Source organism: Dermacentor silvarum, chromosome 5 (assembly GCF_013339745.2).
Source record: "Dermacentor silvarum isolate Dsil-2018 chromosome 5, BIME_Dsil_1.4, whole genome shotgun sequence".
NCBI lineage: Eukaryota > Metazoa > Arthropoda > Arachnida > Ixodida > Ixodidae > Dermacentor > Dermacentor silvarum.
Window position 1 is genome coordinate 137,237,787 of NC_051158.1, and position 72,089 is coordinate 137,309,875.

Here is a 72,089-nt window from a genome sequence, read left to right on the forward strand (position 1 = left end):
GTTGAGGTCTGCTGAACTAACATGACGTGGAAGGTCTGCTGATCGCTCACCTTGCACTTGATAACTCTTGAAGACAACATGCGGCAACGACGTCCGGTCGATGCAGAACGTAACCCACACGTTCGTCGTCGGCTGCGCCAAAATATGTAGCGGTCCGGGCAGATGCACTAACCACCAGACATAACTTCAGTAAGACGGGTGTTCTCCGCCAACCCCTGTTCTTCCTTTTCTTTCACATTTCAGAAGTAGTGCGCTTCATACATTTATATATATATGTATGTATGTATGTATCTATGTATGTATGTATGTATGTATGTATATATGTATGTATGTATGTATGCCTGCATTTATGCATGAATGTATGTGTGTATACAGGGTGCCCCAACTATCAGGCACTAAAATTCAAAAATATGCAAATGCCATGTAGCTGGACAGAACCCAGGTAATCCTGTATGCCGTCGCTTGAAGATATTCAGATTATTTTTCCCATTCCGCTTAATTACACAATTAATCTCCAATATTTATTTAACTACTCAAATACTATAATTAGGTGAAAAATGTTGGTAAGAAATTTGTAGAGCTGCCGCCGATGGTGCAAGGTGGTGTCAATCTAGTCACCTAAACTCACTTTCTTTCGCACATACATCATACGGCGCGTGGCGACGCGATGAATTGATGTGTTGTGTCTTTTCAACCATTTAACATAACCACTAAATTAAAAAAGTCAAATAGAATTAAACTAAACCAACAGCTTCGCTGGTCTTCCATCTTCATATAGTGGAAGTGCTCTGAATTTTTTCTCTTAAGATCAACTAGAATATCGGCTATCCGCGTTTGCTCTCTGGTTGGCACCGTTCTCTTCCTGTCTCTTTACCTTACGCCTAACAGTTAACGTTCCATCGTTCCTTGGACTGTCCTTAACTTGTACTTGAGCTTCTTTGTTAACCTCCAAGTTTCTTCCTCATATGTGAACATCGCTAGAATGCAAAAATTAGGCGGTTTTACGTGTCAAAACCCCGATCTGATTATGAGGCTCGCCCCAGTGTGTGACTACGGAATAATTTGGAACACATGGGGTTCCTTAACGTGCCCCTAAATCTAAGTACACGGGTGTTTTCGCACTTCGCCCTCATCGAAGTGCGACCCCCGTGGCCGGGATTCGATCCCGCGACCTCGTGCTCAGCGGCCCAGCACCATAGCCACTAAGCTACCACGGCGGGTGCCGGTCGAATGGAATGACTGAACACTTTTCTGCATATTGTGAGTTGTGTATATATCTTCATCATCATCAGCCTATATCTATGTCCACTGGAGGACGACGGCGTCTACCTGCGATCTCCAATTACCCATGTCTTGCGCTAGCTGATTCCGACTTACGCCTGCGAATTTCCGAATTTCATAACTCCACCAAGTTTTCTGCCGTCCTCGACTGCGCTTCCCTTTTCTTGGTATTCAATCTATAGCCCAAATGGTCCACCGGTTATCCATCCTGCGCATTACATGGCTGGCCCAGCTCCACTTCCTTTCTTTTTCTTTTTTTCTTCTTTTTCTTTTTTGCTTAATGTCAACTAGAATATCGGCTATGCCCGTTTGTTCTCTGATCCACACCGCTCTCTTCCTTTAAAATGTGACATATGTACAGAAGTCCCACTTCTTGAGATATTTTTTGAACTATTGTGGTGCGGAATGAATAACCTTAATGAGAAATGAATGAACCGTTACAAAAGCTATCTGCCGAAATAAAGCAGACCATTAGATATCAGGCGGAAAATGCTGTTATAATTGCAAAGACCTCTGCCCTTTATAATACCCATCCTGATGGTGCAGTGGGTTTGGCGTTACGTTACCAAGCCCAAGGGCGCGGGATCAAATCCCGGCCACGGCGACCGCATTTCGATTCGGGCGAAATGCAAAAACACCCCTGCACCATGCATTTGGTGCAGGTTGAAGCACCCCTAGTGGTCAAAATAAATTCGGAGTCCCCCATTACAGCATTCCGTATAATCATATTGCGGTTTTGACGTGTAATACTCCAGAATTTAGTTTTTTTACCCTGATAATAAGGTTGGAGTCATTGAAATAAATCACACTTATCAAATCAGCATAAAAGCTGTTTGCAGGTAATAATCAGAAATCAATTCTTCTCATGTGTAGTGTCTGCAAATGACCGTGTGCTCACACGTTTATTTACCATTATTATGCCGTGTAGCAAGGTGTGCGTCACACTAAAATTGTATTAATTGCCTCAAGACATCGCTCGCATTTTCAATGTTTTTTTTTAGAGTTTGCAAGTTGCTGTTCAATCGTATCCATTCCGAAATTAGCAATTTGCCAACTCATCAGTTACCCCAACCTTATAGATACAGGCTAATTAAGATCACGTCGCGCTATTATTTTTGCGCTGTAAATATGTGAATTTTTCAATAAATCCATATTAAATCTGATGAGAAAAGAATAGAGAAGGTGCCTTATGCGTACAGAGGAAATGAAATGCTAGAATCCTTGCTAACAAACTACCCTTCTTTATATAGCACAACCGAACCAAATCGCATTAACACCGGGAACGCTTTCGATGCTTGGATACTTACGAATGTTTTCTTCATCTGTTACATTATATTTTATTCTTGATTCTAGATCCCAAGTGTGGCAATTGGCACTGCCCGACATTCCAAGCAGGAATGAGTAGGTGTTCGAAGAAGAAACCTATAGTCGCAGGTGGCAAAGTAACGTTTCTCCCCGTCGAGTAAAATTGCGTGAAAATTGCAATTTAATATGTGGGTCGATGAAATATAGGTGTCGGTTTGTAACGTCTGTTGTATTCCAGTTTCTTAAAGTGATAATGTTAGCAAGATCAGTGAGTTGCCGCTATATCCGTTCTGGACAATGGGATCGTGGTGTTTTACATTCTCTATGTGCTTCATGGGCAGCTGTGCCGGCTCTTTCATTGCCAGTGATGTGGCAGTACGCACGAAGCTACTGAAACACATTTGTGGGCATTGTCCAGTGCAATTGTATCTCTGGTTTACCATGTTCATGTAGGCGGCGATGCACATATAATAGGAGATATTTCAGGGCTCGCATGCCAGGGAAAAGAATAATCTCAGTATTTTCAGAAAATTACCAATGCAAGCGCTTACGATCGTTTTACTTCTTTTTACTACCCGCTGCGGTGGCTCAGTTAGCCAAGGCGTTGCGCTGCTGGACGCGGGATCGAATCCCGGCCGCGGTGGCCACATTTCGATGCAGGCTAAATGCAAAAACGCCCGTGTGCTTTCGTTGTAGTGCAGGTTAAAGAACCCCAGGTGGTTGAAATTCATCCGGAGCACTCCACGACAGCGTGCCTCATAATCAGAACTGGTTTTGGCACGTAAAATCCCAGAAAGAAAAATAATTTCACTAAGCGCATAAAAACCTTGCGAAGTTTGCTGAGACAATAAAATTAGGCACTCAGCTTCATCTGGCCAAATGTTTGGGTCATGACTGATATATGCTCAAAGTTTGAATAGTGAGTTCATAAATGCCGTTGATATATTCGACAAATAGGCAGGCTTTCTTTTTATTTTTCTTGAGTGAGCGCAATGAGGAACTTACTTTAAATTTGCTGATAACTGGGACCAAGTATACTTCTAAATACTTAAACGTAGTCATTGTCTTACCTGCAAAAAAAAACGTTCAGGAGACCTACATGCAGTAAAGGCTAGTCTGCGAAGAAATGAACTTGCAATGCTCTGCAGAATGTGGAGATGTCATTCTTTAATACACGAAATACTACTTGGGACGTTACACATTGTTGCGGTTTCAGAGCTTGTGATGGAAGCAGTGGAAGTTTGTAGGTGGGGGGGGGGATTTTAAACCATTGTTCTTTATTTGTATACTCAACTCCGGTAACCAAGACATAAGGCTTAGTGGCAAAAGTAATTGTCCCGTCGCGCTATTTTTCAAAAGTTCCAGAGATTTATACTTGCTTATATGCAAAAAGAAAAAAAAATGGAGTATTGCTTGGCTCACGCAGTCGTTTCGTGTTAAAGTATGTAAAAACAAGTAAATGTCACGGTAGATTTATTGAATTTTGTGGCTGCAGCTGTCGCAAAGCGCTAAGAATTCGTTAGACAAATTCATCCCTTGAGCAGAAAAGGAGACAGATACGAAGTCTCTCACCAGGAGAAGAGTGCTAACAAAGACAAAATGGGAAGAGAAGCTAGTGTGAAGCTATTACAGTCCCGCCGAGAGAGAACAACGACCACGAGGAAAAGGTTAAGCAAAAATATTTCAAAGCGCCCGCACTGCAAAGCTTAGTACACGCAGATTGAACCGACAGTGTCCCGGAGCTTTGAAACCTCCCTACTAGCTAAGGAGAAATAATAGGGGCCGATTCTTTCTCATTCACATGAATAAATAAAGATATGTTGGCACCAAGACACGGTATCAGCTACTCCTTTTCACATGGGTGACATTAAAATGTATCACAAGTAACGCACTCTTATAAGGGTAAAAAATACGCATTCCAAACTAACATTACAGTAAGTCGTCAAAGCACCAACTGTACCATAAAAATATAGAGCTTCTAATTTCATAAAGTCTATAGCTAAGGAAACAGGGAATAAAAAGAATGGTCGGAACAGACGGGTCAATGGTGAACCACACCTCCCACTCTCTTAACTGTACATTTTCAATCCTCAAGTGAACCACAAACCTATTTGTCAGCAGCCTTGAAACAGTAATCCTGCCTCAAAAAAGAAAAAAGAAAGCACTCACCCTCATCTTACACCACAATGCAAAACATTACTTCCACGGCCATTTACAGGCGTCACTGCATCTACCGGAAGCAACGCGCTCCGACTGTCAGTGCTCTATCTCTGAGTAGAAAACGTCACAAGAGAGAAAAGTACATACACACATCTATAGACCCACCATCTCATCCTTGAGGAAGGTACTGGTCGAGCTCCAAAACATCGGGTTCCTGAAGTGAATGTTGGTTGCAGTCTTCTTTCTCTAAAGTCAGTTCTCCACAACCAGTCATATGCCGAATGTTTACCTTTGAATCTGCAGAAAGCGTGTCCGAATAATTTGAATAACGAAGCTTCAAAAGCACCTGGCACTCGACTTAAGATATACTGTTCGTCACTCTATGAAGCATGTCATATAATCTTCGCGTTCTCTTCATTTGCATAATTAGCCATAAAATTGTTCTACAGCGTTAGCGATAAATAAGAGATGAATACGACATTTCAAGAAGAAAATTGTAGAGCCTTCTCTGGAACATCAGATTCCGAAGAATTTAAATTTAGGCGTAATAAGCTATCATTAATCGTGTCGCGTTTAAAAAAATCCCGTGCAATACGAAAAGCCCCACGCAACTGCATGTTTTCGCTCTAGGATCACATTGATCTCAGCCCTGCAGCACAAGAGGGAACACCGCTTTCAAGAATGGCCCGGTCGTAAAGACAGAACATAAGGCACCGAAGACATTCGGTTTTAAAGAAAAGCTTTCTTTATCTCACTGATTCGTCCGTGAGTGCTGAAATGACACTGCGGGAAACCCAACTTGCACAATGCAACTATCTGCGCATCTGCGATCACAATAGAACGATCTGCGCATCTGCGCACACTGTCGTAGAACACTACAGTTTGCATTTGCAGTTGTACCGGTAAGAACAATTGGAACTGCAATACCACGCTACCCAACCGAACTGCGTATATCTCCTTTGCAATACGCGCGTCTCGGAATGCATTCCCGGCCGTCACCATGGGTAGGCCACTGGTGCAGCACACGGCAGAAGAAGGGGCTGCTGTACGCGAACGTAGGCGCGATCGTAATCGTGCCCGTAAGGCCGATCCCGTGTATCGGAAATAGCATGCAGTCCGTGAAAGTGTGATAGTGTGTGTGTAATCTGTGACTACATGATCTAAAATGAAGGCTATGAAACTTAACGAAATGTGTTTCATTCAACTGTAACGTTCAAAAAATATAATCCTAAACAAGCAATCAAAACATATACGGGGTCTGGTAGAAAAGTATCTGACCTTTGGCCGAAGAAAAAGAAACTGGCGTAACTAAAGGTTGCAAACCTAATCACCCTCAAAGTAGTCTCCTTGCGACTCGCCACACACAAACTCCCAGCGGTGCTGCCATTGTTGGAAGGATTCCGAGAAGGCCTCTTTCGGAATGGAGTTTACCTCAGCTGTCGTTGCAGCCATAACGTCCTCTCTCGTTTGAAATCGCGCTCCTTTCAATGGCCTCTTGATTTTGGGAAACAGCCAGAAGTTGCAAGGGGTCATATCAGGAGAGTAAGTAGCCTGTTGAACTACAGGAGTCTGGTTTTTCACCAAAACGTCTGAATCAAGTGCGAGGAATGAGCAGGATCATTGTGGTGATGGATGCGCCAATTACCGACGAGAGCACTGCGTACTACCTCACTCAAACGCTGCATCCCAGCAACTGACGCTATCGGCAGGCGAGAAAGAAATTCGCGCTTGCGCACGAAGGTTCATGGTCTGTTTATACAAGCACTTTTGTTTCATATGCATCAGGTTTTCACCAAAAAAAATAAGGGCCGATACTTTTCTGGAAGAAGAGGAAGAAGCCGAGCAATGCAGACATGGAAACATCGGCTGTCGCTTTCGGAAATGTTTTCCGTCGCAAAATCACCTCCAATCCTACCAAAGAGTATGTCAATCGACGTGTAAAATGGTAAAGTGCTGTGAATACTCGGATACCACGATTTTCACGGTGGGTGGACAATTGCCCTTTTTCTTAGACTTTTTTGTGATCGGACCAAGCCGCCGCTTGGTTATGGAGGATTCTCGCCAAACGGCGTTGCAACGGGAAAGGTCGGCGACTACTCCCGACAAGTCAACGATGTCGCATATGATTTTGGCACAGGAGGATTTACCCCCCCCCCCCCCCCCCACCGAAGAGATTACTGAGGAATATGGCTGAAAAACAGCATCTTCGAAGAGATCGAGTGCCTGAGCTGGTCGAGTAGGCACTTCGCATCAGGCTGGGCATTGCATCAGTGGGTCGCCCAAGATGAAAACGGGTGGCGATAAATTGAAGAACCGGATAGTGAGAGCATCCCGCATGCCACCGATGGCGAAGGAACACATCAAAATCGTGATCCCACCTAGCGGAGGACTTAATATTACCACGACTGGGGCCACCGCCACAGGGAGGGCCGTTGTCGAAGCGGCCGGACTTGACCCGTCGCAGACCAACGAGGACGTAATTTGTCCAAACTATCAGCAGAACATCATGATTGCTAGCACTCCTGAGAGAGACAACGCCGACAAGTACTCAAGAATCAGCCTGATCCAAATTGGAGGCAAGGACTTCGAAGTCAGCGTCTATGAAGCGGCTCCACACACCACGTGCAAGGGCATCATACGCAACATTGACGTCGACGATGGTCCTGCGGCCCTGGAAAGAAACATTGTCAACGACAGAAATCCATTCGCCCTAGGAGCGAAGAGAATTGATAGCACCCGTACAGTCATCATCGCTTTCGACGGCCTTAAAGTACCAAACTTGGTTAGGTACGGCCCGACCCTGGTGAAATGTTTTCTCTAGAGGAAGCAAATGGACGTTTGCTACGCATGTGGCAAGCTAGGCCATCGAGCGGATGTGTGTCCGACCCCGGAAGAATAAACGTGCAGAGGATGTGGCACACCCAACCCAGAGGAGTCACACCAATGCTCACCGAAATGTGGCCTATGCGGAGGACCACACCTGACGGCCAACCACGTATGGTACCTGCAAGTAACGTTTGCAGATACCATGCGTGGTCAGAAGACGAAGAAGAGAACGAGCCAACGAGGAAGCAAGACTGCAACAAATTGGCAACACGCCCACCAACCCGCAACCAGCGGCGGAAAGGCGCCCAGATCCACAGGACGCTCCCGTTCCAGGAGTCGTTCCAGAACCAGAGGCCGCTCGAGATCTAGGCGCAGATCGAGGAGCAGATCGAAAGCTAGGGCACGCCCCTTCTCCAACGGGGCACAGGTGTGCTTCGAAGTGCCTAGAGGACCGTCAAACCCCAGGCAGTCAAACGGGGCCGATCGAGTCCGAGGAGGAGCGCAGGGAACATTGGTAACGCACGAGCGAACGCCAGAGCATGAGCATACCAGAGTAGAAAATGATAGGATAGCGCAACTAGAAACAGAAAATGATAAGCTAAGAACCATGATAGAAAAGGTCATTACGGAGATGACCGAAATTAGAAGAAGCTCTCAGATAGCCGCGAGAAATCAGCCACCCTCTGCTAGCAGTGGGAGCAAGCAATCGGAAATCCCTCGACCCATAGACGTAACCAATGAGGAGGGGGATAAGGAGAAACCCGCGCCCAAGAAGCGGGCCATAACAACGTGTGAACAAGCGCCAGGGTGAAATCTGAAATAAGAGAGATGCTCACAATGCTCAGCGAGAACGTCAAGCAGATAAACGAACGGCTGACCTAATTCCATTCAGGTATTGCAGCCATGGAAGAGCGCACTAACCAGAAATTCCTCAAAATTGAAGCATTTCGTAACGATACGGTGGTTACAGCTTTGGATCCAAAGGCCCCTAATCCTCTCGTACAACGCACGAAATCCAACAGTCTCACTACACTAAATAATACACCCCAGGCCAAGCAAGGTGGCTGCGCAAGCTAGTCAGTTCAAAATGTGGCAATGTAACTGCAGGGGCCACCATCATAAAAAGGCGCCCCTGCAGCAAGTTATTCAATCCCACCCCGAGAAACCGCAACGTTATCCTACTCTAATAAACGCTGTCCCCCAACGTCACTTTGCCCGGGTATCGCTCAGAGATGAACAGTAACGAGGGGCGGGGGGGGAGAGGTATTGCCACCCTAGTTAGTAACAGGGCTACGCACATCAGGCCCGATCTAAACATTACTGGTAACACGATTGAATACATCATGACGGAAATCATTCCAAACTATTCACTTGACAATCAGAACAGCATCTTTATTCTCAATGTTATTCTCAATTCCACAATTCTCAATTCCACAATTCTCAATTATTCCCTAAAGATCTGAAGAAAAGATTCAAGTCCCTACTTACCAAAGCAGTCAAACTAGCTCGAGGCTCACCGTTAATCGTTGCCGGAGACTTTAATGCCCCCTACCACGCTTGGGGCTACCCCTATAATACAAAGGGGAAAGTCTGTGGCGTGAAGCAACGGACCTAGAATTTACGCTCATCACGGACCCAACATTCCCAACTAGATGCGGTACATCGACATGCAGAGACACGACTGCTTACCTCACTTTTGTTCGCAACACTACGGAATTCAACTGGGTTAACTTGAACCAACACACCCGCCGCGGTAGCTCAGTCAGCTAAGGCGTTGCGCTGCTGAGCTCGAGATCGCGGGATCGAATCCCGGCCGCGGCGGCCGCATTTCGATGGAGGCGAAATGCAAAAACGCCCGTGTGCTTGCGTTGTAGTGCACGTTAAAGAACCCCAGGTGGTCAAAATTAATCCGGAGCCCTCCACTACGGCGTGCCTCATAATCAGAACTGGTTTTGGCACGTAAAACCCCAGAAAGAAGATTGAACCAACACATGGGTGTGATCATAATATGTTAACGATCAACTTACGGATTAGGCAGAAAGACTACGGAAATTTTAGGTGATAGACTGGGATGCAATCCGTAAAATCAGAAAGAAAAGGGTGATTGAAGAAGTCAATCTAAGCTTGGAACATGGACCGCACAACGTTGGCGCCGCAACTAAAGAGGTGCTAACGGATCTCTCGATCGACAAGATGGACAGCCGATTGGCTCACCTCATCGAAGCTAAACAATCTCTGCTCAACCGATGGAAGGGCCAGAGACTCAACCGTAGGCTGAGAAAGAAAATTGCCGAAACCAACCGAGCGTAGAGGAGCACTGCAAAACCTTCTCTAAGCAACAGTAGGATGAGGTTTGCAACTCTATAGATGGCCGAATGAGAAAAGGAGGAACCTGGAATCTCCTGAAACACCTATTAGACGAAACTAACACGAAATCGAATCAACGCAACACGTTAAGTAAAATCTTGCACGTGGCACAGAATGACTCATTCAAGTCAGAAGTTATTGTACCGCTAGTGAATAGGTACCTATCCGTCGAGGACACGCAGCAGCCACCTTCTCGATTGGAAAAGACGGGAACACAGAACCCAACTTTAGATGCTGAGTTCACAGTAGGAGAGGTCAGGGCGGTTTTACACGATCTTAATGGGAAATCTGCCGCCGGTACCGATAGGATAACAAATAAGATGATCCGAAATTTAGATTATGATTCCATAGAGTACTTGACACAACTAATTAATGAGATGTGGAAGAGTTGTCACGTTCCTGGCGAATGGAAGACCGCTAACACCATTTTAATCCCAAAATCGGGTAAGCCCACTGGCCTCGAGAATCTACGACCGATCTCACTCACATCGTGCGTGGGAAAGGTTGCTGAACATGCAATACTGAATCGATTATCTCGGTACCTGGAAGACCACGAGGTTTACCCTCACAGAAGGATCGACTTCAGACCTGGTCTATCTACGCAAGATGCCATGCTCCTACTCAAGAACCAAATAATCCGCCACAAGTCTCGGGACATGAGAGAAATACTGAGACTAAAAATGTAGAAAGCCTTTGATAATATCATCCATACGTTTATACTCAAAACCATTTCAAACCTCGGTCTGGGTAGTCACTTTCATCAATATGTCGAAGCCTTTCTCAGTGGAAGGATGGCTAGGCTCAAGGCAGGGGACCTCACATCAGATACAATGAAGCTAGGCAACCAAGGCACACCCCAAGGAGCGGTCATCTCGCCCATTCTCTTTAATATCTCCATGATAGGTCTCGCTAGAAGACTCGAAGGCATCGAAGACGTAGAATACACCATTCACGCGGATGACGTGACGATATGGTATACTGGAGGCAACGACGGAGAAATAGAACAACGATTACAAGAAGCCGTAAACGTCACTGAAGGGTACCTCATCCCAACGGGACTCCGATGTTCACCGAAAAAATCGGAACTACAACTATACAGACCTAAGAGAAGAGGCCGCAAACCCAGGGGATGGATTCCTCCTGGGGAGAACGATACAACGCTCTATACCAGGAGCGGAAGCGTCATCCCAAGGGTGGACTCCATCCGGGTCGTGTGCTTGGTGATAGAAGCCAACTGGTCCAATAATCAAACGATTCTACGTTTCGCTAAGAAAGTGGACAACGCAATCAGGCTTATCAAAGGAGTAACTAAGCGCCGACAAGGGCTTGGAGAAGACAACGTCGTTAGACTGCTTCAAGCCTTTGTGCTATATCACTTCGCCTACGTAGCATCCATGCACGAGTGGCAGAGATCCCAAAGAGACAAACTTAATGCATTGTTAAGGAAGGTAATCAAGGTAGCTCTTGGGCTACCTATGTACACGGAAACCAAAAGACTCATGCAACTAGGGATGCACAATACACTGGAGGAAATAGCTGAGGCACAAGAAAGAGCCCAGTTCTTTAGACTCTCTACCACGCGATCAGCAAGACAGATCCTCAAACGAATTGGAATACCAATTAGAGCAATAGATAATAATCATAGAGAAATTCTCAAACATCCGCGAAAGAATATCACAGTCATGCCTGTTCCAAGGAATGTTCACCCAATTCATAACGTGGCCAGAAGTCAAGCCAGAGCCAAAGCCCTGCTTGGGAAAGCTCAAAATAAGGCTGAAGAATGCTCGTTTGTCAACGTAGCTTTCATGCCCAATAGACTAGCCTTCACAGCAGTCCTTCTCAACGGCAAAGGTGAAGTCGCCAACTCGGCTTCCACGTATACCACGCAACCAGACATTGCAGAACAAGTAGCATTGGCACTTTTAGACCAAAGGAGATCCAGGATCCACAACGATTCTAGTTCAGCCGTCCGAGCATTTGCCAAAGGAGTCATCTCTAGACAGGCCCTGGCAATCCTCGACAGAAAGGTCGCCAAACGCCACACGATCATCTGGTTTGCTGCTCATATGGGAGAAATCAACGGTGCTCACGTGATCCTCAAGGAATCTGCCCACAATGCTGCACGAGGACTTGCCAACCGTGCAGCCACAAGGCAAGAAGATGCTGAGGTTCCTGATTGTAAGGGCCACCTCCTCACATCATCATCATCATCATCATCATCAGCCTATATTTATGTCCACTGCAGGACGAAGGCCTCTCCCTGCAATCTCCAATTACCCCTGTCTTGCGCTAGCGTATTCCAACTTGCGCCTGCGAATTTCCTAACCTCATCATCCCACCTGACTTTCTGCCGTCCTCGACTGCGCTTCCCTTCTCTTGGTATCCATTCTGTAACCCTAATGGTCCACCGGTTATCCATCCTACGCATTACATGGCCTGCCCAGCTCCATTTCTTCCGCTTAATGTCAACTAGAATATCGTCTACCCCCGTTTGTTCTCTGACCCACACCGCTCTCTTCCTGTCTCTTAACGTTACTCCTAAGATTTTCAGGCATGGAGTGGTGCCTGTCACCGGCAAAGAAAAAAAAATACATATTGCCGAGAGCTAGTGGGGCTATACTAGTTCAGGTGCAACCAAACTAAGCAGGCCCACTAAGCTTCATCAAAGTCACTCCCTCACCAGAACAGGAATTGGCCTCCCTGGTGCAGTATTCGGCCACTACCTCCCTGATGACTCCGACAATTAACCCATGGCCCTCAGTCCCCAGTGGCTGCGGAGCACCTGACCAAGGCGGCGGTCAGACCTGCGACGTGGCAGAGGGTGCTAAGAATCTCTGGGTCCGGACAGGCCGCCAATGGAAACTGAACCTGGCAACGTTCAACACGCGCACCCTCTCGAGTGAGGCTAGCCTAGCAGGACTATTTGAGGAATTATCAGGCATTGCCTGGGATATTATTGGCCTAAGTGAGGTTAGAAGAACTGGTGAAGCTTACACAGTGCTGACTAACGGCCACGTCCTCTGCTACAGAGGTCTTCCAGATAAGAGAGAATCCGGGGTAGGATTTCTAGTCCATAACAACATAGCGGGCAACATTGATGAATTTTACAGCATTAGTGAGAGGGTAGCAGTCGTCATAATAAAGTTGAATAGGAGGTACAAAATGAAGGTAGTACAAGCCTACGCCCCAACTTCCAGTCACGATGATGAAGAGATAGAACAGTTTTATGAAGATGTGGAATTAGCAATGAGAAAGGTGCAAACTCATTATACTGTAGTCATGGGCGACTTCAATGCAAAAGTGGGCAAAAAGCAGGTTGGCGAGCAAGCAATTGGAAACTACGGCATCGATTCTAGGAATGCAAGAGGAGAGATGTTGGGGGAATTCGCGGAAAGGAATAGGCTCCGAATAATGAATACATTCTTCAGGAAGCGCACCAACAGGAAGTGGACCTGGAAAAGCCCTAATGGAGAAACAAGGAATGAAATAGATTTCATACTCTCTGCCGATCCAAGCATAGTGCAGAATGTAGAAGTGTTAGGTAAGGTAAAGTGCAGTGACCATAGGTTAGTGAGGTCTAGGATTTCTCTCAATTTGAAGAGAGAAAGAGTGAAATTAGTCAAGAGGAAACAGGCCAACCTAGACGCAGTAAGGGTGAAAGCAGACCAATTCAGGCTGGTGCTCGCAAACAAATATGCAGCTTTAGAACAGGAAGATGAAGATAACATAGAGCTAATGAATGAAACCGTAACTAGGCTGATCTCAGAAGCAGCAATTGAAGTGGGAGGTAAGGCAACAAAGCAACCTGTAGGGAAGCTCTCCCAAGAAACAAAGGACCTAATAAAGAAACGACAAAACATGAAAGTGTCCAACTCAAGAGATCAGATAGAATTCGCTGAACTGTCAAAACTGATCAACAAGAAGAAAGTAAGGGATATTCGAAATTATAACGTGGGAAAAATTGAGGAAGCCGTAAAATATGGACACAGCATGAAATCAGTAAGAAGAAAACTAGGCATAGGACAAGGCAAGATGTATGCACTGAAAGATAAGCATGGCAATATCATCAGCAATTTCGATGACCTCCTCACATACAACGAGCTAACCAAGCACTTCTACCTACAACGCAGAGTCTTCACCCCTCCACGCAGTAAACTAAATAGACCTCAGGCCATCACGCTAAGGCTCTTACAAACAAAAACTTATTTGAACCCTCTAATAATCAACAAGATCTATCCGAAGATCTCTACTCCTACAACATGCGATAAATGTAACGAGACCATCGATCTCAGTCATATGCTCTGGCGTTGCTCCGCGTTACGCAGCGACAAGAACAGCACTGAAGAGAGATGGGACGCAGCTCTACGCAGTCTCACATTAGATAAACAGCTATGGGCAGTCCAACGGGCCCGCGAAGCGACCGATAGGCTAGGCCTTTCGGTCCCAACGTGGGAGCGGCCCGCTGCGGGCTAGGAAACTAGCGCGACCCAATGGACCATGGCCGGTATTTTGTAGCGATGCCTTTCATGTAATAATGCCTTTTCGTGCTTATCGCGCTTTGTCAGTGGTCGGAGCGACGGTCCGCTCGCGTTATCGACGGGATCAGCCGGCCGTGAGCGGTGGATGATAAGACTAGAGTAGGATAAGTCATAATGCCTCACTATAAAATCGCAGCCTATAATAAAGTTTTTCTATCCATCCATCCATCCATCCAATACTTTTCTAACATACCTCGTATTCATCGCACCAGGTCTCTTAGCATTTCTTGGTTTCGTTGCGTTGCCCTTGGCTTTGGACTTTGATTCAGTTTGCATGGGCGAAAGCTTCGCGTTCAATAATTTTTCTTTGAGAAAGGGGCGCTGATTTTTAGAGCGCAGCTCTTAGGCGCCCGTTCCTGCGGCAAGCGTCGGCGGCATAAGCGAGCGAATGATCACAGCGAAAGATGAAAGCGAACGCGGAGCACAGCGGGGGATGAAAGGCGTGAGGAAGTAAGCGAAGAGGAGAGTCCAGTGGAACCATGAGGCAGAAAGCGGAGGAGGGTATGGCGAAAGCGTGAGAAGAAAAGCGTAGGGCGGCGACGGTGGCTAAGAGAGGGCGCCAGAGCAGCGTGCATTGTCTGCTAGTTCTGTCGGCGCGGCTGTTGTAAATCGCGCCCACGCGTCACCCACGCGCGGGCTCTCGCAATCTCCAGATTGGCGAGGCAGTCACGCCACACTTCTCCACGAAACAGATTGTCCGCGCCAGTCTATATAACGCAAAATTAAAACGCCGTATAGAGCGGCGCTCACATTTTGCATTCGTCGGTAAATTTTTATATCGCTTTTAGTTTAATAAACGACGACGTTGGCTCTTTCCTGTATGGCAGTTTGCCCCAATCGCTGGCGTGCATTTCGAAGCCAACGACTTTGTCACTGCTCTGTCACTCTCGCAGAGGCTGCTAACTAGGACTAAAACGCTGTCCTTACATACGTGGGAGGTTTGAGGACACCGCGATTTCGGTGCGCAAATCGTGCTCACGTGGGCAGTTCCATATATTGAGTTCTTCCTTCATGACGCAGGATAAATCTTTGTGTTATAGGAAATAATTTAAATACTGCTTCGTCGAACGCCTCCTGAAAAATCTAGAATGTTTAACAGCGGAGCTGTTGTAGGTCAACGCTGCGCCGTCCATCCGTCCGCCGGTGTCACGCAGATCCCGTGTTCAGGAGAGGATGAGAGCAGCGCCGGCGGAGGGCAGGTCACATGACCAGAAGAGGAGGAGAAGTGCGCTGGGGAGGAAGCGACCAATGAGAGGGCGCGCACTGGGGGAGGAGGCGACCAGTGAGAGGCCGCGCTGGGCGCGAGGACGAGAGCTGATGAGTATAAGAAGGTGTTTCTGTGTGGCGCGCCCTTTCGGATAACGCGCAGAGCATCTGCCGAGGCCGTTCGCGTACCCCCCCCCCCCCCCCACCCCCGTTCGCACCGAACGCGCATGGTGTCCGTGACTGCAGCCTATGCCTCTGGCGGGGGCTCGTGAATTTCGACCAGCGAACTGGAAACTCGTCGAGCAGCGTCGGAAGTCGCCGCCTCTTCTCGCGTCGGCAAGTTTTTATATAAGTTAGTGTTGTAGATCTCTGTTTACTTGTGTTTACGCAATTCCATCACGTGCAACATCTGCGCATGTAACACTCGAAACACTCTGCATAACTAACACAGCTTCGCTGTTCCACCATCTTCACGGAGTGGATAGGACAGACAGACAGACAACGAACTTTATTTGATCCCGAAGAGCTGTAATTTTTCTTGCTCTTTCGGCTTTAACATTTCTTGACACCTTTTCATTGAAACTTTGGTTTTGAATATGAGGCCAGCTAGGCTAAAGTATTCATACTGTCTAATTATGCAAATACAGGGAATGAAAGATTGATTAATTTGCTTAATAGAGCGGCAGGCAACATTGCTTTTGTCGCGTCCCAAGTGTTTTTAAATCTGGTTAAAGGGCTCTGTGACCCATAGAATACAACTCAAACACAAAGTAAGGTGATTTCAACAGATTAGCTTTCGACATTATCAAATTATTTTCCCTCGCTTTGACAGTCGGTATAACTGTGTTTCGTTTTATGAACAGCGAAGCTGTTTCATCATCATCAGCCTATATTTTATGTCCACTGCAGGACGAAGGCCTCTCCCTGGGATCTCCAATTACCCCTGTCTTGCGCTAGCGTATTCCAGCTTGCGCCTGCAAATTTCCTAACTTTATCATCCCATCTGGTTTTCTGCCGACCTCGACTGCGCTTCCCATCTCTTGGTATCCATTCTGTAACCCTAATGGTCCACCGGTTATCCATCCTACGCATTACATGGCCTGCCCAGCTCCATTTCTTCCGCTTAATGTCAACTAGAATATCGGCTATCCCAGTTTATTCTCTGATCCACACCGGTCTCTTCCTGTCTCTTAACGTTAGTCCTAAGATTTTTTGTTCCATCGCTCTTTGTGTGGTCCTTAACATGTTCTCGAGCTTCTTTGTTAACCTCCAAGTTTCTGCCCCATATGTTAGCACCGGTAGAATGCAATGATTGTACACTTTTCTTTTCAACGACAGTGGTAAGCTCCGACAGCGAAGCTGTTTCAGCCACCCGGAATTTGGGGTGCGTGCGAAGAAACTGCCGCGCCGTAGCCATGGAAACCCGAAGAAGGAGACCGCGTGCGCGTGCACGCGGTCTCCTCCTCGCCACCTTTCAGCCTTCCCGACCACCGCCTCTCTTCTCTCCGCGGCGCGGGGGAATTACGTATTTCCAATTATGACTATTAAGATGTGGTGGTGTAATTGGTTTTTTGAACTATGAAAGAATGAGAAATTTATATGATCCGGTGGTTTTCATTTATTTAGTGACCACAGGGACATTGAGCTTATGGTCGCTACGGTACACCGACATACCGTGTACGGCAAAGGTTGGCACGTTCTTCATAAACACGTCACCAACGCCGCGCGGTTCGGTGCGAACGCGGGCAAAACGCCGCCGCCGTCGACAACAGTTGTGCGCATTGTTTGTGTGACCGCACACAACCGCTGTCAAAACGCTGGCTACGTGACGGAGGAGCGAGATAAGTGGTTCTTGAGGGAAAGGGAAAGGTTGGCGCTATCTTCTGCAGCCCTTGAGGGAGCACGGCTCAGCGCCAACGAGGAGGGGTAAGTGGGAGCGAAAGAAGGGATAGAGTGGAGTCGCCATGGCTGGGCGAAGCAAAACCAGCAGGCATAGGCGGCACGTATCAGGCCGAGATGGAAGGCCTTGGTGTGCTGCAGAGTCTGCAGGGGTGTTGTGCCAGGCCGGTCAGGCCCGGGGTGGGGTGGGAGGCCGTGAGGCCTTCCCGCTTGTAGAAATGTCCTTAGAGGCGTGCGGAGAGCCCTGACGAGTCAAGGAACTCCACGACGCCTCGAAGTGCAGAAAGGTGGTGGCGGCCGGGGAAGAGGAGATCTTCCTCCTTGCCAGAGGGGAGGCCCAGGCGGCGGAACTCCTGCAGGAGTGGGCCCCGCTGCTGGAGGTACGCCGGGCAGGCCAGCAGGAGATGTTCGATCGTCTCCGTCTCCCCGCAGGAGCTGCAGGCCGGGGACGTCGCTCGTCCCAGTCGGTAGCTGCGTGCTGCCGTCCAGCTGCAGCCGATGCGGAGCCGGAGAAGGAGCGAGGTCTCCCTGCGAGCCAGGCCTCGCTGGGGGAGTGGTCGTGGGGGGCATCCCAGTGCCACCCGTTTGTCTGGGTGGTGGGTCGCCAGGTGTCGCCGCAGCCTCAGTCCTGTGAAGTCGCCCTCCGTCACGGCCCGACTGAGGGGCACAGTGGTGTGGTGGGCGTCCTTCGCCAGGGTGTCGGCTGCCTCGTTGCCCGGGATCCCTACATGGGCGGGGATCCAGTGCAGGGACACCGGGTGGCCTGCGTCCTGCAGCGCTGTCAGCCGGGTAGACAGCAGTGCGACTCCAAGGCTGGCGCTTTCTGGCCTCTGCAGGCCGAGGAGGGCTGCCTTGGAGTCGCAGAGGATGGCCGCTGGTACCCCAGGAAGCTCCTCGGAGAGTAGGTCGACGGCCAGGTGGAGGCCTGCCACCTCCGCTGCAGTTGAGCTGGCGTGTCTGGGCAGTCGACACTGCCTGCTCTTCTGCAGGGCTGGTGCCGTGCAGGCCGCCGTGGCAGAGCCGGTGTCCGGTACCACCGAACCGTCGACGTACACCAGGAGGTGGTCTCCGAGGGTCTCGTCCAGGAGGCAGGCGGCCGTCTGCTGCAGGGCGCAAGCGGGCGAGCGCCTCTTCGAAATCCCGGGCAGCTCCATGGCGATGGGGACAGGAGGCCTCTGCGGTGGGGGCAGCTGTACCGCATTCGGCGGTGGGTTGCCAACCACCTCCTCGTAGAGGTGGCACAGCTGACCCATCCTTGAGGAAGGCCGGGACTGGAGGCGACGCAGCAGGCCTCTGCCATCAGGAGCATGGTGACGGAGGAGCGAGAGAGAGATCGTGGTTGTGAAGCGGAAGAGACGCTGTGCGCATGCGCCGCAGTGGAAGAGCGGGCACGCAAACGCACAGTCTAGGTAGAGTGGCTAGAATATTCTAGGCACTGAAGTCTAGGTAAAGTCCCTAGATTTTCTGCTCTTTAAAGCAAAAAACAAAAAAAATATCTAGAGACTTTAGGTCTAGGGTACCTCGATGCCCTCCTCGCCCACTGCTCCCCTTCCATTTCAGCGTTCTTGGCACTGTAGCAAACTTTGTTAGCCTGCCTGCGTTTGTGACATGCCAGGAGCGCTGTCGCTCGTAGGCGCCGACGCGTCCAGCGCTAGTAACGCGAAATGTCCCGAAAGGGAAGGTACCTCCGAAAGTGATTGCTTGAGAATACCTTCCTACATGCGTAGTTAAGTTAAATCAAATTAATACCTAACAGCAACCAAATTAATACCTAGCAGTAGCAGCCAGTAAGTGTCGCTGTGGCTAAGCTTTGCGCGACCGAGTGCTAACTTGCCCGTATAGGGGGTGTCCGAGCTATCACGCAGCACGATTTTAAAAAAAAGAAGAGGAATGGCGTTACGCGAAGCGAACCTAGTGCGTATTGTTTCCAGTACAGTGGAGTAGCCGCCAGTATTTTATTGCGATAGCAATTATATGGACACTTCAACCGGATGTCTGCCGTCGCCGTGAGGTTCCGTATAAATTCAAAGGGCGATAAAATCGTCGCCACGCTAAATTTAACCTCTCACCACTCGGTGCCTATATGTCGGTAATATATATATATATATATATATATATATATATATATATATATATATATATATATGTCATTCAAGCTGGCATGGTCCCGCCTGTAGAAACTCACCCCGCCATAGTAGGTATATTTCATGAATCTCTAACTTGTACTCTTCAGAAGTTATGTGGCATACAAGTGTTCAGGTCCACAATTTCGCTGCTTGCTCGACTATGGCACCCTCGTATTCGACTCCTATGCTACTGAAATAGCGGGAAGATACTCGTCCAGCAAGACAGAGGGATGTCAGTTGGCAAACATTGCCGTTGGAAATGGTGGAACTACTGTGTATAGGAAGCGAGCTCAGTTGCAAGATTAGACCGTAGGACGCACACTAGCTGTATCATAAGTTAAGCTTGTAAGATTTGTAATGCGTGACTAAATGTCCCTTGTGTATTTGGATATGTCAGACCTCTACTCTAGTGCATATATAGCCTCAGCAGCACGGACAATACATTTTACGTACGCCACAGTGGCTCCATCAGCAATTTTGTTTGTATCGTTTTTTTCTGTGCTTTTTTCATTTTTTATGCTCAAGGCCTAGCATGCACTGCCTATCTGGCATGCTTACTTTTTTTTAGTTCAATTTCATTGATAAGTAAATTAGTACAAAAACAGTAGAATACAGTTACGGGTCCCGAAGAAAAAACTGCAGGCGGGACCCCTTACAATTGAATTACATATCGCGAAATTAAACGCACCTAACAATGCATAGGTGAAACATTAATGAGCAGATGAAAGACGAAATAAGTACAGTGATGTCACGCATAATCATTTAGTAAAACCAAGTTACAAAAATAAAAGCAGTACGAAAAATACAAAGGAAAACCGACACAAAATAAGGAAAAAATTAATACCGTGGTATAACTTGTCAGCGGGATAAATTTGAGTAAATAGACATAGACATCCATAGACAATGTCAATTAATTAGTACAGACAGACAGACAGACAGAGAACTTTATTTAGGCCCTGAAGAGCGCTACCGCTCAAGGCGGTAGAGCAGCGGGCCACTCCCACGTCGGGACGGGTGTGCCGAGCCTCACCGCAGCGTCGCGGTCCCTCTGGACGGTCCTAAGTTGATGTGGAAGGTCTCAGCTCCTGAACATGGAGCTCTATTCCTCTTCGGCTGTGCGTTGAAGACCCTGTAAACAGGGCGCTGCCAGAGCATGTGGTCTAACGTACAAGCGGTGCCACAATCCAGGCATGCTGGATCAAGGGCTCCGATGAACTGGCTCTGAGTATAAAGGCTAGGGTGTGACCTGGTATCAAGCATGCGGAGGGTAGATGCCTGTGCTCTTGAGAGCTTCGCGTCAGGTAGCGCAAGGTCCTCGTGCCCCACTGATAATGCTTGATGATTTCATTAAAAGTGAGGAGAACGTCCCTAAAGACTGCTAGATTGGAGTCTGAAAATCCCCCAGGTTGCCCAGCGCGGTAAGTCAGTAAGCGCGCTCGGGCGTGGGCGATATCGTTCATGTTGGCCATGGAGGCCAGATGTTGTCCGAGGTGAGCCGGAAACCAGATGTTTGTGTGAGGAGAAGCAACTCGCATTTTAGGTCATTAATTAGTACAGTATTTTTTTATTCAAATAGGTGATCCCTTAATTGAGATTTAAATATGGAAAGAGAGTTACATTGGTTTAAGTCGGTGGACAGGCAGTTTAATAGTGATATAGCAGAAAATAATTAAATAATTATATTATGGGGTTTTACATGCCAAAACCACTTATGATTATGAGGCACGCCGTAGTGGAGGACTCCGGAAATTTGGACCACCTGGGGTTCTTAACGTGCACCTAAATCTAAGTTGACGGGTGTTTTCGCATTTCGACCCCATCGAAATGCGGGCGCCGTGGCCGGGATTCAATCTCGCGACCTCGTGCTCAGCAGCCGAACACTATAGACACTGAGCAACGACGACGGGTGATAATGTTACAGCAGAAAAAAGAATAGTTTGTTTCCCACAGTTAGTGTGTACCTTAGGCAAAAGTAGATTGCCCTTAACTGAAAAACGGGGCAGTTAGCATTAACCAATGTGTTTGATAGAGTTATATCGAGGTAGATATAGCCATAAAATACTTTCTTTGTACTTTTAAGAAGTACTGACAATAAAAGTTTGTCCCCCACCTTTATTTTGCGGTAACTCAAATTGACAATTACGGTACCAGCCCTCTATTCCCCGAGCCCACGTACCACAATTATTTAGAGGACCTTTTGCGCGATCTGTGCAGAACGCACTCCGAATGCAGTGAAGCTTCCGATGATGCGTAAACGCAGACAATTCACATCACCGAAAGCGGAAGCGCGGGTCAAGTGGCGCCACAAACAGCCCAATAGCGCCTCTGCGGTGCTTGAAGGTCATACATTGACCTCGTCGGCAAAAGCTGCCAAATTGGCGCGTCCTAGTGTTGTTCCCAACAACACAGTAGGACCACTCTACAGTCTTCGCCCTTCGTGTGCTCAATGTATTCAGCTTTCTTTTTGAGCATCAATGTCCTTCGACACAGGAGCACCAGAACAGGTTTTGATGAAGGCATGTGTATCCTTCTCCACGTCCGAAGTTACGCTGCAATTTGTGAGTGTTTCGTGCGTTACGTAACTAATTATTTGTTGCGCTCTGAGAAATTCAGGCCCTACAGCGTAATTACTGGGCCGACTTTATTTAAAAAGAAGCCGAGATAAAATATTTTTTTTTCTCTCAGCACTGTATAAAGCCGGCGTGTCCGTGTACGCAGCAGATTCATCGCTTCGGTGTACACTCTAAAACAAGGTCATTGTAGTTGGTGCTTAGTTATAACTCAACTCAGTACCTCGGTAAATCTGCAATTGGTAATGGTAGAGCTGTCAATAATATTCGGTAAACAATGTATACACTGTTAATAATGGGTCTAACATGCCTGTACGCGTCAGAAGAATATTGCACGACACCATCAGTTGTGCTGCGGCGCGCAGTGAGTGATACAATGCTCATTGTACAAAAAATAGTGAACACCATATAGCGCCACATTTTGGCGGTGTTAAATGACTGCGTTTTTCAGCAATCTTTGCCGCGGATATGCATTACGGTGTACAGGCACCGTACTTTTCCCCGGTAATGCTATCTAGAGACACTGTCATCCCATCCAGAAAGACTTTACTTCGAGTACCTGTCACATATTTTGTGACTTTGGATAGTAATAACGCCACGGTATTCACGCAAAAAATATAGTAAATATAAAGTGGTTCAATTTTATTTTACCTGGTTGACACCCAACGTGGTAGCCCTGGTGCCGTTTAGAAAATTTGGCACTGACAGATCATAATGCCTTAAAGAGTGCCAGAGGCGATGCTATCAGGCGCATTTAGAACGACATAATATAGACCCTGGCGTCTTCATAATGCTGGTGCATTCTAGCGCTGCGTAAGCGTATTTGCGAGTGCATGCATTATGTACCGATCTTGTTGTGCGTTTTTAATCCCATTTACCGTATTCTTGAATTCCTCATGTTGTCGCACAGTTTTTTCTTTCAAGTTCTTATCTTTACACATTAACAGTTTCTTTGTTTGCAGGGCGTGCCAATTGGCTTGAATTATTCTTTTCTCGCGATCTGACACGAGATGCCTGGTGCCGCAGTTTAGAACACTCCATTTGATTTTTCATTCTGTCCACATTTTGGAATTGGCTCTCATGCCACCACAGTGCAGTCATCTCCGGTAGCTCTAGTACAGGCAGGACCTGTGCTCGGTTGGAGGCAAGAGCACGCCGGCTACATGATAAACTTAATTCGAATGTAGCTTTATTGCGATGAGGGAACCGATACTTCTTCCGGAAGCGCTTCAGTGCTTTTGTTGTCAGGCACCCACAGTATCAATGGCGCCCGCATGCCGCGCCTGTGGACGGTCCACTCAACAAGACACACACGTAGACGCACCGATATTCGATTGCTTAAAGCAACAAACATCTAGTCGCAAGCAATCTAAGTGACACCGCACAGCTCTTTGCCAGCTAGAATTAAAAGAAATAGCTTCAACTACTCGAGAAGAAACACACAATAAAAGACACTTGAAGGAAGTGCGAGATCGAACGGTCGTGCTCGAGTTGTCACGACATCGTTCAGTGTTGTCGCCGGCCAGGATAAACAGGGCCGACAAGCGGGGTCAGCGCTGAAAGCAGTCGAGCCCAGGGTACAATTACAGCTAACATGCCGCACTTTATCAGACTGCTCATGTGTAGTTTTCATTGTTTATCTTCTTTATCTGTTTGCTAGTCTTACTTTTTTATTATGCTGTCCGAATGCTGACCGGTTGCCGATCGATGCATTTTCTGCGGTGTCCACTTCGGGTGCGCAATCGAATCATGTCGACTTAGTAGACAAGGGAGAACTCGCGCTTCAATTGTCACTTTAGCGCTTTTCTTCGAAAAGTAAGGTAACAAATCAATCAAAAAGACAAGAACGTTGACTTGACCTTAAAGCGTTAAAAATTATTTTTGAAGTTCGGCAGAAACAGCCAAGCAAGCATATTTCTTTAACGATGAACAAATTATACTAAAATATTCAAAAGGGTTGTGAAGGTTTTGGTAGATGTAATGATAAATAGAATAAATAGGTTTCATTTTTACAACACTTGGAAAATTTCATTGATGACCATAGTTGAAATGGTGAATCCAGTATTTTTTTCGTAATTTCTCCTAGTTTTTGTTTTAAAAGTGTATTTCATTTTAATAAATTCTTCAAATTATTACAATATTCTTTGGTCACACCCATCCTCCTACCCAACCCAGGACCCCTTAAATACTGACCTCAAGCCCTTTCGGCTATAGTAGGTGAGCGGAATTGTTTTACGAAAAAGCAGGCAAGCAAAAATAAGGTAGTGTTCTTCACTGTGGAGGAACGCTGCCGTCGCAGTAAATGAGTTGTAACTCGAAAAAATTGCTGAAATCGGGTGCTTTATAGTCCTAAGCATTTTAGCATATTGGGTGCCACTTCGGCAGTGAATGTGTATAAAGTTCCTTAGTCGACACTTGGTATGGGCGGTGGGCGGCGAAGATTGGGAAACGTGATGCCGATGACGGCTCGTCGACATTGTGATATTCCAGCAGCGATTTATAAAGGCGGGTCTGAGATAATATGGTGGTAATTTTCTTCTTTATTTCAAACTTGTTGACGGGAAGTTTTTAGGGGCGAAGCACCTTAGGGCTGAGACTTGTCCCTCGTCGTCGTCCGTAGCTCTGGTTTGCATGGAGACCGATAGGGGCGCTGCGGTGCACAAGGGTAGGAACGCGCCTTCAGTCTCTCGAGTGAAGCCGACGGGAGCGGACGTGTCGAGTTGAGGTGCTGTTTCAGCGCAGCAATAGCAGCGTGCCAAAGAGATAAGTTTTCTTATTTTATAGTTCCTCTTTGTTTTGTTTTTATGTAGGAGGGTTAGCCTAGCCAAGCAATCTTTATAACTTATTTTCATGCTTTTTCACTTTCTTGGTCTTCGAGCTTAGGTAAAAGTAGATAACAAATTGTTTTTTTTTTTTGGTCACATCCACGCCTTGATAGTACGAGATGATGGTTGGTACTCGGGGAAACCCACGCGTGCGTTGTTCTGAGTGCGAGCGTTCTTACGCGTTGGAAGAAACGCGGTTTAAGCCGGCACGCGAAGCCAACGGTGCCGATTTTATCTGTAGGATGTGTGTGCTAGGGTCGCGGCTACACCGTCTCGAGCAAGAGAAAGATAAGCTAGCTAAGCGGGTTGGAAAGCTTGAAAAGGAACCTAAAAGTGAGCAGAAAAAGAGAGAGGAGGTAGAAGAAAAGCTAGTTAACGTAGAGATGCAGCTGAGGGTCACCATTCAGCAAATCAATGGTGAACCCATCGAGGCGAGCACCGTGAATGGAGCTGGCTCCGATGCGAGTGCAGAGACAGCCGAACCCGCCACGCCGGGAGGCAGTGGCGGAACCGTCAGTGATAGTCACGAGGGGGATACCACTGACGCGGCCGCGGAAGAGAACAAAGCCAAGGGCAAGGATAAGAAAGGAGGGGAGGGCATTGTGACCTCGGGGGCAGCTTTCGCCGGCGAGTGGGAAGAAAAGCGTCGAGTAGTCTTTGTTGGGGATTCCAACATGCGTAAAGTAGAACCGGCGATAACAGAGAGGCTAGGTGCAGGCGAACGAGTCCAGGTTAGGGCGCTTCCGGGAAAGCCGATTAGAGAGGTGATAGCGAAGGCCAAGGAACGCATGTGGGACACAATGGAGGAGAGACACCTAGTGGTGATAATGGGTGGAGTGATTGATGTACTGCACGGACGAGGAGCAGGGATCACAAAGCAAATAGCCAAAGGGGTCACAGACCTGCGGAAGGTTTCAAAGGAAGTGCAAATCGCGGTGTGCACGGTGCCAGAAGTTGAAAGGCAGGGATATGAAATTGAAATGCAATTCTTGCAGTAAACAGGGAAATTTGGACGCTAGCTAAAGCAATGAATTTTACGGTCATTGACATCAACCGAGAAGTGCACCGAGCAGGCCGCGAAGGCGCTTTTATGCGTGACGGGATACATTTTAGCGAAAGGGTAGCAACACCGGTCGTACGTCGATTCGCAGCGCGAGCTGTAGCTTTTTTAGGCGGGCCCCAGGCAATCAGGAAGCAGGATTAAGTATTGAACGTAGCGAAACACCAGTAAAGGGCTGAATTAGACGACCAGGAGTCAGGAAAAGACGCAGAAAGGATAAGAATAGAGAAGGTAAAATTTGCTACATTAACATGCAGGGTGGTTGCAAGCAGGAAAAATGGCTGGAAATTCAAGCGCAGCTGAATGATGAAGCGATTAGCGTGTACGCCTTGACCGAAACACATCTAACAGATTTGGAGCAGCCACCAATTCACAATTTTGTATGGGAAGGGTGCAACAGATTGACCGGGTCAAGGAAAGGCGTAGGCGTACTAATTACGCGAGGTCTGAAGTGGCAAAGGGTAAACGAGACATGTAAAGAGCATTTATGGATTAGTGGTACATGGCAAGGTAAAAAGACGTGGCTGGGAGTAGCTTACCTATGGACAGGTAGTGATAGCAGAGAAAAAAATAAGGAATTGGTTGATTGCATTAGAAGCGACATTAATGAGTTCAGTAAATCGGGCCAGGTGATATTAGTGGGAGATATGAACGCACACATGGACGATTTAGACGGATATACTGATTACAACGGCTCTCTAGTGCTGGATCTGTGTGATGAACAGAACCTTATAGTAGTTAACAGGGAGAATAAGTGTCATGGACAGGTAACGTGGCAATGCGGAAACAGGCAGTCATGTATCGACTACGCTTTAGTCTCGGAAATGGTCTATGAACAACTAGACCAAATGATAATAGACGAAAATGAAAAAAAAATAGCCTGGGAAGCGATCATAGACGTCTAGCATTCAAGTTTGGGCGGGATACTAGCGCAGAACATGAACCCATAGCCTCAGAGTTTTTAAAAATGAATGACGAGCAAATAACAGAGATCGCAAACAACATAGAGAAGAAAATTGAGGATTTTCCTACAGCAGTCCGGTAATATAAAGAACTGGTGGACGTTATGCAGCATGAAATAAGGCGGACACGGCAAAACAATTGTTGGATTGGCAAGAGGGAACCACGTAAGTGGTGGAACAAGGAAATAAAACAAGCCATAGAAGAGCGTAAAGAGGCATCTAGGGCTCATCGAGAAGCCAGAAAGTTGGGATTACAAGAACAAGAGGTGCTCCTTAGATGGAATACATACCGAGAAAAGAAAAGGGTTGCGAGTGAGCTCGTGCAAGAGAAAATTAAATGCGCAAGTGAACGTTGGGTGCATAACATTCACAAAGGAGACAAAGGCGCTCCAAAAAGATGCTGGAACCATATAAAAGCACTCGGAGCTCCAACTAAAAGCTCGCAAACGGCTATAAGGGATGAAGACGGTAACATCTACGAAGGAGATGATGCGATGCGGTACATCACAGACGTTATTAGGGATAACTTCGGCACGAGAAAAAGCGTAGTTCAGAGAACAGATCCAGCAACAGCTGAGAGATTAAAATTTAGCATAGAAAGCTTTCATTGGAAAAAGGCAGCAGAAAATGTCCCTAACAACACGGCAGCAGGACCCCATGAAATCCCAATACTGCTAATCAAAAACCTCGGTCCAAAAAGAAAGGCACTGCTCATTAATGCCATAGAGCAAGTGATTAGCACAAAGGAAATTCCCGTTGGATGGCGTGAAAGCAAGATGAATCTCATCTACAAAGGCAAAGGAGATAAGGATAAGACGAGCTCGTACAGGCCAGTTACAGTAACGTCGGAGATATAACATGGCAATGCAAGCCATAAAATTAGAACTGTCGAAGTGGGTGGAGAAAAACGATGTATTGGGGGAACTACAGAATGGGTTCAGGCCAGGCAGACGCATAGAAGACAATATGGTTGTACTAACTCAGTGCATAGAGATTTCAGTAGCTCAGAAAAGACCTTTATGGATAGCATTTCTAGATATTAAAGGAGCTTATGACAACGTAGACAGGGAATTGTTGTGGGATATTCTTCAATACGAAGGCATAGATGACGATTTCGTGGAGCTGCTGAGGGAGATATATAGAGACAACCAAGTAGAAGTGGTATGGGAAGGTAGAAAAGGAAATTAAATGGTGGGAATTCACCACGGATCGAAGCAAGAATGCCCTCTGTCACCATTGTTGTTCACGCTTTACGTCAAGGGTATAGAAAGACGACTGGAAAACAGCGAATTAGGTTTTGATTTATCCTCCATGCGTAATGGACAAATGGTGCAACAGAAGATCCCCGGACTGATGTACGCAGACGACATTGTGCTACTAGCGGACAATAAAAAAAGATTTACAGATACTTGCGAATATCTGTGGGAATGCAGCGAGAAATCTAGGCCTTAAGTTTAACACAGAGAAATCAGGAATTATGATATTTAATGAACACACGAGTAACTTCAGGGTGTCAATTCAACAGCAAGTAATACCCATATTGAAGCAATACAAGTACCTCGGCGTACACATAAACGAAGGAAAGAATTACTCAGACAACCACCAAGATAATCTGAAAATAAAGGGGAAGCGGAATGCAGCAATAATGAAACACAGAGCACTGTGGGGCCACAATAAGGTTGAGGTGGTGCGTGGAATCTGGAAAGGAGTAATGGTGCCAGCGCTAACATTCGCAAATGCCATTATAGGCTTAAAATCGGATATATTGGCGGGTTTGGAAGTTAACCAAAGATCAGTAGGCCGGTTGGCTTTGGGAGCCCACGGTAATACCACAAATGAGGCAGTGCAGGGTGACATGGGTTGGGCCTCTTTTGAAGTCAGAGAAGCACAGAGCAAAATTAGTTTTGAAGAAAGGCTCAGGAACATGGATGAAAATAAATGGGCGGCTAAAGTGCACAAGTATCTCTACATGAAAAGCCTGGACACAGAATGGAGGAAGAAGTCAAGGAAGTTGGCAACCAAGTACATGATAATCGAAACTGCAAATAGACAACCAGAAGTCATCAGAAAGAAAGTGAGAGAAATAGAGACCGTGAGTTGGATGCAAAGAATGGAAACAAAAAGGACAATGGATATTTAGAAGAATGAGAAGAAAGAAATTAGAAGGGAAAATCTGTACGATAACACAAAGGGCAGTGCCTTGCTATTTGAGGCTCGAGCCGGTTGCCTAAGGAAGAAAACATATCGGAACAAATATTCGGAACTAGATGAGACATGTGCATGCTGCAGTAAAGATCCAGAAACCACTCAGCACATCCTGATGGAATGCGACGGGATCCACCCAGCGAGAACCGTAGGTAACGTGCAACTCCCAGAAGCGCTTGGTTTCAAAGTGGAAGGAAACAAACAGATCAGCCGTAGAGATCAGCAAGAGACGATTGGAGTACTGGTGGAAAAAAAAGCAGGGACAAGATGGATACGACCTGATCTCTTAAAATCATAGACAGCGGCACAAGGTAAATTTTTGAAAAAGAAAAATAATAATGAGAGGTATAAAAACATGCTAGATAAAGAACATGTATAGTATACCTGATTAAATCAAGCAGGCTAGGTGACTATTTGTCGCCGCCCCGTTTCAAAGGGGATGCCAATAAATCATCATCATCATCATCATCGTGTTCGTTCCCGACGCGAGCTCTCTTTCTCTCTTCAACCATGGAAGATAACGGTCACTTCTGATAACGGCCCGCCCGCTATGGATGAAGAGGCGAGAGTGGCGGCTCAACTGCAAGCGGAGTCGAGGGCTCGCAAAACTACTGCAGCACGGCGACGCAGATGACAAGCGGACCCGGAGTCTAGGGCGCGGGAAGCTGCAGCAAAACGGCAACTCCGGCAAGCGGACCCAGAACTGAGGGCTCGCGAATATCGCGCTTGAACCGAGTATCGGCGCCACCAACCTCAGGTAGAGAACGCTTCCGGCGTTTTGCCACCGCTTCCCGCGCTCTCGCCGCCTCTGGGTCCGCTTGCCGGCGTCGGGGGATTCACGGTTAACCGAATGATCCCCTGGTGCTTCGCCCACTCATCATCATTCACTTCGTGCATATGCGGTGACCATTTTTGACAGGTTATTGGAGATTCTGACGTCTTGTACCTGTCCACAGAATTGGAAAGCGTAACAAAGTTGAAAGTTAGATCGGTGTCATTATTAAGCATCGCATGCAGAGTTAGAGAACGCGGTACTTAAACTTCCATCATGTCACTCTTCTTTATTGTGAACGTTTACAGCGTAAGCTGTTATGGGCTCATTCCAACAGCTGTTTCTGGTCGCGATGATGCCGCCGCCCCGTAGCCGATATCGCGGAAAATGCGAAAAAAAGTACTCGCTCTCAGCCGGGATCGAACCGAGGCCCAGTGTATGGGAGTCGGATACTTTACCACTGAGCCACGCAATCGCTTGCTATCAGGCAGAAGAAATATTCCTTTTAAACGCGCCCTGCGCCTGCGCGCAGTCGCGCAGGCGCAGACGACCCGAGCCTCCGACAGTATGGTGGCGCCATCTAGTTAACGTGCCTGCAACCGTCGCGTGCGACGAGATGCTATTCAGACGCGATGCGATTCAGACGAGGCGCGCAATTAACGCTATCCCGATGTTAAATGGGCGCCACGTTTTGTGGGTACCTCTTCGGTACACGTTATGGCGTCTCCTCGCAAGGTACGAACCGCTGCTCAAGAAGCGAATCGTAGAGCTACGTGCGCGGCTACAACCAGGCATCATCGGGCTCAACAGACTGCTCTGCAGAGAGCATTACAACAGCAGCTCGCCGTCGCCGGGCGGACAGTTCAGATCATTCTCGTCAAAATCGAAGCGAAGACACTTTGCCACGAAGACCTTGTTGCGCGTGGTGCCGAAATAGGAGGTACTCTTGCGCCGCTCAACTAGCTTACGCTATCACTGTGCTGCGTGTGCCGCGGAGGCCTGTAACTTTTTTTTGTGCCCTATTGGCATGGGTTTAGACCAAGTTAATCAGGTTTAACACAGTTAGTAATATTTATACATGATCTAGCTTCTGGAGTACAAAAAGACGAATGTTTTACCTTTTTTGATACATTCTGACAAGGTATGCTATGTGCTTGTGCATAACCTTCTCATCTCAGGATTTCGGGCGCATAAACTAAAGGGTAGCGTGACTGAGCGGATTACAGGATAGGTGTCCTCGCGATGAAAGTTTCTAGTTCGTAACGGTCATTTGTCCGCGTATGCTCCAGTGACCTCATGTGCGCTTGAGAGATAAACGCTTGGTACACTTTTAACGCGACAGTGTTAAGGGCCCCTTGTAGCAGAAAATTCGGCGTCGGCGTGGGCGCGCCGGCGTCGTTGGCGGAAATAATCATCCTGAACCACCCCGACCGCGCAGGCCCTCCGCGTGGCGCAAGACGTTAGTGAACAAAATAGAATTTCTTAAGGTAAAACCCGTCAGCAAAATCGTGCAGTACGACTTAACCACCACCTACAGACGTGATAGCGTCGGATTGTAATTTGAATATGCGAGAAAACACAATTCTTTACGCCAAAACTCAAACACAAACCCCCTTTTCAGCATTTCTAGAATTCATACAGTGGCGCACCGTGGTTCCTTCCTTGCAAAAACGCCATCCAGATGGAGCTCGCCTCTTCGGCAGCTGCGTGCGGAGGCGAAGTTGGACAAAAAAGCTGCAGTTGCCGGAAAGCCTGATAAGAAGCCAGGAATCATTGAATGCTATGTTAAAGCGAAGCGAAGCTTAAGCGTCCTTCAAATTTTTGTTCTAATTTTTTTAATGTGGTTATTACAACGACCACTACGTCCTCTGTGAGAATGTTTGCCCAAGAATGTGTAACTTGCAGGGTCAAAATTAACGCGCGTGACGACGGACCACAACATTCCGATTTGCACATTATAGTATCCAGGCTTAATGTAATCAAGAAAGTAATTGAAAATCCGGAAATGCCGGCACGTCAACTGTGCAAGGAATCACCTATATACCGTATGTACAGTTCAATATCAACAATTTGGCCTTAGAGAACATGGATAAAGTAAAGACATTGCTTAAAATAGAGGAAACGTGTGCAGTGCATCCAAAACAAGGCCGTAGCGGCTTTTTCTTATTGCCCACTAACATGAGCAAATTATCTTGAGATATTGAAAGAACAATTACGTTTCAATCGTGTTCGTAGCTGACTCAGTTATACGTACGTCTCGTAGTAACCACATACGGTTAAAAGCGCAGTGAATCTGAAGAAGTTACTGAAGGTCATCAGATTTGTTCGTGACAAGAAACCAACTTTTCGCTGTCAAGAAAAACGCTTGAAGAACCATTAAAGACCCTGAGCTTGAAGGTTCAAATTTGATGTTTATCGTTCACCTTATCGACTCGACGTAACGGAAGTCTCCCCTAAATTTATAGGACTTAACTTGGACAATGAACATTTATAACGGGTGCTTTCGTAAGGAGAGCTAAAAATTGAGATTCTTCTGAACAATGAATTCGAACTACAAAGGTTAGTTCTTCGCAATACAACTTTAAAAGTGAGCCTACCTGACGTGAATCGTGAGGCGTACAATTATTGAACGTCAAATATGCTAGAAATATTGAAAAATTTTAAAGCACTAAGTAAAATCTGGTTACCGCACTATAGGTGGTCATGCACAGGTATATTCTTTTTCCTAGTAGGAGGCAGTTTAGTGTTAGTAATAAAGCGGGTAATTTCTTTGGCAGGGCGCTAAAACGTAATAAAACTTCTCCGAGTTTTGAACAGAATGCAAATATGACGGCTGAGGGCTTCCATAAAACGACTTCGAGAGGAAATGCTAAACACAATAAGGTAATTGTCTGATCGTGTAGGAGTGTTCTGTCCGACTTTCAGCATACGCTTTTCTTCCCCTTTACGCAAGAGGAGCAGAAGCCAAGGAATTTGTGCCATTAGCGTGTATTTTGGTGATTCTGAGAGCCGCAGTGTTTTCCTATACGTTATTGATGAATTTTTAAGAACTAAAAATTACTTACCCAAACACGCAAATATCAATAATGAGAAGCAGTGTTTTCTCGAGAACATATCAAGATATTTGTTGCTGTGTTTTATCAAAGCTAGAAAATTCCACTTCCCCTTTTCTATTCAGCAGGCAATGTGCATTGTACAACTCTTGCGACCGAAATTTGTTAGTACCCTAATTCCTATTGATGTTGTTTTGTATAAATAATTGACAAATAAACGTTGAGAAGGCAGAAAATAGCTTTGTAACCATAAGATAAATGGTTAATATGCGGAAGCTTAAAAGAGAGTAGGTATCACCCATTTAAAAAAAAAAGAATGAAGGGATCTCCCAAAAATCTTGGCTGCTGTTGCTGAAATCTCTGATGAAAGTTTTAAAAGGAATGTGTTATTAAAAAAGGTCAGTCTAGTAGAATATTTATGCCCCATTTGCAAACGAGCAAGCGCGTGCATTCACTCATGCCGTACACTAACCTAACCAGTCAGTAAGGAGCACGTGATCATAATGTATTGCGGCACTCCATGCGCAGCGAAAACAAGAGGAATGATTTTCAAATTTTTTTTTGATGAAACAAGCCTCAATTTATTTTCATAACTAAGCATGATCACTGCGTGTCTTGAAGGTACAACCGCGTATCACGCAATGTGCTTGTCTGGACAGTACCGCTTCATTCGTAACCAGCTTTGCGTCTTGGCACCATTTCTTTATTTCTGTGCTACACTGAAATGATGCATAATAAATTACCAATTATTTCATCAAATACAACGAAATAACATTTTGTTTCTTGTCGAAGTTGCTACCCAACAAAGGTGCTGTTTTTCAACTATACTTCAAGAAGATATATATTCTAAAAAAAAAGGGGGGGGGGGAGGGGTAAGCCTATATTCATGCGAAGCACATCAACTTTTTTCTTGTATATATGAAGCCAGGTGGCAAAATATGTGCAGAAGGAAACATCCGCAACTGCCTTGTGGTTGTGCTAGTGTACGCCACGTAATATTTCAGTAGCTCAAAGAAGCAGCGACTAAGAGAAGGAATTTGTTGAGCTACGGTCCCGCGCATGGTCCAGAAAACTTATAGATTATTAAATAGTGCTACTGAAACACAGAAGTGGCCACCCTCATGATACGAGAACGGAGCGGCGGGTGTTTCTCGTTTCTCAAAATAAAGGCGCCTCTCTCTCCTCAATGTACGGCGACTAAATTATGCTCTGTTTACGCGCAGACCTAATCAACAAGCACGACTTCTATACGCCAATGTAGCGCAAACCTTTATGTTGGTATCAACAACACGCCTTGGTGAACTACATTTAATTGGAGGCCCTCAAATTCCAAAACTGAAGCCCACGGAGTTATGCCGGACGCTCTTATTGAAGGCTCCGCATAATTTTCCGCCTGCCTGGGTCATTAAACCTTCGCCTCAAACTTTCCTCACGAGCGTTCTTGCATAACGCCCGCATCTAAACACGGCTGCTCCGGCCGAGCGTTGTACAGTGTTACATATAGGACGCCCATAGGTGACGCCCCCCTATAGCGCGAGCCTTGTGCACGCAATAAAGAGATGTAGGGCCGAGGCGGGCCCTCAGAGCTTCACCGCCACGCCAGCAGTATAGTCGCGCGCCTCATTTCTTCATGCTGAGATTGTAACAGATTTGGCGACGAGGGTAAAACTCTATAATTACAATATCCCAAATTACGGTTCCCTTGAGCCGTTCGATCCAGACAGTGGTCCCTGGCAAGAGTACCTGGAACGCATGCAGCAATTCGCGGCGAAAGAGGTGCCGGACGCCAAGAAACGCGCGAATAGATTCGCGACATTCGCGAATAGAATAGATAGAATAGACGAGGAATAGATTTCGTAGTCTTAGCCGATCCCAGCATAGTGCAGCATGTACTAGTGTTAGGTAGGGTAAAGTGCACTGAGCTACGTAGCACACACAGTCTTCAAAACGTCGTATTAATGGATTCAACGTCTAAAAGAGATTTTTGACCAAAATCGACGCTTTAAAAACGGCGCAGGCACGACAGCTCAAACACGAGGGGTGAATACGTCTTGAAAACGTTTTCATAAGACTAGGCGTATCCGTTCAATTACCTAGCGGACCGGGTTTTCGACGGCGCCGTTTTTGGCAGGAGAATTCGTCATTTATCCAACCTTACGCCAGGTGGCAATACCGTCGTCACATCGGTCACATGACCACGGTGTACATGTCCAAGCTTGTGGCCGCGGATGCCGGCTCCCGCGTGAAACCGGCCTGTGCATAGTTCCGTAATTGCGCTTGGTTTGGGCTGTCGTGTGGTTCTGCTTGTTTTCGGTTGTGCTGTCCTTTGTCATTGTGATGAGTGAAAGAAAACAATGACGACGATGTGCGCGCGGGTTCCTTCGGGATTTGACCACGCATGGGAGTTATCTCGCCAAATAAGCGATGACCCAGTGGTATTGGGCCACGTATGGCGGGCACGTGGCGAAATGCTTCGTGGCAAGACATGCGGCTAGTGAACTGGAGACGGAAGACAGCAGGCCGACGTGTCGGACGACGACAATCAAGGCTCTAAAGCCCAGACCACACGTATGCTTGCGGACGCGCGCAAGCTCGCGTCTGCGCGCCCACGCATGCGCAGACGGTGCGGCACGGCTCGTACGCGTCGAAACGCGGCGCGATCTCGGTTATCAGCTCCTCTCTGATATATTGTGCGCTTGGGCTGCCTCGCGTCGGCGCGTCTGGCTTCGCAGCGACGGCACGGTACATTCAACTCTCAGTTAAGCAGATTTATACCATGCAAGAAAATGCTTCTTCTTCACTTTTTGAGCTGATCTAACAGCTATAAAAATATAACCATTACGTTTAAAGATATCGAAGCATTTTCAAACACGGTCGGTGACGAAGTACGAAGTGGCGTCTGCCAAGGCGTCAACAAGTGAGGACAGTGAGCGCGCGCTGTCGCGCGTATTTATGGATGCGAACCGCCATTCCTCGCTTGGCGCGTCAACCGCAAAGAGCGTAGACGCGAGCTTGCGCGCGTCCGAAAGCGTACGTGTGGTCTGGGCTTAAGGAACGCAGCCGTCCATAGAGCTGCCGCACGACCGTTGCCCTTCGCCAAGGCGTTCGCCAGCGCGAGTGCTGCAGCTCGGAGAGTGGCTTGGCCTGCTGTGCTACCACTTGCCGTGAGCATTGCGGATCGCGGGCAAGGAGTCTCCCTGGTCAGTTGTTTGGCGGAGCACCGTTCGTGGCCTAGCTAATGGCCGCATATGCACCGAGCACTGCGACTTGCGCGCAAGCTGTCCGCTGGGCAGGCTGACCATTCCTGCAACCTGCACTGCGGCTCGGATGCAGGCTGACCGATGAGTGCCAGTGAGCGGTCGCGTCCAGTTCGGTCCTGTTCGGTCGCTCCGCATCGTCTCCAACATCGAGACGTCATCGCCCCTCACTTCAGCAAGCCCTCGTCTCATGTACACCGTACAGTGAGCTCTCTTCAGTATTTCTTTCTCGTGCTCCTATGAACCCTAGCTGTTATAGCCTTGCATGTATGTCGTGTCATGTGGCGTGCGGTTCTGTGTGGTTGTAGTCTGATTTTATAGTTTTCGTAAATGAAGTTTGGTTTTAGTTTTCATAAAGGTAGCTTGCATTTTCCCATGAAGAGTTCAACCGCTTTTCTTGTGTCCTTTTCCTCATCGCGCGGCACGACAAACAAGTGTGACAAATGTCCTCGTGATTTCCTTTAGACTCATGAAAGTATTGCAGTGTTGTGCTGTCTTATTCGTCACTGCGTGTGCAGTGATTTGTTTGTATGGTTTTAATTTGTTGAGCACCTTAGTTTTTCATTAAAGAGCGCCGAGTGGAGGGCACTAATTTGCTCTTCAATCTGATTCTCATGTCGCTGTGTGAGGTTCCTTTTCAGTGATGTTGTATTTAAGGCGTTAGGCTCAGTATGAGGGTGAAGGTCAGAAGATATGTTGCTTTTGTGTGCCTGACATCGGGATCCGCCGTCAGGAGTGAAACTATCAAGTTTGGCAGGATGCGAAGAAAGGCGGGAACTGCTGTCTCTGCGCACTTTGCCTTTATCCTCTAGACAGCTGTGATCGCGGTATTTCAGTTTCTCGTTTCGCAAGAATGTCGCAAACAAGAGAACTGACATAAAGGCTCTTTTTTAATGATTCATTACGGGTATGGTAGCGCAAGAGATGAGGTCAACTGCCTGTCCTATTCCCTTGCCTTGTGCTGCAGCGCACCCATAGAATATTCCGTACCACACCGTGCTGTTATCGCTTGCGATTCAGGTTCTCTCGATTGTGTTTTGGCCCGTTTTATCTTACGTTATTGGTATTTCATGGTCCTTAGACAAACTTCGTTTTCAATGTGACACGGCCAAATTAAATTTTCTTTGGCACCTCGGCATGGTTGCGACATATTGTGCTGCTTATTGGAGCTTTCTTCTTATAGTTTTTTCTAGTTGGCGAATGGATACCGCATATACGCTGCATAACTCACTAGTAGATACTGCTATAACGTGGGGACCCGGACGTGATCGTACGGCGAGCACCCCGTCATGGACGATGCCACCAACGAGAGAACAACGACCAGTGCAGAGGGCCTCGCCACGTTGGAGATTCGCCTGCCGCCCTTTTGGCCACAAAATCCAGTAATCTGATTTACTCAGGTGGAGGCCATATTCGGCCTTCGGAACATTACCTCGCAGCGCGCGTGGTTTCTCCATGCTGTCTCAGTACTCTCTACAGACAGAGGTGGTTGAGAAGTTTCAAGAAGTTGTGGACTCGCCCCACGACACCACACCCTATTACCATTTCAAATCGACGATGCAGGATCGCAAGTCCGTGTCTGCACAGAGGCGGCTTCAGCAGCTTTTAAACCAACAGGAGCTCGTCGAACGTCGGAACTTCTATGTCGTATGCGGCGGCTTCTGAGTGAATAGGCTGGACGCAAAGAGGCCACTGCTGCGTGAACTGTTCTTTCAGGGCATGCCGCAGAATCGGGTGGTCGCCTTGGCTGCCACACAAGAAGACATGTCCCTAGCCAATCATGCCGAGCTGGCCAACCGCATCGCTGACAATTCAGCAGGAGGTGCTGTAGCAACAACGACCGTTACGCTGTAGCACCTCGAAGATGAGCAGTCTCGCCTTCAGTAAAATTAAGCCCCGAGTACCGTTCGGACCGATGGCAGAAGCAGAAGAAGCTCTCTTGTTGTTCCTTTTTTTAACCTTGCAGCACGAGACACGCGCCGGAGTTCGCTGTATACAGACTCGACAGGGGAACAGCGCATAAAGACTAAGGACGAGAAGGGGGAACACACATCAGCTCAGGTGTGTTGTCCTGTTTTTCTCCTTCGTCTTTTCGCGCTGTTCCTCTGTCGAGTATGTACCGACTAGCCCAAGCCTATAGTTTGACTTAACTTGGACCAAACTTCAAAAATGTGCAAAGGCCACGCAGTTGGATAGAACCAAGGCAATGTTTGCCGTCGCTTAGAGATACTCAGATTATATTTTGCATTCCGCCTAATTATATAATTGGTCTTCATTAATTAATCAAATTCTCAGTTATAGTTAAGTGTCAATGAGCGAAGTGTCAAAATACACGCAAACTGGCCCGAGCGGCCATTCGCACAGCAGTTCTGAGTGTGTTCGGGGGCTTCTATCACATTCGGAAAAACGCTCTTAAGTAGCACGTATTGAGCAACAGAAAGTTGTATCGGGAGGTTTTCATGTTGCTCTACAATTTTCTCATTAAAACTTACCTAATTATAATAATCAAGAAGTTGAAGAATTATTGAGGACTAATTATCTAATTTGGTGGAATTCAAAAAATAATCTGAGTATCTCCAAGCGGCGACAAACATTTCTTTGGTTCTCTCCAGCTACGTGGCATTTGCATATTTAAAGTTTGGGGCAAGTTACGTGAAACACACTGTATAAAAAGCGGTTGAGGAAGATGACGATGGCTGCTAGAGGGCGAACTGGTAAAGCGTTTGCTCGGGGTTACATGTTCAAAAGCTTCTTTTCATTCAGTGCGCTTTTTTTTTTACTTTAGGAAAAATGTGTGTAAAGTGTAACATGGCAGTGTACCAACGTATTCACTGGTTTGAACCTGATTCATTGCGACCTTACGCTTGTCTTTTTTCCAGAGTGGTACATATGTACATCTTGTACAATGCTTTTCATATAAACGAAGAATTAATTCCTCGGCTACTTGAATGAAGCGTTTAGTGCGATAGTTTTAATTTCCAGGTTTATATAAGTTTGTAGTATGAGGCTTATACATCCATGTCTCGAGTACTAGAATGCTGAGGTTATTTTATTTATGTAGCATTACTCAGTCTCATCGTACACTGCAATACAATGGTGCACACTTGTGACACTGATTTCCCTGTTTGAGTATTCTATACGATTTTTACTTGATTGTTGCTTTTTGGTTTTATGGTTCTTTTAATTTACACCATTACATTATTTGACGTATCCCGAATGCAGTATTGTTTATTTTAACATGCTCCCAGTGTTTGCTTTTGATACTATGCGGCGTTATTCCTTTTTGTGTTCTTTTCAAGCTTCTAGATTATTGGTAACAATGCTTGTAGGCAGCTACCATGCGATTGATTCTCGCATTTCTCTGTCTGCTTCTTGTAGTTGCTGTGATATAAATCTCTAAATAACTCTAGTCTGTTCATCTGACTGCTTGGGCTGTTTACTTTGCTAAATAAGAAACTTTACGAATTTTGTATATTCTAGTCATTGTTTATCGGCTTCTAGTTCATTAAGAATTGTATCTGCGCACTTTATTCATTGTTGGGGTACTTTATTCAATTTACTTTGTATTTCTTATACATTTTTCTGAAATCTTGCACTTTTTCAATAAACTTTTGCTTCGTCGTACTGTCCTCATTCCATGCGCAATGGCGCAAAAGCCCTTGGCCTGGACGCTCGTCCAGACCGGCCCATTTTTTCTTAGCGGGATTTCATTCCCATTTTGGTTGCAACATCATTGCTGCATACCAAAGACAGTATTCTAGATTCATTTTCGTGGACATGTTCATTTTCATGTGACTTGGTAAGGATGCGTCGGCGTCGATAGGCAACAGTGCTTGGCACTGCACCAGGAGCCCTTTTGCACTCGACACCGACGCTTCGACTCATCTGGAACCCCCGAAAATTAGCTTCAGATTATCGTAAACCTTCCAAGGTCATTTCTAGACCAGCTTTTTGATAACGACTTAAAAACGTTTAGAAATTGGATATGAATAGCTTTGGCAAAGGGCTTATTTGTTTCTTTCCAAATCCCATTTCTAGACGAGCTTTTCTAATACGTCTTTAAGACATGTTATAGATCGTCTCAAAAAAGTAATTCAGCCGGACATCTGCCGATATATACGACGTTTTACCGACAAAGTTGTCTCACTGATGTCTTTAAACCGTTTTTATCGTCTTGGATAAACGCTACGAAAACATTATGTATCTCTTTTGTGCTACCTGGACAGTGACAATAGGTTAGTAAGGTCCAGGATTTCTCTGAATTTGCAGAAACCAAAAATAAATTTAGTCAGGAAGAAACAGGCCAACCTTGACACAGTAAGGGTAAAAGCAGACCAATTCAGGCTGGTTCTCGCAAACAAATATGCAGCTTTAGAACAGGAAGAGGAAGACAACATAGAGGTAATGAATGAAAAAGCAACTAGGCTGATCTCAGAAACAGCAATTGAAGTGGGAGGTGAGGCACCAAGGCAACCAAGTAACAAAGGACCTAATAAAGGAACGGCAAAATATGAAAGTGTGAAACTCGAGAGATCATATAGAATTCGCTGAACTGTCGAAACTGATCAATAAAAAGAAAGTAAGGGATATCCGAAATTATAACGCGGAAAATATTGTGGAAGCAGTAAAATATGGACGCAACATAAAACCAGTCAAAGGATAACTTGGCCTAGGACAAGGCAAAATGCATGCTCTGAAAGATGAGCAGGGTAATATCTTCAGCATTTTTGATGACATAGTAAAAGAGCGGAAAAATTCTATACTGACCTTTACAGTACCCAGAGCAGCCAAGCTACTTTCATTAGAAGTAGTGATGAACAGGACGCAGAGGCTCCTTCTATAACTAGCGACGAAGTTAGAATGGCCTTGGAAGATGGAATAACAGTCGATTTATAAAAGATCAATGAGATATCATGCTTGAAAAGCTTACGGCCCTTTATACGCAATGCCTCACAACTTCAAATGTACTAGAAAGCTGGAAGAACGCCAACATTATACTGATTCATAAGAAGATAAACGTTAAAGAATAGAAGAATTGTAGACTCATTAGCTTGCTTTCATTATTGTATAAAATAGAGGAAGATAATTTCCTATAGAATCAGGGCAACACTTGGCTTCAGCCAACCAAGAGAGCAGGCTGGCTTCAGCAAGGGATATTCTACGATAGATCATATCCATGTCATAAATCAGGTAATATAGAAATCTGCGGAGTACAATCAACCTCTCCATATGGCTTACATAGATTGTGAAAAAGCATTTGATGCAGTGGAGATACCAGCATTCATCGAGGCATTGCGTAATCAAGGAGTACAGGATGCATACGTGAATATCTTGGCAAATATCTACAAGGATTGCACAGCAACTTTGGTTCTTCTCAAGAAAAGTAGAAGGATACCTATCAAGAAAGGGGTCAGGCAAGGAGACACAATCTCTCCAATTATATTCGCGGCATGGTTTGAAGAAGTATTGAAGCTCTTTTTAGACTGGGAAGGCTTAATAGTGAGGCACAATGGCAAATACCTCAGCAAACTCCGATTTGCAGATGACATCGTCCTATTCAGCAACAATGGAGACTAATTACAACAAATGATTGAGGACCTTAATCGAGAAAGTGTAAGAATTGGGTTGAAGATGAATAGGAAGAAGACAAAGATAATGTTCAATAGCCTGGCAAGAGAACAAAAATTCCGGATCGCCAGCCGGCCTCTGGATTCTGTAAAGGAGTATGTTTCTCTAGGTCAATTACTCACAGAGGACCGTGGTCTTGAGAAGAAAATTTACAGATGAATAAAATTGGGTTGGAGTGCATATGGTGGGCATTACCAAATCCTGACTAGGAGCTTACCACTGTCATTGAAAAGAAAAGTGTACAATCATTGCATTCTACCAGTGCTAGCATATGGGGCAGAGACTTGGAAGTTAAGAAGCTCGAAAACAAGTTAAGGACCACACAAAGTGCGATGGAACCAAAATATTAGGCCTAACGTTAAGAGACACGAAGAGAGCGGTGTGGATCAGAGAACAAACGGGGATAGCCGATATTCTAGTTGACATTAAGCGGAAGAAATGGAGCTGGGAAGGCCATGTAATGCATAGGATGGATACCCGGTGGAACATCAGAGTCACAGAATGGATACCAACAGAAGGCAAGCATAGTCGAGGACGGCAATAACCTAGGTGAGGTGATGAAGTTAACAAATTTGCAGGCGCTAGTTGGAATCTTGTAGCGCAAGACAAAGGCAAGTGGAGATCCTTCGTCCTGCAGTGGACATAAATAGGCTGATGATGATGATGATATCTATTGAGGGCAATGCAGCCGGTATCCCATAGAGAGGAAGAAATAGAGTGAGATACACAAAAATCACCTTCATAATAACAATACGCAATCATTTGTAAAGATATAAAAAGTTCATAAACAACTATTTACAAGGAATTGGTTATAATAACAAAATGAATATAAAGTAAATAAGTGCCCGAATTATTTAGATCGAGAACAGGGTTAAGTAAAAACAAACAATGGTACATGTAAATGTCAACAATGTAATGTATATGCGCAGCACACCAAAGGAGGCGAAAGGGCAAGATATAATCGACGTTCAATAATGTGAAAAGGTGTACAAGCTCGAAGAGCAAACAATCTTTCGTTTCACCCAACTTCAGATTAGGAGCGACATGAAGGACGTTTCTGCACTAGTTGCTGATACATCAACTCGGAGCTTGTTCCAGTGTGCGGTAGTGCGAGGTAAAACACTATTTTTAAACACTGCCTTGTTAATAGCATGCATTAAGCATCCGACCACGTTTTTTCCTTGTTCGCTTATGAGTATCGGCAATGATGTAATCACCCGCGTTGAGTGAAATCTTACCATTTACGATCCTGTCCGTTAATTTTTCTTCGTGCGGCTAGCGATGGCAGCGATGATAAGCAATAAAGTTCGAAAATTCACGAGGGAGAGTTATACTGATTGAAGATAAAACGTAATACCTTATTCTCAGTGTTTCCCAAGACGTTGATGCTATTTGCAGTCCTAGGGTCCCACACCAAGTCTGCATATTCAAGCATTGGCCGTATCTAACTTTTGTGAGCTTTTATCTTAATCACTGGATTGCAGTGCCTGATGTTTCTCCGCAGAAACCAAAAGTTCTTTGACGCACTTTACAATATTCTCTTAACGTGCAACTTAGAACTCTGGCTTGATGAAATTGTTACACCCATGTACTTGTACTTGCTAACTTTTTTCAAGGGCAAGTCGTTAACGCAGTATGAAAAGGACAGCAATGACGTCTTGACTACTGCCATATGTACACATTTGGCAGAGTTTACAACTATTTGCCATTTGGCGCAGCATAATGAAACAGCACAAAATGTCAAGGTCGTTGATAAATATTAGGAATAGTAAGGGCCCAATTACGCACCCTTGTGGAGCGCCGGAAACAATGTTAACCTTTCGAGATGCCCAGTCCTCAGTGCCCAAGTAGTGCGTACGACTAATGAAGTATGAGGCGAAACAAGCTGCGCTTTTATCATTGTTGAGGGAGTAATTTAAATTGTGAACGTGCTTTCGTTGCGACACATGGGTCAACGCTTTCGCGAAGTCGAGAAAAATAATGTCTGCTTGGCCGGACTGGTCGATTGTTGACTATAACGTATGAACAGTCTGTAGGAGCTGTGTAACCATTGAAAGCACACGCCGAAAAACACCGCTGCTCTTTACGGAAAAATATTATTCTTTACCAGAAATATTCTAATATGTTTACGCAGGAAATGTTACAATGTCTTTCTACAGTATCCTAACAGTGAAACTGACCTGTAATTTTTTGCTTATATGTGCCAACCAGTTTCTAGATTGACAGAACTGTTGCAGTGATCCAGTCGTCTGGACGCTGCCTGGGGAAAGGCTATGAGAAAAAATCATGTGCAACAGCTCTGAGCGCCATTCGGCATACCGGCGCAAAAATGAATGTCGTCAGGCCCGCATGACGTTTTGTCATGAAGTCGCAACAAAAATTCAGACGCCTGACATTAATCAGGCAGTTCAAAAGGCTGAGCATCGAAAATAGGAAGCTTGTTGTTGTCGCACAAGTACAAGGATGAAACGAAACTGGTGAACTCTTGCGATATTCCCAGCGTATCTTAAATGATGACATCATTGAGCTTGACCTTGTGGACTGCCTCTTTTTCTTAGACAGGTGGCAGTGAAATTACTTTGTTGTCTTTCAAGAAAGTGTGCCGTGTCACGTGGAAGAATTGAACCGTGCCTGCATATCATACTACTCAGTTCACTACGCATGACGCCAAGACTGCTGTTTGTGTTAATGATGTTTGTTCTGACCCGATTGATCTTCCGGTCACGGCAAAGGATTTCTCACGTTAGCCACGGTTGAACGTTTTAATATTTTTCTGCAGATCAGGATAAACACCGACACTCATGTGTGGAGCACGTCTTTAAGAAGCGCGATAGTGTGTCGATAGATACTGCCTCCTTTTCTGTCAAGGGTATGAACATATCAAACTATACGACCACATAGCCTACTATGTAGACGTCGCTGCCCTTGCTGTAGTCTCTGTACACTTCTCTTCTTTTAACGCCAATTCACAGTTAATGCCAGAAAAGTAACACATGACAGTTCTATAGTCTGATATGCCATCGACCACACTGACATTAACACCAAACCACGGCAAGGCATCCGGCACGAAGAAGAAAACCGCTTTACGAGCAGCACTGGCCAGTAACCTATGTAGGGCCTGGGACAACTTGCTGCAGGCATTAACGAAAAGCAATATTTAGAAGAGCTTTAAGTGTTCACAATTCGCCGTAGCCACCCTGCTCCCCCCCGTGCGCGCGTGGCAGGTTGAAGTGGCCCGCTGATAGAATGAATCTTAAAAACGAGAATTGAACTCGAAGCACATTGTCAATACAGCCCAAAAGATCAATATCTGCACATGGGCACCTACACACTGCTGCAACTAGGAAAGACCGACAGCCATATTGCAGTTTTACCCCAACAACCCCGTGTTGAGATATGTTTTTTATTCAAGTACCCTAAAGGCCCATAGGGCATTACATAGAGGTGTTACAATAATTCAATAATAGTGACAGTACACGCATTCAAACAAGTAATGCATCTTACAATAAAAACAACAACACAAGCGGAAGAAAAAATCAAAGAGAAACCGTAAAAGCTGTTACAACAACACATCCTAAACCTTCAAGACACCTATAGCCATTAAGAGGGGAGTAACACAAAATCAAGGTTACTTAGAATGAGTAATTAAAAAAAAAGTCCTTGTTAAAACAGGTTTACAAAAGAGCAGATACAGCATGTAACAATGAAAAATATGTACATGTAAAAGAATAACAATAACAAAATATAAGCAGTACAAGGAACTTGCTGCTCACCTAAAACAAAGCCAAATCTGCAAAGAACATAAAAATATGTTCATGAAAAAAAAATGAAGTGACACAAAAAAAGCACTAGACCACAATGGCGCCTTGAACGATTGAGCAAGAAAACCCTATGTGCGTACTTTAAAATAGCCTTTTAGTTTTGCTAGGAAATCATCATGACTTAGAGGGGATAGGATTTCATTTGGTAACTTATTCCAGTGATATATTGCGAGAAAGAGAGGCGAATGACAAAAGAAGTTAGTGCGCACATGAATGGGCTGCACTTTAAAGGGATGATAAAGGCGCGGGAAGATACGATGGGCAGGCGTGATGTGGCATGCACTGAAAGACGACCTGCAGTGATAAAGCCTGGGAAAATGGGAAAGAAGTGCTATGAGTCTACGATTTTCTAGAGAGGGAAGATTTCGAGAATTTTTAATGTTGGTGATGCTGGACGTTCGTGAGTAACTTTTCGTAATGAAGCGGGCTGCTTTGTTTTGGACTGACTCGAGCTTGTTTATGAGGTACGACTGATTCGGGTACCAAATAAAAGACGCGTACTCCATTTTTGAGCGAACCAATGTCGTATACGCTAATAATTTAGTGGACTGGTTTGCCGAGTAAAGATTACGCCTGCTGTAGCCAAGGGTTTTGCACGCGCTGCTAGTAATCGCATCGATGTGTTGATTCCATGAAACGTTTGAAGATAAATGAATTCCTACGTATTTTATTGTGTGAGCATGTGCAATAAGAATGCCGTTCATCGAGTATAGGATTAATAAACTCATAAGGAATATATCTTTTCACAAGGACCGCTACTACACCACCTCTGGTAGAGCGATCCCTGCGAAAGACATGGTAGCCAGGAGAAAACACTTCTTGGTTACTGAAATCACTGTTAAGCTATGTTTGGGTTATATTACCAACGTAGGGATCTACACTCAAAAATAGGGATTTTATTTAAGCAGGCTTATTCACGATACTTCGGGCATTTACGTTGGCAAGCCTAAACAGAGGTAGTCTAGTGAACCGACGACTTGACCAAAGAATTGAGAGCATTTTGACTAACCGCTTTTAGTCGACCAAGGAAATGTCGGGAAAGACTGCCTTCCGGTCAAATGTCGGAATCAAGTAGCTTATCGATCTGGGATTCCACAACACAAAGACGAAAGTAACAATAACCATCGTACTTTGTCTGCGGTCTTGTACACACGAAGTCCTTGTTGCCCAGCGCTGCGTTGCGACGCGGAATATGTTATGGACAGATGTCGAAGTATCCAGACAGGACATGAAGATGGTCTTGCGAGGAGCTTGCCGTGAGGCAGCTCACAACTTACCTTCTCGGCTTGCACTAGCTAAAGATAGTTATGAAGCCGTCTGCTCTGCTGGGCGCTTCTGCACTTCGCAGTTATTCGCCGCGGGATGTTCATTTGGCTCGTCAATCCGCCACACGTCATTCCAAGCACCTTGCGAAAAGTACGCCTTGTTGTGAATTCACGGCAAGAGATAGAAATAGGCTCGCTATAGTCGCTGGATTTTACCTTTTGCCTTTAAGTACAAGAAACCTCATCAAATGTGACGAAGTCCTTGCCAAGAAAAAAGGCTTCTTTCTTAAGGCCGTCCAGAGGGCCCAAGAACTGGCGGAGCGTCACCACGTTCCCGTCCCGACTTGGGCGTCGCCTACGGTTTCGGCTAGAGGAGCTTCCCGCGTGGAATCTCCAACGGCTTAAAACTCCTCAGGACCTCAATAAAGTTCTTAACTGACTGACTTTCTCGTGCATTTGTGCAAATATATAGAGAGCAGAAATCGGGATGAAGCTTTCCCTTAATTCTACCAGCATTAAAAAGCCCACATTTTGTTCTCTCTAAAACTTCTCTAAAACTCAACTCCGCACATTTGTTATTTCTGGGTGCAAAATACAAGTTAGCTACAAGCTTTGTGCAGCATGCGCAACGTGTCAAGCAATTTAAGAAACGCCACCGGAAAAGTACGCTGGCTTACCGTTCTCGCGTACCCGCCATGGTGTCGCAAGACCAATGGAGTTGCGCTTCGGAGGGTTAGGACAAGGGTAGAATTCTCGGCCACTGTGGCCTCATTCCGATGGGACACGGAATGACACGCGTACGTGTTTTTTGTGTACGCTATAGGATAGAAAACGTTCGCCATATTCCGGCATATGCCGTTTCCACCTAGCGCAGTACTCCTTTCACCACTAGCGGGAAAACGTAGCCAGCAGTCGCAACCATAGCGAATTCACCTTGTGTATAGCTTCTATAATGACTCATCGTTGGAGAGCAACGTTTGTGTGTTTATTCAGGCCGCACCACAGGCAAGAGAGATATAGAAGTGTTTGCATACTGATGTTTCGGCACCTGCTTCGTTCCCTTCAGAAAGAAACGAAAGTTGCGATGCACGTTGCAAACGGGTTTGCCGTATATTCGACAACGCGTAGCTCTAGAAGAAACGACATAGTTATTTCCGAGAGCATTACTACGCACCAGCACTCCTCTAACACGAATATTCCCTGTGGGAGGAGAAGTGGTCCGTCCTTTCGCTGCACTACAGCTTTTTTACATTATAATAGTATTCGCGGCAACATTTTCCAGTGGAATGCGAAATTAGAACGCATAAGACGCTGTTCCAAAATAGCCGGATGCATCCAACATGCAAAGTGCATTAGTAGAATGGAAGTTTATGGTTCCTTCCATTTCTACAGCGCGTTTCTTTTGTAATGTTGTTTCTAACTAAATACTTTGAAGCTCACTGAATGTATACAAGCGCCAGGTCGAGCGTCAATTCAACGCTGCTTGGGTTTTAGCAACGTTTGTAGCATTTCAACGGCTTTATGGCTTCACAGTAACGTTAAAATGGTAAATATAGCGAAAACTAATTGCGTCGTGATTGCCCAAGTTCCCTAGAGCTATGCGATAGTGTTCACAATAAAATTGCTGAGAATAAGTGTTTGTGAATATGCATCACAAGCTCTTTTTTCATAGGACAGTATTGTTGTACAAATATAGATACGAACAATGAGCTGGGCTTTTGCTGCTCTCAGCTGACCCACACAAAACATTTGTGCTGAAAGTAGTGGCACCGAAAGAATTCATTTCTAGAAACAATCCTTTGCGCTGGTGACGCGGAACATACCTGTCGCGAGAATGTCTTTTGGTAAACACAACTAGCATCTTTTGCTCACTATATTCCGGTTATTTTAGACCATTGAACATTAGCTGATTCTGTTTGCCGTGAGTTTTGAAAAGCGTTCGCGAAAGTAAGTCACATATTGCTACGGCTCTAACTCAAGCAAATTAACCTTGAATATAGGTCCAATAAATGTGCCGAACAATGTATATATAACTGCACGCAGTATGCACCGCTAATGGACATATTTAATACATTGCTGTACAGCAGGATTCTGTTTCTTGTCACCTTTTGCTTTCGTCGTTCAAGTTCACTTACCTGACTGTGTCTGTGTAATATGCGACTATTCGAAGAAAACTTTGTTCTATTTCACAAAATAATTAACAACCTAAATAGCATCAGTAAAACAAAAAACGACATTAATATATCTATACACTGTACATGACCTAGAAAAGAAAATAAATAGTACAAAATGTAAAGTTTTATCTGTTTCCTAAATTTCGTCTTGCCTTGACCCTTAATTGGATAACGACTTTCCTCTTCAGCCCGTTAGCTCTTACCTATACTTGGGCGAACACATCTCCACATCTCTCACTTGGTCTTTTCACATCAGTCGCATAAATGATAACATCAATCGCAGGCAGGGATACATTCTCCATTACATTTACTCCGAACCTGTCTAACCAAAACTACTCCTGTACACGACAATAATTCGTTGCAATCTCGACTACCCCGCAGCAGTGCGGGATTCCAGCTGTAAATTTAAGTCATGCCCTTGAACTACTACAAAATAATTCTGTTCTCTTGATTCTGCACTAACTACAGGTGCCAAGCAAGCATAAGTGGCAAGAAAAACTAATTTGAGCTGCCACCCTTGCTATTCGGTGTAAACTTTTTCAGATGTATTTCTACCATATGAAGCCAGCATAATGCGATAGTTATGGGTTTGGACTCTCATTTCGTCCACTTTCACTTCCCCTTTTCTTCACGATTTTCCACATTTACGTTTCAATAACAGCTAATTACTCCTATGCTTTCCTTGGCTTGAATGGGTGCTGGCTTTATACGGTCGTGATTAACAAAAATCGCACCCCTTTGTTTTCGTCCTCTTCGTTCATTCATAGCGATGGTCTCGGATCCGGCAGCCTTGATGCCCGAAGGTTTATTGGTCACCTGCCTGTTCTAAGCTCGCGTGTGACGTGATACCACCGAGCAAAAAGGAATGTTCCACAATTATTTTTTCAATAAAGACTTGCCCTTAAGGCATAATTCTTAATGTGTATATGTGCATTATCTACATCCACCGCCATGGCTCTTGATAGCGCTGGCTAACACTTCCAGGGCTAGATCTAGTACACATAAATACAATAATTCGTCGGAATCTCGACTACCCCGCAGCAGTGCGGGATTCCAGCTGTAAATTTAAGTCATGCCCTTGAACTACTACAAAATAATTCTGTTCTCTTGATTCTGCACTAACTACAGGTGCCAAGCAAGCATATGTGGCAAGAAAAACTAATTTGAGCTGCCACCCGTGCTATTCGGTGTAAACTTTTTCAGATGTATTTCTACCATATAAAGCCAGCATAATGCGTAGTGGCCAGATTGGTGGCCGTCGCTGTAGCACTAATGTTAGCGCGTCGCACGCGTAATGCGATGAATTGGGTCTCCAAAGGCGACAAGTGATCTTTTCTTAAACTGCCATTCCCACTTTTCTTCCTCATTTCCTACAGTTAAATTTCAAGCACAGCTAATTACCTCTATGCTTTCTTTGGCCTGCTGGCTTCAAGTGGCGTTTTTATCAAAAAGCAAGCCCTTGTGTTTCTCTTCTTCTTGTTGATACACTTGAGCTTATTATACAAGATTTACAATCTTATTCAAACTCTTTGCGACACACTCGTTTTTCCACCTTCAGGGTATGGACTAGGATTTATGATAGAAAAAAGTTGACGTTTTGTCATGCCCAAAGAAACCATGGAATTAATCTTGCATACACAGAACATCGCTCGACTGGAACCCTCTTCCCGCATCTGCAGTCACCATTACGAAGCAGCAGCGTCGTTCTGCACAAGCTAACATTGTACATGGAAGTATCCAACTTATCTATATATTGTTACGGAGCACTGGACCATGGTGTGTCCATGAACAAAGAAGAAGATTTGGCAAGAAGATCGCGCGGCTGGTTCGGCAGCCATCTTGTTAACGCAGTGTAGCTGCAACTTGTATATACTAGTAAATACACCAACGCTTCGCTAATTCGGACTCGTGGCATTTTTGGTGGAGGTGCTGGATTGCCCCAAGAGGCGACGGAGCTTTGCAGTGGTCGGCGCCTTGGTAATAACAACATAATGGAGGAGGCGGGGCCTGCGCCAGCGGCGACAACCCCAAGCGTTGTCCTGGCTGAGCACACCATCGCATTATCCCTGAGCAGTAAAGAAATTTACATACTAGTGTTTCTCATGCATTTATTTGTCTGCTTAGTTGTGCGTTGGCTGTGATCATGTGATAGGATACGATATTGTTTGTGATGGATAATCTTCCTTTCATTATCAGTTATTTCTTCCGTTTATATGTGGTATTCCAGTGCATTAGAATTGAATCCTTGAGTTGAAAGTTAGCTCTGACTTTATATTTCTTCATTATCTCTACACCTAAACCACTTGCGATAGTTATGAGTTGCAGAAACAGTGCGCATGGGCTTCGCGTGCGTGAGAATGTATTAGTGGCAAGCTCGAGCAGGAAAGAAATTGACTTACTTGCGTTTCTCTTGGAAAAGCGCTGGGCGTAAATTTTAGGACACCTGCATGGCGTTCATAGAAAAAAAGAACATATACAGGGTGTCCCAGCTATCACGCAGCACGATTTAAAAAAAGAGGAACGGCGTTACGCGAAGCAAACCTAGTGTGTATTGTTTCCAGTAGAGTGGAGTTGTCGCCAGTAATTTTTTAGTTACTGAGATTTAATTTGGTAATTCTAATTATATCTAACTCGAAAAGTACTGTCCTAATTATTAAAGTGTCAATGAGAAAGTTGTAGAGCAACATGAAAAACAACCGATACAGCTTTCTGTTGCTCAATACGTGCTACATAAAAGTGTTTTTCCGAGCGTGAAAGAAGCCCGCAAATGCACGCAAAGTGCCTCGAGCGGCCAGTCGCGCGGCAATTCTGCATGCGTGTATTCGCGGGCGTCTTTCACACTCAGAAAAACGCATTTATGTAGCACATATTGAGCAACAGATAGCTGTATCGGTAGTTTTTCATGTTGCTCTACAACTTTCTCATTGAAACTTTGACAATTAGGACTATACTTCTCGAGTTATATAACTAATTATGATTACCTAATGAAATCTTAGTAACGAAAAAATTAGAGGCGGCTACTCCACTGTACTGGAAACAATACGCACTAGGCTTGCTTCGCGTAACGCCGTTCCTATTTTTTTTTTAAATCGCGCTGCATGATAGCTGGGACACGATGTATCTATATTTATATATACAGGGTGTCCCTGTTGATATAAAAAGACTGTTGCAAGATTTTCCTGTATCCCTTGAAAAAGGTCGGTCCACCGACCGAAACTGTTGGGCCAATAATAAATCTAAGATAAGCGCGAAGTTGTGCTTCTGATTTTCCTAAATACGCTTGGCCCATTGAAAATCCAGTTACTACTATATATATATATATATATATATATATATATATATATATAAACAATTTTTTTATACCAGCAGTATCGAGAGCAGAACTTTCGTCGTTAGGGCACATTCAAAGTTTGTGAGGTCTTTCGTCGTGGTAGCATGGTGTCTGCGCTGTGGCGGCTCCCCTCACCCTCCAGCACATCTGATTGATAGGGCGACCCACCCATCCGCCCGCCCTTGATATGCTTCCACCAAACTATGCCGTTACCAAAACTTTAACGTGTAGCATATGTGTTTCGGCGCAATGCTCGCGTCTGCATGAGCGTGTGCGATAGGCGACCGTAACTGATGAAGAGCCAGCAGAGGGTTGTCCGAGGACGCTACGGGCTTATAACAAAACAGTTCAAATTCAATTTTAGTGAAAGAGGAGGCCTAAAATTCTGTATACAGAGGGTAAATCTCATTGATCTTAAAAGAAAATGTTGGATGGCATCTCCAACCTTGCCGTCACTATGCCGAAGTGTTGAGGCACCCAAAGATAGTACATTTTGAACAGTTAAGGCTAATCCAAGAAGTCGGAGTGGTGTTGATAGAGTTCCTTTTTTAAGCCAATAAATCGCCGACAAGAACTAAAAAAAAAACCGTTCTATGGTCTCATCTCCCCTACACGTCACAAATCGGTGAGGGTGCATCTTTAATTTTTATGCACGTTACTACGTACTTGCTATTCCCTCCGCCTTTGTTGCACGGGAAATAGTGCGCGATAAATTTCCGGATCAGAATAACATGATTTTGAACACTTCAGTACTGGCATATTGACGAACAGGCACACTGCTATAGCTAATTAAGCAACGAATACATCGTGCTCACCGTATTCAGAGGCACTGATAGCTGGATTGAAGGAGCTTACAACAACAAATTGACCCCATGTGACTAAAAAGGGTTAACATACCTGGCGTTCTGTAGGCAAAACCATCGCCGAAGGGAACGCGGGTCCCATCCTCGTTAATTACAGGGTTAACCTGCGTTTGCACCCCGTCTACAAGCACAAACAGCGTTGGCAAGTCGTTCGCTGACATCGTCTGCTGTGGTCTGCTCTCAAGTGTGCAAGCTCGTGAACCGCGCCTGCACCAACGCGACACCACCGGCAGAGCAGGTTCTGAAAATTTCTGAACCAGCGCTGCACCTTTGCTGCACTTTATGAAACGAACGCTAGGGTGCAGGGGGCGCTAAGCTGCACCGCTGAAACGAACGGCAAGGTGCGGCACCGCGTGAACTGGTTCAAGTGGTGCAGCTGAATCGAACGGACCCTAAGAAATGCATTCGCATTTAAAACTACCGTCCAATAAAGCGAACGCAACGACACCGTTGCCGAGGCGCATAGAGTTACCACACCAGAAGCACAGCACACGCGAACTCTCGCAGCTCCAGATAGTACCACAATGTTACTGTATGACCAGCGTGCTTTGGAATCGATTTCTCTCGTTGTGGGCCCTGTTCTCCGAAGGTACGACGCGCTCCTTTTCGCTGCGCGCGCTGTGGCTGGTGGTACGTATGGGAGGAATGTTTTGCTGGATCTGACAATAAAACGCGTTGTAGAACATCATTGCGCGCTATTACTGCAACGAGACAAAAGCGGTTGCTCTGCCTTACTTCCAGTCTGAGAAACTACCAGCGCGTTTTCTGTCGCTAGACGCGATGGATGCGGCGGGACGAGGCGGCTCTTAACCTTGATTCGCCTTGGGAATATCTTGGGTCTCCTGCTGCGTACGTCGTTGCACGGGTCGCAAAACTCTCACAGAGCTTTTTAGATACTTTTTATTGATACATTTTTAAAACTCAAATTTCATTTTAAGATAACTTCTGAGGTTTGACGTGCAAGAACCACGATCTGGCTTAGGGGCACAACGTTGTTGGAGACTCCAGAATAAATTAGACCACCTGGGGTACTTTACAGTGCACCCGATGCATGGTACATGGGTGCTCTTCCATTTCGCTCCTATCAAAATGCGGCCACCACGGCTGGGGTTTGATCCTGCGAACTCGTCTTTAGCAGTGCATCGCCACAGCTACTAAACAACCACGGCGAGTAAATCTAACATTGACCACTGCAGACGTTAAAGTCACATCAGAAATGCGGTGTGTCACTAGATTGTTCGAATGCTAATCGCATTATCATTGACCTTATCGTGAGATGAGTTCTCTCGTAGCGTTTTTTGTGTGGTTATTTAACGGCAAAAAATATCTGCTTATGAAAAGGTGTAGCCATAAGTTAGGCATATTCAGTTACAATTTGGGTTATATTTCGCGTTCACTAAATTTGAGGGAAAAATTCCAGTTAGCCGCTGTAATATACAACAACCGGTGCCTGAATTTTCATGTTCACAGCAAACCATTACAAAGGGACATAGCAAGTCAGGAAAGTGTGCTAGCGATGTCGCATTTGTTCCACTGCACAACGTGCGTGAGCCGGCTCATTTTCCCAGCGAAACACAAAATCATATTACGAGGTGCACTGGCTAAGAAGCTTTCACTGCACATATTCTTGGAGAGGCAATTTCATTGAGTGATGGATATTGTAGCCACTCTCACAACACTCGACAGCCGTTGTTTCACCGTAGTTTTATATCTTTCCCTCAGGCACTAGGGCCCTGCTTCGGCTTATGATAGATTAGGTGCCGAACATGGGCTGACATGGATAGTTCTCTGAAGCAGAACTCGTGCTGGTTTTTGCTGTTGTTTTAGTCCGCATAATATGTTTCCTTATTTACGCACATCGCCACCTACCCTTCTGTTTGACGTAGCTTTTTTTTCTTCAGAAGCTTATCCGACGAAAGAGAAACGTGCCTGAACTGGAGATGAAAAGAGCACAGGTACAACGTAACACAGGTGACAGCTGTGCAGCAGTTATTTACCGTGATTGGGGGCCCATGTCTACGCAAGTTCCGAAAGTAATTCATCTTGTTTCTGAGTAGTAAAAAGAGACTGGGAGAAAGGCGGGAGGCTCTGGTGATAGCGCTACGGCGAGCTTCTCTGTGTCGTTGTATCACCTTATTAGATTTGAGAAAATGAGAACTTTGAGGCAAAAAACAAATAAAAAATATTACGGGTATTCTTTTCTTTCAATTCAATTCTAATATAGACAAAAAGTGAATCGAGGAGATACAGGCAAAGCCGCACAGACGCTGTTTGAGTGACTCTTGTCCCCTTCGGTGTCGCACACGTGACGTAATACACCAGAACACAGACGCAGAAGTAATGGAAATAGTTCACCGTTAAAAGATACACAAAATGTTTAGTTTCCATGGGACAGCAATAAAGATGAAAACAACTTAAATACCATACATCCGATGTTCACACACACGCTAATCTAATAAGGGCTGAAAAAAGGAGAGGGTTAAAGAATGAAATTCAGACAGTGTTAGTACATGCAGATTACAGCCTGAAATCTTGTACAAATTCAGTAGTCGTGGCAGGTTCTTAATTGACACTTGACAGCCATGATTAGGTATAAAACTCGGAACCTTCCAGACCATTGGTTTACGTATATTATAGTGTTTGTAATTCCCCGTTGTGTTCGCGTCTTCTACGGAGAGGGGTATTGTTCCGTTTAACACTGAAATACTATTCACGTTACAGCGTGCGCTCGTAGACGACACTGCCTTTTTGTATGTAGTATTTCTCAAACAGGTTTCAGTATGGGCCATATAAATGTACCAGCGACTACTGCGCATTATTATTTCATTTTCATTTGTAAATACTTAATAAAGATACACTCGAGTATGTTAACTAATACAAGATGTACATAGGTACTGTATGATGTAAAAAAAAAAACACTATAAACAATTTCACAGAAGCAGGTAAAGTATCTCTATTTCAACTTAACACACCCGTTCTTCGAGTATGTTCTATGTTCTTGGAGCGCAGAGTATATTTATTCGTCCTATTGCACAATGTTTCTAGTGTACTCCTAAGACCTTTTCCGTGTTTGCTTTTCCGTGTAACACCTTTTCCGTGTTCGGTGCTTGTGGATGTAAAAGTTTCGTTTTGATCTGAAAAAAAGATTCGTACCTTTATTACGAAAAGTTGCAGCCTTTGTTTTCAGCCAACCAATAGGGGAGGCTGTGCAAAAATTCATTTGCCGTGTTGATTAAGCAATTATGAGAATTTGATGGGATCAACACGTTGGTGTCCTTAGCATAAATTACAATTTTCCCTGCTAATAAATACCTACAATATCATTAACGTATATATTAAAAGTAACGGGCCTAAAATTCTGTGCTCTGGGACACAACAAAGCATTTGTTTATGTAATTACGTTCTTTCCCAATGGAAACAAAAAGCTTACATTTGCGCATACCTGTAATCGCAGTTATGAAAATATCATCCAATAAATGGGGGTTTACTTGGTCCACATTTTGAGGTTGATATCTTCATAACTACAAAGTAAGCACACTCTGGATTCTGTGGGGAACTTGCAGCAATGAATAATATGATATGTAGCTGCGAGGAGGACAAGCCTCCTCCAAGCCTCATGCCCTCTCCCTCATCTAAATCATGGGAGGCGATGCTGCCCAGTTCTAACCTGGACACGCAACTCCAGGCCATAGAACGAGTGTAAGAGATCGCCATCAGACCTCGCTTGACGGCCATGTGGCCCGCCTGAAGAAGCCACGCCTAATCACCCCACCGCTGAAGAAGTAAAGTTTCTCCTTCCTACCTACCTATTAATTTGTGTGCGTAAACTTTTTTTTGGCGTCTATCCCTTTTTTTGCGGAGGGTATAAACGCCATTTAGATGAAACGAGAGTGTGAAAGTTTTCGCAGCAGTTGGACGGAAACATAATCCGTTGATAGAATTGTACTACACTGCCGATGGCGATTACCAACGTGCAAACAAAAGAAATCGCTTGTTTCTAATGTTGCAGTGCGGTTTGGAACATCATGGTACATTGTTGGTGCACGTAACGCCTGTGTTTGAATGACAAAGCACTGAAAGACTTGAGGTTTTTTAAACTGATGAACGGCGCTGAGGCGGGACACTTCCTCCTTTTCCTCCTCTGACGTCACAAACTGTCTTGGCTCTTCTGGCACGCAGAACATTCTCGCCACTTGTAAGGTTGAGTAGCCGATACCTTCCAAATGCAATATTTCCCTCTATTACACATAATAAATGTAAATTCTTCCGCCCACAAAAGGCGTTTATTGACAAGCCAGGTGGAGCTAGTCGCGACGGCCTTCATCAGCTGATTAAACTAGCCAGCAGCACGTTGTCTTCCTCCTTCACTCAGAGTCTTGGATGCCCCACAACCTTTTGAGGCGTAAACCCTCTACGCACGTAATAGAGTAATATTTCACTCCGCGCAAACGAAGCCCGCCAGGAAAGCGAAACAGGCTGTCGAGACATAAAGGCCTTCAAACGGGCGACATGCGAAAGTTTAGTCTTTGCTGACCGTCGGCTATTTGATGGGAGGCGTGCGATGCGGTAGGTTAATTCGTTAACAGCGTGTTCAAAGGGGCTGGTTGGTTCATCATATTAAAAATACAGAAACAGCGCGATACCACGCGAGTAAAGAGCGCAGGGCAGAGCGCTGACTAACAAATACATGCTTTATTACCAGAAGCGGCATATAAAGACATCACTGAAGGTCACACAAACGAAAAAAAGAAGTATTAGAGTTAGCCACGGAGGTAATCCAGTTCTTTTTTTGACAGCGTGAGGGACGCAGAACTGACGCATGCGTCGCCGCTTATGAATATGCAAAATATCTTGAAGATTTCGCGCGCGCGTGTTTCGCTATATCTTCTAATTATTTTGCACTCATCAAAGATCCGGCTGCAACCACACCTGTTACAGTGGGTATCCAGATGACTGTACTGGTTACCTTTTAGTGAAGCAGCAGGCTCACGCAGGCGATCGTTAATGCATCTCCCGGTTTGCCCAATATAGCAACGGTTACATGTGAGCGGGATTCTATAAACGACCTCAGTTGTACATTCAATGAACTTGCGAGCGTGCTTCTTATACAATCTTTTTCGCACGACAGTATACACCCTGTTGACTAATTTGTACAGTCCACACAGTAATTTAGGGGCATTGTACACAACGCTGTTGTTGGCCTTTTGTTGGCACGCTATGACAGGGGCTTACTCACTCACCTACAGCAGAGAACTGGAAGAATATTCCGCTTTAATGAACATTTTTTAGTATTTTATGCAGTTGACCCTTGTGACACGCAGTTAACCTCCAAAACAATTGTAGGTGCCTTCTGTGAAATAATGAAGAATTTTGTGTTTTAATTTAACGTGATGCCGTTCGGGCTGTGTAACGCACCTGCGACTTTCGATGGCTTCATGGACAATATCCTGCGTGGTTTGAAGTGGGAACTGTGCATGTGCTATCTAGACGATGTGGTGATTTTCGGGCGTACGTTCATAGAGCACAACGCACGTCTCGATCTTGTGCTATACTGCTTGGGAAAAGCATGTTTGGTGGTCAACTCGAAGAAATGCCATTTTCGAGAGTGCAAAACGGTGGTTTTGAGCCATCTAGTGGACAAGGACGGCATACGACCCAATCCAGCGAAGACTGCTGCTGTCGAAGCCTTCAAACAACCTCGCTCAGTAAAAGAGCTACGCAGTTTCCTGGGCTTTTGCTCATACCTCCGCCGGTTTATTCGTGGATTGGCCAACATCGTGTATCCGCTGACTTGCCTTCTCCACAAGGGCATGCCCTTTGATTGGACGGCTGAATGTGATGCCAGTTTTCGTCAGCTGAAGTTTTTTTCTGACGTTCAATCTCAGTCTGCGATACTTCGACCATGCGGCTCCCACAGAAGTTCCTACGGTGGCTAGCGGTATTGGCATCAGCGCTGTCCTTATTCAACGGGTCGACACCACGTCGTCGCCTATGCGAGTCGCTCTTTAAATCCGAGCGGAACAGCACCATCAGAGAGCAAGAATGTCTTTCAGTGATTTTCGCAGTAGAGCGCTTCCGGTCATACCTGTACGGGCATCCCTTCACCGTAGCGACCATCATTTCCCTCCGCGGAGCGAACACTAGCCTAAAGAGCACAAACTCCCTGAGAAACGTGCACTATATACATAGAAGAGATCATCAAGCTGCAGAAAATAGTGAATTCACAGATGTTTGAGGAAGGCAAAATACTGAATTCAGATATCTCAGGAAGACCGAGTCGGATATCGCCTTAAAGCAATTTCCTTACAATCCGGGAACATGTTGATTCCGTCTCAGATGTCGTAAGTCACTGCCGTACGTTTGATACGTTTAATACACGTCGCACTGCGCCAAAATTTGGATTTCTCGCAAAGGTGGCAACCGTTGCCAGCATCAATGAGAGCCGGTGGCACCTCGTCTTCCTCCTTCACCCGTCTTGGATGCTCCACATACTGTTGAGGTGGAAACCCACTGCGCACGTGATAGATTAACAATATTGTTACGCTAAAGCTACGGAAAGGACGGAAGAAGAGAAGAACGAAGTGCACTTGTCTTGGTAGCGGCTCGGTGTCGGCGCGGCCCCTTTTCATCAATTCATCTGTTAAATAAACACACCCCATCGTAACAGTTTTGGTGGATGGGTGGGGTAAAACAACGGCGTCCCCGAGCAACGACGACGAACCACCCGCAGGAGCGCAATCCGTGGAGCTTCGCCGAAGTCGCCGAATTGCCGGTCTGCCACCAGAGATGGCTTCGGACGGTGACAACCCGTCGCCTTGTTCCAGCTGTCAATGGCAGCCCTACATCGCACCAGGAACCTTCGCCGGAAAAGCCGGGGAAGACGTGGACGGATGGCTCAACTTTTACCAACGCGCAAGTAGGTTCAATGGCTGGAATGCCACCGCCCAGCTTAACAACGATGCCTTCTTCCTCGAGGGAACCGCGTCAGTGTGATTTGAAAACCACGAAGTAAGCATGACGACGTGGGAACGGTTCGTAGATGACATCAAGAAGTGCTTCGTAGATCCGGCAGCTAAAAAGAAGTGTGCAGAACAAACCCTAATGCAGCGAGCCCAAGTTCCTGGCGAAACATGCACGACGTACATCGAGGAAGTGCTGAAATTGTGCAAGGCCCTGGACCCTCAGACAACAGAAGAGGACAAAGTTGGTCATCTTCTAAAAGGGATTGCCGAGGACGTGTACCAGTTCCTCATCGAAAAAGATAGTATCGACACCGTCGGTGACATCATTCGGCACTGCCGCACGTTTCTAGCTCGGCGTATCACACCGAAGTTCGGCCGCCTGGCGAACGTAACTAACGTCGCCAGTGTTGACGTGGTCCCAGCTTCATCCGACCTTGCGTCAGTTATTCGGCAAGTGGTGCGCGAAGAGCTTGACCGACGTGAGGCGGCTTCCCTCTCGACTCCGCGGGTTCGAGAGCCCTTTGCTCACTGCGACTTCGGTGAGACGTCCATCACCGCCGTCCCCGCAGGCGCCTACAACTTCGCTCCTCGTTCAAGAGCGTCAAATCCTAGTATGAACGCGCACCCACGTTATCAGTTCCACGGCGGTTACTCACCCAGAGCACCTGCAGTTCCTCAAGAGTGGGATGGCCGTGCCAGTTATCCAGCGAATGACAATTTCAGTGCCTCCCGTGAGCGTCCCCTCTGCTTCCAATGCGGTATTCGCGGACATGTCGCCAGATTTTGTCCACATCGCCGTCGAACGTCGCCACCGTCGTATGAGCGACCGCGCACTTTTATCGACGCAGCAATCGCTACGGTGACGGGACACGCTGGCCTTCTGACTCCGATGGCAGGACAAACCACCAGGCGAATTACCGCAGCGACTCACCAGCTTCTGTGCGGAGCTGGACGCCTCCGCCTTCACGCCAGCGCAGGTCTCCATCTCCGCGACGACGTCTGACGTCACTGCCGCCGCGAAACTAGGCGGCGCGACCATTGGAGGTGAGGTCGCCAGTCATCATCAGCTACACGCCCCTATGCCTCCGCCCGTCACCAAGTGTCATAACAAGATTCGTGTTTGAGTGGACAATGTTGCTACGTTGGCCTTAGTGGACACAGGAGCGAGTGTCTCCGTTATCAGCCTGGATTTCAAAACCCAACTAGGCCGTAAAGTGATGTTTCTCTGGGATAACGCTAATGCATTTAGTGCTGTGAGTGAAGAGTTGCTCCGACCTATTGGAGTGTGCACCGCGAACGTTTATTTCTCTGATGACGTGAATGAAGCCGAATTTGCAGTTCTTGCTCAATCCACTCACAACGTAATTCTTGGCCTCGATTTCCTACAACAGTGCGGTGCCACTGTTGACTGTGGTACTGGCGAGCTTTTCCTCTCTCCTCTTGCCGACCAACCTGCTCCCTGTTCATGCACTCTCGCCGTCATTGAAGATGCTTTCTTACCGGCACGTTCCTTATCCAGAGTTCGAGTTGCTGCTTGTGGTGTCGACGCCGAAACATTTGCTGCAATTGTTGAGCCAATGCCTTCGATGGTTGTGAAGAAAAGTGTGCTCATACCTCGATGCGTCCTCTCTGTGGCCTGCGGAACAACTACATTGTGGGTGTCAAATTTAGCCTCCCAGTCAGTTGTGCTACCCAAGGGTATGCGACTTGCCTCTTTTGAAGTGGATACCAGCGTCCACATAGGCGCTTTAACTGATGACACGTCACACGAATCCCAAGAGCACGGGGCTGGCCCCGTTGTCCCTGAAGACTCGTTGCCTTTTATAAAAATGATAAACAAGTCACTGTCTTCAGAGAAGCGTGAAGCCCTGGTCAGCGTCCTTAGCAAGCATGCGTCATTATTTGATTTCGAGCAGAACGCTAGCAAAGTATGCGTTCCAGCTACAAGGGCTCGCCACTGGATCGACACGGGTTCCGCGCATCCCGTAAGGCAGAAGCCTGACCGCGTGTCCGCGTCAGAGCGCAAGATCATCGCTGAACAGGTCGAGGACATGCTAGCCAAGGGCATCATCCAAGAATCCTCTAGCCCATGGGCTGCGCCGGTCATCCTCGTGAAAAAGAAAGATGGGTCCTGGAGGTTTTGTGTCGACTACCGGCGTCTCAATTCTGTGACGAAAAAGGAGGTGTATCCGCTTCCCCGCGTCGATGACGTTGTCGATTGCCTTCAGTCCACGTCCTACTTTTCTTCTGTGGACCTCCGATCAGGCTACTGGCAGATACCCATGCATTCAGCTGACAAAGAGAAAACCGCTTTAGTGACCCCGCACGGCTTCTTTGAATTCAACTTTATGCCATTTGGTTTGTGCAACGCACCTGCAACATTTGAAAGATTTATGGACACGGTACTGCGCAGCCTTAAATGGGAGATTTGTTTGTGTTATCTTGATGACGTCGTCATTTTTGGCCGCACTTTACAGGGCACAACGATCGACTGGACATTGTTTTGACGTGCCTTGAACAAGCTGCACTTACACTCAATTCAAAGAAATGTCGCTTTGGCCAACGAGAGGCGCTAGTAGTAGGTCTTTGCTCGTACTTTCGACGTTTTGTGCCCAACTTTGCCGATACTGCCTACCCCCGGACTTCATTGCTGCGCAAGGATAACCCTTTCATCTGGACAGCAGATTGCGATTCCTCGTTTCGTCAACTGAAGTTCCAGCTCTCTTCCGGACCCATACTTCGTCATTTTGACCCCTCTGCCACAACAGAATTGCACACCGACGCGAGTGGAATCGGCCTCGGTGCCGTCCTCATGCAGCGCTTTGGTGACGCCGAGCATGCCATTGCATACGCCAGCCATTCGTTGAGCAAGGCCGAACAAAATTACACGGTCACTGAGCAAGAGTCTCGCCGTCATCTTTGCAGTCCAGAAGTTCCGGCCACATCTCTACGGGCGCCGCTTCACGATCGTTACTGACCACCATTCACTATGTTGGTTAGTTGGTCTCCGCGACCGGTCTGGCCCCCTTGCTCGATGGGCGCTACGTTTACAGGAATTTGACTTTTTCAGTCCGTTATAACAGTGGCCGACATCATGCGGACGCCTATTGTCTTTCGAGGCTCCCTCTACAAACAAGTGAATGTGACGCCGACAATTTCGCTGAGTTTCTGGCCGCCATCGACGACATTCTTTTCCCCGACCTGGCCACCTTCCGGCAAGAGCAGCGTGACGACCGCAGCCTGGATGCCCTCTTCGCCTCAGCTGCTCAACCAACAGGTCACAATGGCTTTGTCATCCCAGATGACCTCTCTACAAGAAGAATTATGCGGCTGGTGGTGCCCGCCTCCTCTTAGTGGTTCCTAAAAAATTGAGAACCCACGTGCTCCGTGCTATGCACGACGCCTCGACCGCAGAGCACCTGGGTTTCACCAAAACATGCCACCGCATTCAGGGCCGATTCTACTGGACCAGTATGCGACGAGATATAGAAAAGTATGTGGCCAGTTGTAACAAGTGCCAGCAATTCAAGTGCCCTAATACTGCTCCGGTCGGACTCCTTCACCCTGTAGCGCCACCATCATCTCCTGTCGAAATGGTTGGAGTGGACCTTCTCGGCCCATTCCCGCGCTCAACAAACGACAACCGTTGGATTATAGTCTGCGTCAACCATCTGACGCGTTATGCTGAAACCGCAGCGATGCCAACGGCCACGGCTCTTGATGTTTCGAGCTTCCTCCTGTCCTCTGTTATACTCCGTCATGGACCACCTCGTGTTATTGTGAGCGATCGTGGTCGGCATTTCGTGGCCGACGTATTCGAAGAGCTGTTGCGTCTCTGTGCTTGCCAATTTCGCCACGCGACCCCGTATCACCCACAGACAAATGGTCTCGTCGAGCACACTAACAGAACTTTGACCAACATGCTTTCGATGTACGTGGATTCCAGGCACAAAAATTGGGATGACATCTTGCCTTTTATGAAATACACCTACAACACCGCAAATCATGAAACTACAGGCCTTTCTACCTTCTTTATGTTCGATCACCCCGCAGCTTCCTTGACACCATTCTACCTTTTACTCCTCATACGGACTCTTCTATTGCCCAGACTCTCTGCCGCGATGAGGAAGCACGCCGCATAGCTCAGCTCCGTACGTTGGCGTCCCAAGACCACTCCAATATCCGCTACGATTCACGACGTAAGAATGTGTCATACGACAAAGGGGACATTGTATAGCTTTGGACACCACTTCGCAAGCGCGGCCTGTGCCAGAAGTTTCTGGCCCGTTACACCGGGCCTTTCGTCGTCACCGATCGCCTAAGTGATGCAACCTACTCGATTGCTCGTCTCGTGTCCAATGGCTACCGGTATAAGACGCAGCTTGTTCACGTCGCTCGCCTGAAACGCTGTCATCCACGTGACTCCGAGTGGACGTAAGAGTTACTCGCCCAGCGGGCTTCGTCTGACAAGGGAGGAGTGTTACGCTAAAGCTACGGCAAGGAAGGAAGAAGAGGAGAACGAAGTGCACTTGTCTTGGTAGCGGCTCGGTGCCGGCGCGGCCCCTTTTCATCAATTCATCTGTTAAATAAACACACCCCATCGTAACAATATAAATAAGCGCTAAGTAAGGAGGAATGGAAGCGGTGTAGGTGCTTGTAACGTATTTGCTCTAAAGCGGACTCAAGGCCTTCTTCTCTAAATCTATGACGCCACGGCAGGCTCTTGCAGGAACTTTAATGTATCTTCGCAAATATTTTCAAAGCACAGATTTCTTTGCAAACCCTCCCAGAATTTCCTTACTGTGGCAGCTAGCTTAGCTGGATGCTGCTGCTGTCCTGCAGTATAGTTCATAATTTGTTTCTTTAAAAATGGCCCCGATAGTGGGATCAAACCTGGATCCCACAACCTGGTGCTCTATCCATAAAGCGACAATCGTTTTTTTTTTCTTTCACACATGTGGTTCAGTCGCCCCAACGCCATGTAGGTCTTTGAGCACGGTTGTGCATTTAGCACGGTTGCACGAGTCCACATGCGCGCTCTCCAGTTTGCTTGACGCAAAAACGCAGGACTGAAATGGTCAAATATATGCAATTTTAATAACCAAATCAACAAACCTTTGCTTCACATCTATGCCAAGGTGTGCGGTAAATCTGCATAATTATTTTATATAACTCTTCTGGACGCCTACCAAGCCGGGTGGGATGGTAATACTGAACGATTAGGTATTCCGGAGACTACACGAAATTGGACACGTTAACGTTCATTTCGCTTCAGCGTACCTTTAACATGAGTGTAACCAACATCTGAAAAGATCAACGCAATGACGACAAGGCTCTGCAATGGGATTGAAAGGTATTGGCTTGCGCTGCGCTGTCGGCGCCGGAAAATAACGCCAGACTAGACATCACCTGAAGCGAAATGAGATAGGAGTTGCGCCATTTGGAACGTATTTATATTTGGCGGCGAACGCGAGTGGAAGCGGTAAATACGTGAATATGGCGACGCGAAAAGTGCGTGGGGCCGGAATGCCAGGCGTCGAGCCAGAATATTGTGCGACTAGAATTTCTTACCGGAAGAAATATTTCCGCTTGGCTGCCGGTAATTTACACGTAAGGACGAATATATTCTGCAATGTAAATATCCTGCCACGTGATTTCAAAGTGTATCCACCATATTCGCGTCACGGCAAACCCGTTTCTAGATGTATATCGTTTTGTACTTACTTGTGCATGCCGCAATATGAAACCGTGGTAACTTGAGGAAGACAACGCGATGGGACAAAAAAAAAAAAAAGAAAGAAAAACCATCTACCTCGGGACATATAGGCACCGTGTACAAACTGTTTTCTGTTTTCTTTAGGGGCGAACACATATGCACTGAAGCAGATGTAGGAAAATTAATATCAGCGATGAAATTGAGCGCAACAGAAGATAATTTGGAAGGCGATACTTATGTATCATATAATATTTTACTGCACACGGTTGTCGTGCAGGTTATACCACAAAAAATCGTCGCATAGACAGATAAATAGATAGATAGATAGATAGATAGATAGATAGATAGATAGATAGATAGATAGATAGATAGATAGATAGATAAATATATAGATGATTGCAGGAGGGTTACGTATGTGTAAGTTTTGAGCTTGCTAGTCTGCAAGGGGTGGGCGAGGGGCCTAGAAGGTGGCAGGAAAGAAACACATGTTGCATGCACGCATGAACATAACGTCGCATAAAGTTAAGGTTTTGTTAGGAATCTCGACGTACAGTGAATAATAATATTGATTCGTCGAGATTATTAGACACAGGTTCCTTACCATTTAACGGGCACTACTGTGAACTCTGCCCACGATCACGCGATCATTGCAGCAGCGCCTCAGCTGGGCACGCTGGCTTTCTCCGAATTATCAGCGAGGAGGAAATTCTCGTCCTTCTCGCTGAAACTCACGGCATGCGGTTTCTATTTTAGCAAGAATAACACGAGAAGCATCTTCAATCATACGCGTTGCCTTGGGGCTCCTTTCTTTGCATGCTAACTCTACCCCCACTGCTCCTTATTTCTGGAAAAAGAAAGCTCAAGTGAAGAGATTACACTTGTAGCGGTTGTTTTAGAGATAAGTACACATCTTAAATTGACGGAAGGCTACGAAGCAGGAAGTTCAGAACGGATAAAAAACGCAAGGCAAGAATAAAACTATAGCCCCGAAAGTTAAATTACGGAAGTGGTGAAGCGCCCGCGGCATGGCGTGAGCTGCGAATTTTCACTGTCGCCAGTGCTATAGATTTCTCGAATAGGGGTTGAGATGGCGTCCGGGACCCATTTTTTCTGCCACCGCCAAACTAACGCTGATGGAGCCCGATGCATATTTTCGAAACATTACGACACCACTACTCCGACATTGCATTACGTCAGTCTGTTTAATGACGTTTCTCTTGAACTGAGCGCGCCATTTAGTAAGTGACAATACCGAAAAATTTAGTCGTGAACTTAATCTTAACTTGGGCTGGGAACTGAAAAAAGTACAAATTTCACCCGCTCCTTTGCGATCCGGTTGCTGAAAACTCGGTAAGCCACAAAAGTTGCCTAACCAAGCAATGTAGCAGAATCAGGACGCTCAGCGGTGTAAGCCCATTTTCGTCTGGTAAAAAGTGGGCAATGCTACACAAATTAGTTCCGCGAAATGCTGAAAATAGAACTGGGACCACGTTCACAGCGTCGACAAACTTTTAGTAACGAAAACCTAAATGTTAAAATATTTTATGTTTCCGAATATTAGCGTGAGACGAGAAAGTGCGCAGTTCCTAATAACGATATGGGAAAGTTCCGCCGGCAATTTCACTTATAAACCTAATGTACGAGGGCCTGAACAATGCTAATAAATCGCAGAAGTGGAGGACACCGGAAAATTCTGACCGCCTTGAGTTTCATCAACATGGCACAAATCATAAAACACTAGCCGAAATTATTTTCGCGACCTCTAGTTCTGCAGAAGGCCGCTGCATCCAAAGCGTCACCGATGAGGGAGGGTCGCCTCCTATAAACATAATAGCAACAGCGTGGCAACTCCTCGAGCGCGATCTCTCGTGCAGGGGACTACCTCCACCTGGCGTGTAATTGGTTGCGAAAGCAAATAGCAATAAATGACAACTGTAAGAATCATAGTTCAGCTGCACAAGTAAGTAAAATATTCACGTGCTAATTAGAGCACAGAAAAAGAATATCGTCATTGTGCGTTCGTGCTGCAAAGGTGTCACTGGTGCTCGGATCTATACGTAAAGAGCTCTGCGACTGTCTCTCATAGAATAATGGAGAGCAGACTGACACGGCGTTCAGTCTATAACATCAGGATCTGTTACTCGTCGAAACCTACTTCCGCGTAATTCGCCAAGACTACTTGTGGCCCAGAAGTTTGGAATGGCGGTCAGTGACTTTCGTTTCGAGCAAGATGAAATAGGCTGCGGTGAGAAGAGGACTGCGAGAAGCAGGAGGAGGGCACTGTCATATGATTCGCTTTATGTAGCAGTGTCCGCTGCTGAGAATAAAGGACGATGGATCCTCTGCGACCATATTTCAAATGAGGTGGAGGCGTATAAGTGTCTGTGAAAGAGTGATTCTTTTTGTTCCAAGAATGGAGGAGGAAGTAGTCGTAAAGAACAAACAAAAAAAAAACTGCGGCAACGTTCTCAAAGAATGGTGGACACCTCAACCGCAGTGTTAGAGGAAGTGGTTGGAAAAGAAGGAAGAATAAAGCGGGAATTATAAATGGTACGAACATCCAGCGTGGTGGCAGCACGAACCACGAATGGGCAGAGTTAAGGTTCGTCCGGCGACTTGTTGACCATTTTGACCTATACCCGTGGGTAGAATGGTGCGTGTTCAACGTGAAGCAAAGTATATCTCGGACAGCATTGCTCAGCTGCATCCATGGCTCGGAATCGAAGACGCGTTCTGGTCGGCCAGCCATCCTGAGAATGAGGTGTCGAAAAGAAGACACCATACCATACGAACTGTTCGCCGGGTGGGGACGAGGATAAGCACAAGAGGCGAAGGGTTCTGATGCGGTCCTCTTTGTTGTGCACACGTGTCGCCTCACTGACTTCTCGCTTCTGTTTATCCCCGACTCTTGCCGTCGTCGCCGTCTGTTGAAGAGGACACTGCAGCTCAAGTGCTTGGTGAACTTTACAATTAATGATCGGACCAAGTCTCGGCGTGTGTCACTGCGTTCAAAGTCACTGATGCAAGCGTTCAGTCACCAGTGACACCGATAAAGAAAAATAGCATAGTTGTGTACAACGAGTTCAACTTAGAATAGCGAACGCAATGCCACACTGGGAAGCGCTGGTTCATTTAAATGGGATTGAGAAACATGCTGCATAAGGGTATGTTGTTCTATAATGATAAATAAATTTTTTCCACGTGCAATTGCAAACGTACCAACAGAAATGTTTGTCTTGTCTTCCAAGGCTGCGGGTGAAAAAAAAAACAACTTATTGCCGTATAACTTTGTAGGCGTTGAATGGTAAGTTCCACCACGTTGCTATTTCCATGCGTGATTTTATGCCTTTTATATTTTTAAAGAAATTTTGTTCGTTTGTTGCGTCTTTGAATTCCACACGCGGATGACTTTCGTCTTTAGAGCATGTAGTTCTACCCTTGTCACACATTTTATTTGTTTTAACTCAGCAATGAAAGCTCACATGATACCAAATAATACTTCTCTGAAAATGTTTGTTGTCAAATATGAATATGGTTGACACGCCGGTAGAGGTCAACGATGTCCACAATGTAGCTGGTGAACGTTTCACCAGTTTGCTGGCATCGGCTTCGTAGGCGTTGTTCAGCGCGAAGTTTGCGCACCCCAGGCCGACCGAAAACGTCCGCGATGCTGGTTTGGAAGCCAGTCCACGTGCGGAGATCGGCTTCGTGGTTTTTGAACCAGAGCTTGGCGACGCCCGATAAATAGAAGATCGCGTTGCTGAGCTTGAAGGGATCGTCCCATTTGTTGGTGTTGCTGGCGCGTTCGTACGATTCCAGCCAATCTCCAACGCCTTTCTCATCGGTGCCACTGAAGATGTCAGGAGCCCGCTGGTTCCTGAGCACCGGCACATACGATGCCTGGAGTAACCGGTGGGGATGTCGGGCTGGTGTCGTCAGGCATGACGGACGGCAGAGTTCGGATGCGTAATTCCAGGTTGGGGGAAAACCGCAGCACCTCCACCAGAATCTAATATCAATACAGGACAAGAGAACAGCAGGCAGCGTGTCTCAACTAGAATAGCTCAGGCAATCTCGAGCTCACGCGTCCCGGACGACTGGCGATGTGGCTGCAGCGCCGGGTATTCCACTTCCCTACAGTTGCAATATCTGACGGGCCTCCGACGATTTCTATACACGCGTCTTTTTCACGTGTAAGTTGTGGTTTTCGTGTAATTTGCCTCTTCTAACAACCACGACGCTTAAACCATAAGGCAGTATGCCCACAAATGTGGCGGCAATCCAAGCCCAAGTACTTGCCATTTGAATCCTGCAGCTCCGAATGCTACAAATGTCATACAACCACTGAGTATAATTGGTAGAAATTATGGAACTCGAAGCGACGATGTCACAACAAACACCAATGATTCTGCTTCGGTTCGACCACGGCTTGTGAAGCCGTGGCGCTTTAAAATTAAATGTAAGTTTCTAGGGCATATGTACCTTTATGTTTGTCATTAAAGTGCATAAAAGCTGTTGTTGTTCGTCTGCAGAACTGTTCCTGGTTATTCGTTGACGAAAACAATAACAAAATACAAAACTTAACAGAAAACAGCATCAAGGCCGTAAGCAGATAATTTCAAAATTGTGCAGCATTTCGCATTTCTCAGTATTACAGAAAAATTCTAGCCGAACTAAACAGAGGTGCACTTCCTTCAAGGGACCACCAAAGTTTAAAATTATTTGAGGTTCTTATTACGTTTCTACAAACCGTAAAATCACTTATATCGCGAGGAGACGCTTCATAACCAGGAAATATACAAAAAAACAGCCGGCATTTTTAAAGTTCCCTCGTCAGGTCATCATGACGTGACAGATTTTGCAGTCTTCGGCTCCAATTTAGGTAGTTCTTTATCGGCAAGCTTATGCTAAATAGTTTTTTCTAAGAAATCCAAAGACTTTAATTAGCATGCTTTAAGAACATTTGTTCAGTAACAGCGGCGTAAATACAAAAAGATGCTTTGAAATTCTTGACGTAACAAAGGCGTACTTGCGTTGGGATTTCTGTGCTAAATACAAGAAATAGAGTGTTCATCTAAATGTGTCCTTCCAATATAGAACGCAATACCACGAAATGACCAAACTGGAGTTTTGCTGCAATACGTAACCATTTATTGACGAGTGTTGCCTACAGACAACATATTGGAGGAAATTCTTTTTCTTGCTAAGTTTTGGTATTGCCTACGAAGTTTCTGTCCAAGTGTATTCGGCCAACAGTGAATGACAGACGGCAAGGGTATAGGTTTGGTGGTTTAGAGCAGGAACACAGGAAAAGGCAGGAGTTCGGCAGGAAACTCGCCTTCCTTTCAACGCGCGGTCACAGGAGACAGACCGATGCAAGATCTCCGACTGCAGTGGTGTCACACATGTGACGTAAAACAAATGAAATGCTCACCTATGTTTAATATGGGATGAGAGCCCTCGGTACAAATTTCAAACCAAGCCATAGGTGGCATTGGGTGAATGGCACTTCCAGTTTTCTGCCTGGTGTTCTCGTCCATATGCTGAAAAAGCTTCCGCAATATATATTATATTTACATTGACTTATGCTTATTCTCGATGTGTTTTGCCCATTTATTAGTAGATAGAAAATCAAAACTTTTCATGCAATTTATTTCTGCCGTCAGTAAAAGTATAATTAGTAAAAGCCGACTTAGAGTTTGCTTCCCTTTGAAGTCCCTTAGAGGTCTCTCTGGTCGTCTGTATGCCGTGAAATAGCGCAAATATTTGGCGTATCAACTGTATGTTATCCTTGTCAAGCTCAGAATGTATCCTTTAGGATAGCGCACTTGAAGACTTTAAAGTATTTCAGAAACGAATACTAATCCGGTGTTTGCGGATGAGAAAGGTCCCGCCGCGGTGGCTCAGTTATGACGTT